General features: G+C 46.4%; 2 protein-coding genes across 2 annotated transcripts; both read left to right on the forward strand.

Moving 5' to 3' along the window:
- The first annotated feature begins 26,366 nt into the window (after positions 1 to 26,366).
- On the forward strand, positions 26,367 to 33,279 carry LOC142256515 (phospholipase A2 inhibitor 1-like). The gene is made up of 5 exons (XM_075328243.1): positions 26,367 to 26,450; positions 27,923 to 28,039; positions 28,197 to 28,343; positions 31,403 to 31,549; positions 32,802 to 33,279. Exons 1-5 carry the CDS (start codon positions 26,402 to 26,404, stop codon positions 32,951 to 32,953), a joined length of 612 nt encoding a protein of 203 aa, XP_075184358.1. The 5' UTR covers positions 26,367 to 26,401; the 3' UTR covers positions 32,954 to 33,279.
- A 7,920-nt stretch (positions 33,280 to 41,199) lies between these two features.
- On the forward strand, positions 41,200 to 55,447 carry LOC142255983 (phospholipase A2 inhibitor and Ly6/PLAUR domain-containing protein-like). Its single transcript, XM_075327454.1, has 5 exons — positions 41,200 to 41,330; positions 43,405 to 43,521; positions 46,445 to 46,591; positions 47,850 to 47,993; positions 50,879 to 55,447. The coding sequence occupies exons 1-5, from the start codon at positions 41,279 to 41,281 to the stop codon at positions 51,052 to 51,054; spliced, it is 636 nt and encodes a 211-aa protein (XP_075183569.1). The 5' UTR covers positions 41,200 to 41,278; the 3' UTR covers positions 51,055 to 55,447.
- Positions 55,448 to 72,089: the final 16,642 nt, after the last annotated feature.

The following is a 72,089-nucleotide window of genomic DNA, read 5'->3' on the forward strand; positions in this document are numbered from 1 at the left end:
CTAACTTATTTGCATCTTATCAAACCTGCTAAATCTGCAGGGGGTTGAAGACTACTTGCAGGCACTGTATATATATATATATACTATACACATATGATATATTCTATCTATGTATATATGTATATATATATATATATATATATATATAGATATAGATATAGATATAGATATATATATATATATATATATATATATATAATGTGTGTGTGTGTGTGATTTAAACAGTATCACTTTCACTTTCTGATTACACATTCCATGTATTCTTGGCCACGGAACTAAATAATGTCATGAATGATGCACTTACATGAGTAGTTTCCCGTGTTGCAATTATCCCCTCCACAGCACTTCACATGACCTATCACTTCTAGCATATTGTCGAAGTTTGAGACGTAAGACGTAGTGTTGCAGAACGAGCTGATACCGCAGTCTTTTTTAATCGAGTGATATTCATTATTATCTGAGGAAGGGTAAAGGGTTAGTCCTAAGGAATCGTCAAGGTGAAACACAATTAACTATAGTAGGTCCAAATCAAAATAATGGCAATGAGTGATGCCAAAGGAAATATAGTACGTTGCTATTGATATAGAAACTGGAAAGTGGTCTGGCAGATGGCAGTGTGCAAGCAGTGGTGAACATAGAAGAAAAGAGGCCCAATAGTAATCATGAAATAGCGCAATCCCATCATGTATGTTCAGTAATCCTTTGGCCAAGGAGATAAGACATGTTAGGTTTGGATGGATCTAGGACCCAATACTTAAGCCTAATTTTCAATATCATTTTTGAGTAATGGGGTGGCTATGGAAGATCTCGGCTTGGAACATGCCATGAAGGATGAGCAGTAAACAGTGTTAGTGAGCCTGGGTAGGGTCAGTTCTTCAGAGCTTCAGAGCTGGTGGGGCTGCCAGTGACTTCAGTATGGGAAAATACCCAATCTTGACCGGTTGTGTGGGACACTCACGTAAGAGAGATGCGTAAGCACTGTACAGCAAAATTTGGGTTGTCAGTAGGTTTGATGTGGTTTATGTTTCTCAAAAGTTGGATTGACAGTAGTTTAGATGTGGTTCTTGTATGGAAAAAGTTGGGTTGGCAGTAGGTTTGATGGGGTTCATGTATAGTAAAAGTTGAATTGGCAGTCGGTTTGATGAGGTTTATGTGTGGAAAAAGTTGGGTTATCAGTAGGTTTTATGTGGTTCATGTTTGTCAAAAGTTGTGTTGGCAGTTGGTTTAATGTGGTTCATGTATGGCAAAAGTTGGGTTGCCAGTAGGTTTGATGTGGTTCCTAAATGGAAAAAGTTGGGTTAGCAGTACCTTTGATATTGTTCATGTATGGCTAAAGTTGGATTGGCAGTAGGTTTGATGTGGTTCATGTACAGCAAAAGTTGGGTTGGCAGTAGGTTTGATGTGGTTCATGTGTGGAAAAAAATGGGATAGCAATAGGTTTGATGGGGTTCATTTATGGCAAAAGTTGGGTTGGCAGTAGGTTTGATGTGGTTCATGTATGGAATAAGTTGGGTTGGCAGTAGGTATGATGTGGTTCATGTATGGCAAAAGTTGGGTTGGCAGTAGGTTTGATGTGGTTCATGTATGGAATAAGTTGGGTTGGCAGTAGGTATGATGTGGTTCATGTATGGCAAAAGGTGGGTTGGCAGTAGGTTTGATGTGGTTCATATATGGAATAAGTTGGGTTGGCAGTAGGTATGATGTGGTTCATGTATGGCAAAAGTTGAGTTGCCAGTAGGTTTGAAGTGGTTCATGTATGGAAAAAGTTGGGTTGGCAGTAGGTTTGACATAGTTTAAACCCTCTATTATGACTTATGACCAAAGTGGCTTTGTACCATATAGAGTTCTGCTATGTTGCAAATTAATGGAGTCTCAACTGGACAGGAGAAGGACAATTACAACCCAAGGCAAACATATAACCTGTAGATGAGTACGGTATACCATGCAGATCTTCTATATTCATAATATCTATGTCCAGTGTGAGCTCCACGCTATTGATAGGAATTCTGTATGTCATGTAAGAAAAGTGGAATTTTCCTTTTCTACTATTAAGTTTAGGAAAAATACAAGAATGTTTGCAGTATATTGAAAACTTAGTAATACTCACAGCGGTCTTTATAGACTTCACAGACCGTCTCACAATTTTCACTGTTGGGGCAGTCAACTGAGACCTCATTATCACATGCGTCACCATTCACTTTAATACATTGAAGACATTGAAGAGCAAGACCTGGCAGAAAAAAAACATTCAAATTAATACAGCATTGATATAATATTTCCAATCCTTTGAGCAGTTAACCCAATAAAAATAAATTAAACATCTAAAAGCTCAAATGTCCTCTTCTGAGGAACCAGCAACATGGTTCTTCAAGGATAATAGTCTCCATACCTTTGTATTCAGTGCACTGCATGGATCAGGATAAAGTATGTTACCTCCTGGAATTTACCGTACTTGAGATCGCTTCCACCGTCTTCAAATAAAATCTTGCATCTTTTTTGTTTTGAGGACGTTGATTAGTTATGGGCGGTTTACAGCATAAATCCCAGACAATTCGGCAGGAAAATTCAACTTACCTTTCTAAATAGTGTTTAGATATCTTACCTGTCCAAAAAAGGGTCCAAAAGATAGTAAAATAGACAATTAAAGACCTAATCATGGCTAAGTCAAGGACGTTATCTGGGCAATACCAAATCTGAATCTCTGTATGCGGGATTCATGGGACTATTGTATTTATAGGCTTAAATGAGTGATTGCCTATTCAACAATCATGTTTCAACGTCTTGTAAATGTCAGGGCAAATGTCACGCCATTGTGTTGGTAGGCTGCTACGTTAACTCTTCTGATGGTTAATTCTTTCAAAAAAATTTTAGTTCCTCTAAAGCCATGGGTTCGGCTAACAGTCTGATGTGTATGGGAACAACGGATAATTATCGGGAAGGTTAGGGAAATGGACTGCCAATCTTCTTATTCTCCTGTCACCAGACATGGCTCTCTCATAGTGAACACAATGACTCAGGTCAACGAGTGCATACCGGAGTAATGATCAAGATAGTTGCCGGATAAAATATCAATATCAACCAATCATCGTTTGGCCAACAGCCATTCTTAGGGGTACTTTGCACGCTGCGATATCGCTAGCCGATTGTAGCGATTCCGAGCACGATAGTCCCCGCCCACGTCGCAGATGCGTATCTTGTGATAGCTGCCGTAGCGAACATTATCGCTACGGCAGCTTCACACGGACTTACCTGCCCTGCGATGTCGCTCTGGCCGGCGACCCACCTCTTTCCTAAGGGGGCGGGTTGTGCGGCGTCACAGCGATGTCACATGCCAGGTGGCCAATAGAAGCGGAGGGGCAGAGATGAGCGGGACGTAAACATCCCGCCCACCTCCTTCCTTCCTCATTGCAGATGGAACGCAGGTAAGGAAATGTTCCTCGCTCCTGCGGCTTCATACACAGCGATGTGTGCTGCCGCAGGAACGAGGAACAACATCGTACCTGTTGTTGCAGCGAAATTATGGAATTGATCTACACTACACAGATCACCGATTTACGCCGCTTTTGTGATCGCTTATCGGTGCATCTAGGCTTTACACGTTGCGGCGTCGTTACTGGCGCCGGATTTGCATCACTTTCGATTTGACCCTGACGAGATTGCAGTAGCGATGTCGCAACATGCAAAGTACCCCTTAGTGTTGCTCAATGAACTAGCTCAAAAAGACTCTTAGGCGGGCTTTGCAGACTACGACATCGCAGGCCGATGCTGCGATGCCGAGTGCGATAGTGCCCGCCCCCGTCGCAGCAGCGATATGTGGTGATAGCTGGCGTAGCGAAAGTTATCGCTACGCCAGCTTCACACACACACTCACCTGCCGTGCGACGTCCCTGTGGCCGGCGACCCGCCTCCTTGTTAAGGGGGCGGGTTGTGCGGCGTCACTGCGACGTCACACGGCAGGCGGCCAATCAGAGCGGAGGGGCGGAGATGAGCAGGATGTAAACATCCTGCCCACCTCCTTCCTTCCGCATATCCTACGGAAGCCGCAGTGAGGCCGGTAGGAGACGTTCCTCGCTCCTGCGACTTCACACACAGCGATGTGTGCGGCCGCAGGAGCGAGGAACAACATCGGACCATTGCGTCAGCGTAATTATGAATTACGCCGACGCTGTACCGATGATACGATTACGACGCTTTTGCGCTCGTTAATCGTATCATCCAGCCTTTACACACTGCGATGTCGCATGCGATGCCGGAAGTGCGTCATTTTCAATTTGACCCCACCGACATCGCACCTGCGATGTCGCAGTGTGCAAAGTGCCCCTTAGGCTGGTTTTAGGCGTTCGTGTTTAATCAAGTACAAGCCTCACACATGGGTATGGTCATACGTGTTTCACATGTGACATCTGTGTTTGCATCAGTGAGAAAACACATGTCTTTCAAATAAAAAGATATTCTATAATTACCTGTTTCCAGTGCTGCGTTCTTTTGCTCTGCTGCCTCCTACTTCTGACTCCCGCTCATTATACTCATAGAATAATCACTGCACCTCGGAGCTGTAAGCTGGAGCATCGATGGGGACATGACCAAGGACAGCATCGCTGGGGAGAACATCGGGGACCACATTGCCAGTGACATGTGAGTATCAAGCAAGCAGTGTGTGTGCAGTGACGTCCAGGAGGTCATCGGAGTCTGATGATCTCATAATGACACCTCCGCAACATCTGTGCTACAATGGGTGTCACGATGGTGACTTCACGGGTTCATCAGAGTTCATTGGTAACTCTGGACATCACTGCACACACACTGCTTGCTCACCTGTCATCGGTGATGCTGTCCCCAGTGCTGTCATTGGCACTGTCCCCCGCGATGCTTCAGCTTCCAGCTCCGAGGTACAGTGAATATTCTATGAATATAATGAGCAGGGGTCAGGAGCGGGAGGCAGCAGAGCCGAAGACAACACTGCTGGATACAGGTAAATATAGAAAATCTTTTTATTTCAAAGACCCGTGTTTTCTCCAGTACGTGTCACACTGATCTCACATGGATCACGTCAGCGTGCGGGCCGTATGGCATCAGTGCTGCCGGAGAAAAAACGGACATGTCTCCGTGTGTGCGTGCGAGGCCACATGGGGGTCATACGGTGTGTGTGAAAACACGGACGTTGTTAAAAACGGATGTCACATATACCTGAGATGTCTGAAACTGGCCTTAGATCTGATCATCTAGAATATGGAGAAAACATGACCTGGAAGGCGTATCGTGATTAGAATGCTTAAAATACAGATTTCATATTTACTACCGTATATATACAGTTAGGTCCAGAAATATTTGGACAGTGACACAAGTTTTGGTATTTTAGCTGTTTACAAAAACATGTTCAGAAATACAATTATATATATAATATGGGCTGAAAGTGCACACTCCCAGCTGCAATATGAGAGTTTTCACATCCAAATCGGAGAAAGGGTTTAGGAATCATAGCTCTGTAATGCATAGCCTCCTCTTTTTCAAGGGACCAAAAGTAATTGGACAAGGGACTCTAAGGGCTGCAATTAACTCTGAAGGCGTCTCCCTCGTTAACCTGTAATCAATGAAGTAGTTAAAAGGTCTGGGGTTGATTACAGGTGTGTGGTTTTGCATTTGGAAGCTGTTGCTGTGACCAGACAACATGCGGTCTAAGGAACTCTCAATTGAGGTGAAGCAGAACATCCTGAGGCTGAAAAAAAAGAAAAAATCCATCAGAGAGATAGCAGACATGCTTGGAGTAGCAAAATCAACAGTCGGGTACATTCTGAGAAAAAAGGAATTGACTGGTGAGCTTGGGAACTCAAAAAGGCCTGGGCGTCCACGGATGACAACAGTGGTGGATGATCGCCGCATACTTTCTTTGGTGAAGAAGAACCCGTTCACAACATCAACTGAAGTCCAGAACACTCTCAGTGAAGTAGGTGTATCTGTCTCTAAGTCAACAGTAAAGAGAAGACTCCATGAAAGTAAATACAAAGGGTTCACATCTAGATGCAAACCATTCATCAATTCCAAAAATAGACAGGCCAGAGTTACATTTGCTGAAAAACACCTCATGAAGCCAGCTCAGTTCTGGAAAAGTATTCTATGGACAAATGAGACAAAGATCAACCTGTACCAGAATGATGGGAAGAAAAAAGTTTGGAGAAGAAAGGGAACGGCACATGATCCAAGGCACACCACATCCTCTGTAAAACATGGTGGAGGCAACGTGATGGCATGGGCATGCATGGCTTTCAATGGCACTGGGTCACTTGTGTTTATTGATGATATAACAGCAGACAAGAGTAGCCGGATGAATTCTGAAGTGTACCGGGATATACTTTCAGCCCAGATTCAGCCAAATGCCGCAAAGTTGATCGGACGGCGCTTCATAGTACAGATGGACAATGACCCCAAGCATACAGCCAAAGCTACCCAGGAGTTCATGAGTGCAAAAAAGTGGAACATTCTGCAATGGCCAAGTCAATCACCAGATCTTAACCCAATTGAGCATGCATTTCACTTGCTCAAATCCAGACTTAAGACGGAAAGACCCACAAACAAGCAAGACCTGAAGGCTGCAGCTGTAAAGGCCTGGCAAAGCATTAAGAAGGAGGAAACCCAGCGTTTGGTGATGTCCATGGGTTCCAGACTTAAGGCAGTGATTGCCTCCAAAGGATTCGCAACAAAATATTGAAAATAAAAATATTTTGCTTGGGTTTGGTTTATTTGTCCAATTACTTTTGACCTCCTAAAATGTGGAGTGTTTGTAAAGAAATGTGACAATTCCTACAATTTCCATCAGATATTTTTGTTCAAACCTTCAAATTAAACGTTACAATCTGCACTTGAATTCTGTTGTAGAGGTTTCATTTCAAATCCAATGTGGTGGCATGCAGAGCCCAACTCGCCAAAATTGTGTCACTGTCCAAAGATTTCTGGACCTAACTGTACCTTTACATTTTGTATCAATGCCATTTATGCACATCTTAGGGGTTTCTGTTTCTAAAGAAGACAATTATTAAACTTTAATTTGGGATAGAAGATTAATTTGAACCAATGACTCCACCAGACTATGTAGCCCATATCATAATACAATGGATATAATTAATATAATTCAATAAAATAATAGGGTGTAATTATGAAAGATCATTACTTTATAATCTTTAAAGGGAACCTATCAAGTGAAAAATGCTATTTACCTGAAGGTATGGGATTAATCTGCAGGTTCATAGCATTCTGAATCTGCTCTGCATCAACACTAAGGGGTACTTTGCACACTACGACATCGCAAGCCGATGCCTGCGATGCCGAGCGCGATAGTCCCCGCCCCCGTTGCAGATGCGATATCTTGTGATAGCAGCCGTAGTGAACATTATCGTTATGGCAGCTTCACACGCACTTACCTGCCCTGCGACGTCGCTCTGGCTGGCGACCCGCCTCCTTCCTAAGGAAGCGGGTCTTGCGGTGTCACAGCGACGTCACACGGCAGGCGGCCAATAGAAGCGGAGGGGCGGAGATGAGCGGGACGTAAACATCCCGCCCACCTCCTTCCTTCCACATTGCCGGTGGACGCAGGTAAGGAGATGTTCCTCGCTCTTGCGGCATCATACACAGCGATGTGTGCTGCCGCAGGAACGAGGAACAACATCGTACCTGTCGCTGCAGCGAAATTATGAAAATGACCGACACTACACAGATCACCGATTTTCAACGCTTTTGCGATCGTTTATCGGTGCATCTAGGCTTTACACGTTGCGACATCGTTACCGGCGCCGGATGTGCGTTACTTTCGATTTGACCCCGACGATATCGCAGCAGCAATGTCGCAAAGTACCGCTAAGAGCCCTGCTGCCGGGTGGTAAAAAACTTTCCCCCCCCCCCGGTTTCTGGCACCAATATAGACTCAGTCACAATCAGCATATAGTGAGCCACGGCTGTAGTCACACCCCCTGCAGGAACTGACAGCAGGCTCTAATGCTGATTGGCTGTTAGTTAATGCAGGGGGCATGATTACAGCCGCCACTCTTGTCATACAGAGCGTTGACTAAACCCGAGTGAGTGCCTCCCCAATGACTGATATTGTGGATACACACGGCACTTCTGTGTGGTTGGTGCTCAAGTAGGATGCAGTCCCATATGTAGCAAAGACCAAATACTTGACACTGAAATAGTTAAATAAACTTGTATTTTATTTATTTAGTGTGGCTCCCCTGTGGCTCTAGTCGCCACATTGTACTGCACTTCATTTAAGGTGCGGTATTCACCTCAGGTAAGGAGGGGGTTAATCACCGGTGTTCCAAATTCACACTTTACATACAGCTTAGGAGCCTTGTCACTGGGAGCTGGACTAGGGTAGGCAGAGGGGTTGTACAACAGGAAGCTTGGGACTTTTTCGGTCATTATGACAACCACCTGGGGGGTGGGTTCCACTTGGGGTAGAAGTAGGAGCAACCTTACAAAATCTTCAGTCAGTCTAGCCAGGACATCACTTCTGGCAACACAACACCACCATCACCTTCTTCCTCAGCTCGGGTTCCTTATTACTGGAGTGGCAACTCTTAGAAAGGACACTTTCGAGATACTGGTAGCTTCTTCCAACTTATCCAAGGTCGACGGGACCCATCACAGAGGGTGACCGGCACTTCCTGGGTGAGCAGCATATGAGTGAGTAGACACCTGGAACTGCACTAGCTGACTTGGACTCTTATTACCGGCGCCCCGCGCTTTGGCGCCAACTGCCATCGCCCCTTCCACTCCCCTCATCATCTTCCCCGTGGCCCGCTCCACCTGTGGGGAGCGAAACCATCTATGCTGCTACTACCATTCGCCCCGAAGGACAGTGACAGCAGTGTTGGAAAATCCCTGGCCGCGTACCGCAGGTGGCATCACATCAATAATTCCCAACCTCTACCTCCTATCCCCTTTTATTGTGGACACCTTGGGGCATGAAGCCGGGCATGGCCTCCCGTGACATCCCCGGAACCGACATCACCGACCCAGTGACAAGTAAGGTTAACCCCCTGCACCCTGGGTCCCACATAAGCTTGACCAGATACAGCACAGACGTTTCAGACTAGCATAGACCTTCATCAGTGTGTAACGGGGTGCCAGGGGTGCCTCTGGGCTTGTAGTCGTGACCCCTTCTGTCAGGCTTACCCCTGGCTCCGCCGTCACTATCGGGACGGGAGATGTCTTGGTGGGGCAGAGTGTGGTGGTGCAGATGTCGTCCGACGTATAAACACTCTCCAGGCATGGTTCGATGCAAATAAAAGACATTCTTTATTTCACAACTCTTTCCAAAAACCGGCAGTTACAGATGACTTCACGTTCTTTTCTTAGCTGGGGAAAGCCTGCCCTGACGTCTCCTCCAGTGGGGATGTGCCCGGCTGCTCTACTTCACCTGGCTCCCACTTATGGCTACCCACAGCCCGGACCCACACCGGGACTGCTTCGCACTATGAGGTTCCGCCCGCTCCTTTTCTCTCCGGCTTCCCTGTTCTTCCAGCTCCCTTCTTTCTTTCTTTCTTTCTGCCCACTCAGCTCCACACTCTGCCCCTGGCTGTTTCTTCTCTCCCGTCCCGGACACAACTGCCTTCAGCACACACTTCCTTTCCCCCTCAGCTGCCGGCTCCTCCTCCCTCCTGTACAGTTTCTATGGGGACAGCATTAACCACTTCAGAGAAAACCTGTGCTTCCTTGTAAGGGGTCTGCCCACCCCTTACAAGTGTGCAGTGTAGACTGTCTGCTCAGCTTGTAGGTGAAAGAAGCTCTAGTTTAGATCACTGTGTCCACCGCTGTGTGGAGAAGCGCTGGTGGAGGCTATCAAAATGCAAGAGAGCATTTCGGTCTGTTTCTTTAACAAAAAGATCAGAGGATAATTTCCCGTCTATGCTCTTAATAATGGTCGTGTACACAAGAAGTTCTGTTTGTTAAGGTCAAAAGAGATGGTGAATCAGAGGCCTGGCCATGAGGTACCCAATACCTGAAAGAATTCATGCAAAGTTTCTGGTGTGCCCCCAAGCTCTGGACACCATGATCTAAAGAAGTGCTACTTTCACCCACAAGCTGAGCAGACCGTCTACACAGTACACTGATGAATATCGATGTTAGACCGAAATGTCTGTGCCGTATCTGGTCAAGCTTGGTCAACAAATTACCAGTTGAATGCCAAGTATTTTCTCCCCAATGACTGAGACCCGAATGCTGCCAAGAGGGAATAAAGTTGTTTTCCTCCTGGCAATATGGCTCTAAGTTTGGAACTCAATTGATCTGCAGATTAACACCAGATCTGCAGGTTAATACGGTAGCATTTTTTCACGTGACTGTTTCTTTTAAGGTCCCTCTTAAGTAGCAGAAGATGTTTTAAGTCTCTATAGGGAAACTTGTATTTGGCGGCTTCCTGTCTCTTTCAGAATTAGGTGAAAGAGGCGGTGCATAAAGGCCCCGTTATACGCAACAACGTATCTAACAATATATCTCCAGGGTCACGGATTCCGTGACGCACATCCGGCATAGTTAGCGACGTCGTTGCGTGTGACACCAACGAGCGGCCGTTAACGATGGAAAATACTCACCAAATCATCAATTGTTGACACGTCACTCGTTTTCAAAAGATCGTTGACTGTTGAGGACGCAGGTTCTTCGTCATTCCCAAGGCTGCACACATCGCTATGTGTGACACCTCGGGAACGACGAACTACAGATTACCTGCGGCCGCCGGCAATGAGGAAGGAAGGAGGTGGGTGGGATGTTACGGCCGCTCATCTCCGCCCCTCTTCTATTGGGTGGCCGCTTAGTGACGTCGCTGTGACGCCGCACAAACTGCCCCCCTTAGAAAGGAGGCGGTTCACCGACTACAGCGACGTCACTAGGCAGGTAAGTATGTGTGATGGCTCCTAACGACATTGTGCGCCAAAGGCAGCGATTTGCCCGTGATGCACAAACGACAGGGGCGGGTGCATTCACCAGCGATATCGCTGCATATAAAGCCCCCTTTATTGTGAAAAAAAGCAAAAAATGAGAGTGAACTGAGAGGGGCGTAATTATACAGAATACGGTGTCCTACCAGAAGGGCATCCCTAAAAGTTGTCTTGTATGGTCTCAATCAATGGAGTTCCTTTGACCGGCAATGAAAAAGTTATGTCTCCAGTCCATATTGCTTCAACAATTTCCATTCTTCTTAGCCTTAGAATCCGAAAAAAAATTCCTTCTTATGTTATACAAGCTTAGCCAACCAGAAAAGGACAGCGTGCTCCTGAAACAATTATATCCTTATCATATTTTTACTTCTTGCTTGTTTTACGAGAACAATAAGCACCTGAAACAACATTGGCAAACCTCACCAAGCCAAGGGAATGATTGCGATTGCTTGCGTGATGTTCATTTGTGTTATTTTTAATTAAAAAAAAAATTGGAGTGATCATATTGGAGTGACACCTCTCCTGTATTTGTGTTTTTGTGCACATAGTGCAGTAGGGTGCGAAGGCTTTATGGCAGATCGCGGTGCACCTGTTACGTTGAATAAGACATTTTTCAAAGTAATTGCAGCTAGAAGCAGTTTCATGGTTAGTAGCCACGTATATGTATAAACAGGTGCCCATTAACCATCAAAACGCTTTAAGGTCCAGTCATTTTGAAAAGTATGTCGATCATCATTCCAAAATATAAAGAAAGTCAAGTCGAACTAACCCTCCATAAGATTAGTCCTTTATTATATCCATTGGAGATGAAAACCAAAGAAAGGTGACGACTTTCCAGTAGACTCCTGATAGTGAATGTTTATATCAAATCGGTCAATGACAAGTTTCCAGATTTTGGTTTGTGCTCTTGGTCTGATCATACAACTGAGGGTGGAAGCCTGAAGAAAAGGACAACTGCACCCCCAGTCGAGCACAAAACGCTTTCTAAAATGTGGAAACAAACTGAGTTCCCTGATCTGAGACCACATCGGAAAGAACCCCGTGAAGCTTCATTATCTAAACACTCTTAGAATTCGGGAGTACCAGTAATGCAATGAAATGTATCATCCTACTGAACCTATCCACAACCACTAAAACCCCCATTTTACCTGTGGAGAAAGGTAGGTCAGTAATGAAATCCATGGATAAATGTATCCAAGGTCTACTAGGGATAGCCAATGGCAGGAGAGAACCAGACGGCCGAGTATGCAAAACCCTGGTGTCATGGCTCTGATTTGCGGTGCCATGGTGCAGAGCCGGTGCTCTGTTGTTGTTTGAGCTGCAGAGCCAGTTCTCGTACCCTGACCTCGGCTCTGCTTGGATTCTATAATAATTACGTTGCCTCCTGGCTCCTGAGCTCGGCTCTGCTTGCTCCCTGTGTGTCGCCCAGGGATATGGAGTACTCGGTCCCGGGCGGTGTATGTCTGGGGAATGTCACTCTGGTGGCCGTTGCCCGATTCTGTGCCCTGGGCCCTTTTTGTAAAGGGGATATATATACAGGGGATTATAATGTTCACATGTAACGCCACTTGCGGTGTTGTGGCTATGTATATGTAGCCACCGCTGCACAATGTTTACTACTGGGGCTGGTGTTAAAGGCAGCCTGGATGGTAGGCCCTCCGCAAGCAGGGCTGGGCCCCAGAGGGTAGGTGTGACAGATGTTGGAAGAAGGGAGTCCAAAGAAAAGTTCAGTGCAACTAGTTTTACTCACTGTCCGGTGATGGTAACAAGTTGCCTGAGGCCATCTAGTTTCACTTCCAGGTCCCCTTCGTTCCAGTGCCAGTTAATAATCTGGTGCCTTCTTCCTCTGCAGCTGTCTCTGGTTAGTGGGTCCCCATGGCGTAGAGCAACTGGGGATCCCTGTGTGGTGGTATTGTTCCACTTCTGTCTGCCTGATGGTAGCGTGAACCCTGTGGGGTTGGAGTCTCTGGACCAGTCCCCGATTCTCCCTTTGCTATTGAGTCTTCGGATTCTTAGGGTCAGCAAGGTCCTTGATAGTCCCCTTGCTATGCAGGTGTTAACAAGCCTTCCTGGAGCTTCTGCTTGTCCTTGGGTCTTGTACCCCATCGGTGCGTAATTCCGGGAGTACTCCTCTGTACTCCACCATACTCCACTGGCAACTACTTCTCCTGAGCACAGATTACTGCTCACACACAACAGAAATCACTTCCCTTCCACCTTCACCGTCTTTCCTACTCAACTCTCTGTCTACTTTTCCATCCACAGTCTGCCCCTCCCAACTGGTCAACTAGTGGACTGGACTGGCTCCACCTCTAGGTGGCCATCCATTGGTCCGACCCTAGCTTGGGTACCATAGTATGTGAGATTGTTAGGGAAACACTGGGATTGCATGGTGTTTGTGTGGTACAGGCACTGGGTTTCCCTAAGAAGGTAGGCCCTTGTAGCTCGCTGATGGCTTCAGGGGCACTACATCTGCATTTCATTTGTGACCTCCAGGCTCCAGACCCCAGGCTTGATTGACTACTCCTCTATTCTCTACTTTCTACTTGTATAATGACACTTAGTGATTGAACATCACACTTGGAATGTGCACAAACACTTCAAGCAGACAAATAGTCAACCACATCCTGATGCAACCTCGGCCACCAAAAATGACGAGGTCTAAGGTTGCATTACTACCCGGACAACCCGCAAGCACAATATTGTGATATTCCCCAATTATTTTATGGTGCAAATTAGATGGCACAAAAAGCCTCCCTGAAGGGCAAGAGGCCAGGGCATTTCCCTGAGCCTCCAACCCCTCTCCAGTGATGGGCACAATGCTGAGATGACCACCCCCTCCTGCACAAAGAGCAACTACCACATCGAAAGTTGCCCTGTGGCACCAATTTATAAAGCCAATTTTTAAATTTGGATTTCACCCTATTTTGCACCACTACATTTTTAAGGTTACTGCATCTTTAATAAGTGAGAAGAAGAAGCAATTTCCTGAAGATCTCTATCGCTCTCAATTAAATGCCAATTTTTGTTTTCTAAATTGCAAATAATGGAATCCATTGGACTAAATTTTAAACTTTGAGCTAGAGTTTATTCATCAGATGACTTAAATCGAGCTTCATTTGAGCTTCAGTCAACAGAGTTTTGGGGTAGACTCTTTTTGTGAGTTTATTAGCCTGTTCCTTAAAACCTGAATATAAACTGTTAATTTTTCTCAATCTTAACTATTGGCCTCTGTCGTATGGAATGGGTGGGCACTCTTGAAATGGAGCACACTCTTGGTGGTAGTAGACTTTCTGAATTTCACTGTGGTGAGACTGAATATTGTTTTTGATGATTAGTTTGACGTTCAAAAGTTCCAATTTTGAAACTCCAAAAATAGATATAAACTACATACACTGTGTGCAGAATTATTAGGCAAATGAGTATTTTGATCACATGATACTTTTTATACACGTTGTCCTACTCCAAGCTGTATAGGCTGAGAGCCAACTACCAATTAAGTAAATCGGGTGATGTGCAGCTCTGTAATGAGGAGGGGTGCGGTGTAATGACATCAACACCCTATATAAGGTGTGCTTAATTATTAGGCAACTTCCTTTCCTTTGGCAAAATGGGTCAGAAGAGAGATTTGACGGGCTCTGAAAAGTCCAAAATTGTGAGATGTCTTCCAGAGAGAAGGAGCAGTCTTGAAATTGCCCAACTTTTGAAGCGTGATCACCGAACAATCAAGCGTTTCATGGCAAATAACCAACAGGGTCGCAAGAAGCATGTTGGGCAAAAAAGGCGCAAAATAACTGTCCATGATTTGAGGAAAATCAAGCGTGAAGCTGCCAAGATGCCATTTGCCACCAGTTTGACCATATTTCAGAGCTGCAACGTTACTGGAGTATCAAAAAGCACAAGGTGTGCCATACTCAGGGACATGGCCAAGATAAGGAAGGCTGAAAAACCACCACCTCTGGCCAAGAAACATAAGATAAAACGTCAAGACTGGGCCAAGAAATATCTTAAGACTGATTTTTCAAAGGTTTTATGGACTGTTGAAATGAGAGTGACTCTTGATGGGCCATATGGATGGGCCAGAGGCTGGATCAGTAAAGGGCAGAGAGCTCCACTCCGACTCAGACTCCAGCAAGATGGAGGTGGGGTACTGGTATGGGCTGGTATCATCAAAGATGAACTTGTGGGACCTTTTCGGGTTGAGGATGGAGTGAAGCTCAACTCCCAGACTTACTGCCAGTTTCTGGAAGACAACTTCTACAAGCAGTGGTACAGGAAGAAGTTGGTATCGTTCAAGAAAAACATGATTTTCATGCAGGACAATGCTCCATCACATGCATCCAACTACTCCACAGCGTGGCTGGCCAGAAAAGGTCTAAAAGATGAAAAAATAATGACATGGCCCCCTTGTTCACCTGATCTGAACCCCATAGAGAACCTGTGGTCCTTCAAAAAATGTAAGATCTACAGGGAGGGAAAACAGTACACCTCTGGGAGCAGTGTCTGAAGGCTGTGGTGGCTGCTGCACGCAATGTTGATCATAAACAGATCATGCAATAACATAATCTATGGATGGTCGGCTGCTGAGTGTCATCAGAAAGAAAGGGGGCTATATTGGTCACTAATTCTTTGGGGGTTTGTTTTTGCATGTCAGAAATGTTTATTTCTAAATTTTGTGCAGTTATATTGGTTTACCTGGTGAAAATAAACAAGTGAGATGGGAATATATTTGGTTTTTATTAAGTTGCCTAATAATTCTGCACAGTAATATTTACCTGCACAAACAGATATCCTTCTAAGATAGCCAAATCTAAAAAACCCCACTCCAACTTCCAAAAATATTAAGCTTTGATATTTATGAGTCCTCCTTATATTACCCCTATTGTCACCACATTGTGCAATTGGGATAACACATAGATTAAATGTGACAATTCTGCTACTTTTGTGCTGGGGGGGCCCAATAACCATGGGCCTCCCCAGCCTGAGAATACCATCCCCCAGCTGTCAGCTGTATCTTGGCTGAGTATCTTCGCTGGGGCCACATGCCATTTGTTAAAATTATGTATTTAAATATTTTTTTTATAAAGCCACATAGGGTCACTCTTATTTTGATAGACAGCCAATATAAGCACACAGCAAGGGGATTCAGCCTGTAACCATATGCTTTATTTGCGCTGGGATCACAATATATGGGGACCCTATACCAATTTTTTATGTATTTATTTAGTTTTACATTCCACTATAAGGACGCAGACAGTGAGTGTGATTCCAACCAATCACAGACACCATCGCACAGGGTGAGTGCGCAGTTTAACTGTAACCAATCATAGACAATAGAACTGATGGAGGGAAGCAGTGAATATGTATGAGAGTTAATGAGCGGACCCAGAAGTAGTGTTACAGCGGCGGGGAAGGTCGGTAAGTATAACTGTACTGCTTTATTCCTTCTTTTCTTTTTTCTTTTTTTTTTTAATAATCCAGTTGGCTGAACCAGAACAGTAACACGGACTTCCCTGAGAAGTTCAGGTTTGAAGTCCATGCACGGTCACTAGATGTCCGGTTTAGACACCAATCTTTACAGTTTGGGTTTGCCCATCATTAGCTGGCACCAAATAATAATTCCTCTGATTGGAGGAGTTTAAGCACTTAGGTGCCACCATCAATTGTGTCAGCATCATCCTAACACCCATTGCTACCCCCCTTAACCTTGCAACATAATTGCAGGGTACCCAAGGATTGTCTTGACAGGTAGGGCCTATTGAAGGCCTCTTTGTCTGCCATATTACTGCTCAGGAAGCCCAACCTGGGCAGTGTATTGTACAGGTAACCAAATGTTTGCAGGTTCACGTAAAAAAAAAAAAATGTATTTTAGAAAATAAAAATATTTGCATATTGCATACTTGCGGTGACGTGATGACTGCCCGATTCACCACCATTACTTATATTTCCTAGTAGCTTAAAGAGGTGGTTCACTGCTTTGTAATAGTGGCCACCTCTCTGTAAAACTAATAGGGAACGCTTTTTCAAAATACCTTGTTCAGCCAATGGTGCCTCTGAGCAGCGCTATCGCGGTCCACTCATCCCCATGAATTGACCCGCCGGGCTTTGTGACCTCTGAGATCCAGTGATATCACATCCATTTCCAGTTGACCTGACATCACCGAGGCCGGCCCAACTTTTCTTGAGTGACTGGGCTGTGGTCGGAGTTTCACCACTCATGAAAGGCCAGTGTCATGGCCCAGCATCTCACACATGCTCTCCTTGACTGCAGAGCGCCACAAGCAGGAGCGAGGCTGGACTGTGAAGAGTGGTGAAATGCCACCGACAGCCCAGTCACTGAGGAAAACTGGGGCCGACTTCGGTGATGCCACGTCAACTGGACACTTCATTGGACACTTTATGGAGATGAACGGTCCTCAATAGCGCCGCTCAGAGGCATAATTGGGTGAACAAGGTATTTAAAAAAAGCCTTCCATATCACTTTTACAGGGATGTGGCCACTATTGCAGAGTAGGGAACCACCTCTTTAATTCTCCTGTTTTCTCCCTCAGTCCTCCCTCTTAGGGACAACATCTTAACCCAGCTACACACTAGTTCCCACTACCGTATCTTGATTTTATTATTGGCTTCTCATGGGAGGATCCTCATCTGATTGGTGTAATGCCTGCCTGGATCCACAGACTCAGACGGGCTGTAATTGACAGGCTAGAGGGAAGCCACTCACCAAGCAGGACCCCCAGAACACTGAAACCCTTTAACAGCTTATACAGGGATTTGGAATTACACAGGGCTAAAGGTGATTACTACCTGTGGAAGGCTGCAGTCCGATGAGAGTAGTAGTCAGGCAAGGTCAAACCAGGAATTGCAAAACAGGGACAGAATCGCCAGACAAGGACGTAATCAGACAACAAAGCAGAGGTCAAATCTAGATCGGGCAGCAAGGTACATAAACAGCAGGCAGGAGGGTAGTCAGAAAACAAGCAGAAGTCAGAACATCAGAATCACTAAACAGAACAGGACGGGACAAGAACCAGGAATTCAGAACTATCTCTGGCAGTGGTCAGCAGACAGGAAGGAAATAAGAAGGGTGCGGTGTGTTTCCATTGGTTGTAGCTGAATGATGGTAACTTCAGCTGCAAGACACATGCCACCTACAGTCAGCCAGTGGTACTGCAGATCCCAAGGAAACCCAGCCCAGTGGATGAGCAGAGCATGCACCCACCCGCGTCGCTGGCATCGACTCCTCTCCCATCACCAGCACTATCCACGGCAGGAAAACGGCGTCACCTGGCGATTAGAGTAGAAGTCGCTGGAGCGGACTCCGGTAGTGACGTAACAATTGGTTGACAATGCACCCAACTAGTGATCTGTATTCTACTTAATTTCTTTCACAATCTCTGCTGCACAACTGCAACATCTCTAGAATGTAAAATAAGCTACATTAAAAAAATATAAAACTTTAAGAGACCTGCTCAATCTTTAGTTAATATGACTCAAACAAGTCTGACTATATTTTAGTGTACAAACCCTCGGGTGAAACCTGTACCGCTGATTCCTTAGTGCGCAAAGCACCTGGAACTTGTAGGAAGGTGAAGTTTGCAGAAGGTAGGGAGCAAAATATTGGTTATGCCAAGTAATTAGCTGGGAGGCTTCTATGCTGAAAATATTATATGAAAACTTGTGTATTTACTTGGGTTTTTAATAACATTATAAATGGGCAAAAAAAAGGTGAAAGGTCAAAATATCTCACAAGCACCACCAAGAAGAGATAGGTCAAACCCTTGAACTTGCTTTGGAACATGACCAAAGATAAATGTCCAGTTACAATCTCCAAAACGGACAGATTGTTTTGGAGTTTTTGCCCCTCATCAGTGTAGAGCAATACCTGCCTTACTGAGTGGAACGCCCTTGAGCCAACTTGGGGAAAGTATTGGTTCTGCTTACTAAGACCAATACATACAATACTCCATGAAAAACTAAGCTCTATCACAGAACAAAGACGCTATTTCACAACGACTATCTAGGCAAGGTAACTGTCCCATAATTCAGTGAATAACCCTTTAAAGTGGCTTGTAACATGACCAGGGATAAAAAAAAATTCTCAGTGGAAGTATTTTTTAGTGTTAGGAAAGAGGGGAGGAAAAAGGAAAGGAATGAGACCTCCTAGGGTAAATAAAGATTAATGACTATCAGTTTATCTTCCGGCTGGCTTCACCAGGGGACTATTTTCAAGCTGCACTACAGAACTAACTGAAGCCACGGGTAATATAGTTTCAGAATGCAGTTTAGCAAGCAACCACTAGGGGTCAGCAGAGTAGTCAGTAATCTGAGTCAGCAACAAGAGGTTTAAAGGCCACTTTACACGCAACTATATCGCTAAGGAGATGTCGTTGGGGTCACGGAATTCGTGACGCACATACATTCTCGTTAGCGACGTCGTTGTGTGTGACATGTACGAGTGACCGCTAATGATCAAAAATACTCACCTTATCGTTTATTGTTGACACGCTGTCCATTTCCCAAATATCGTTTCTGTTGCAGGATGCAGGTTGTTCGTCGTTCCTGCAGCAGCACACATCGCTATGTGTGACACCGCAGGAACGTGGAACCTCACCTTACCTGCGGCTGCCCGCAATGAGGAAGGAAGAAGGTGGGCGGGATGTTTGTCTCACTCATCTCCGCCCCTCCACTTCTATGGGGCGGCCGCTTAGTGACGCCGAACAAACCGCCCCCTTAGAAAGGAGGCGGTTCACCGGTCACAGCGACATCGCTAGGCAGGTAAGTAGTGTGACGGGTCTGAGCACAAACTACAGGGGCGGGTGCTTTTGTGATGCCAGGCTGTTGTTTTTGCGCCCAAAATGGCGGCAAGATGGCGACTTCTGAAAATTTTTGCAGCGGATCACCGCTAACTGTCCAATACAAGGCACCCTTCCACAAGGTAAGTTGATGGGTAAGTATCCTGTTCGTGACGCCAAGTTTCGGGATGTGCCGCCCCCGTGCCAGCAGCCGACGCTGCTCGGATCCGGGCCTTCAGGGGTGGTGGCTCGAGGGTCTCTGGACCCGGGGGTCTCGTGGACACGCCGAATAAATGGGGGAACGTATATGTACAGGCTGGGCCGTATTAAGTTCGTGACGCCACCCACGGTGCGTGGTGAGGTGGGACACCACCGCTGTTGTTGCGGGGCACCTGGTGAGATGTTGTGCAGCAAATTGTTAACCCCTCCGTGGGCAGGGATGGTGGCCCCGGGACCCGGTCGGTGTGTGCAGGGGATGGCGACCACAGGGGGTGCTGGTGTACTCACTGTTAGTAAAACACACGAGTCTCTGGTAAACCAAGGTGATGGTGGCCGGTGCCGCGGCCGGTTGCGTTCTGGTCCCCCACCCGGCTGGTGGTCTCTATCCTTTTCCTGCACTGCTGTATGAAAGGTGGACTTTCCTAGTGTGAAACTCAGGAGTCCGCTCCCGGCTGGATGTGGCCTAAGGAGCAATGTCCGCAGACGCTGGCCCGTGGGATCTATGGGCCCTGGCGGTGACCTCTTATCCCTAATCTGTGGGCTGTTGTCTTCTATGAGGGACTTTGGGTGGGACAGGACCTCTAGTCCTGGCCTCAATCGGTTAATGAACCAGCTCTAGTTGGTTCTGATCCTGGCTTCAGGGTCCGAGTACCCCCATTTGCGCTACGATTTCCGGGTCGGTTCCCCGTGTCGGTACCAGCAGGCTACAACCCTGTCCCGGTCAACCTCGGTTCCACCGAGCCGTCTTCCTGTCTCCTGCTGACAGAGACCACCGTCTGCCTCCTAGCCAGTGGCACCAGGGCTCCTACCCTGGTACCGGTCAACTTGAACTTCACTGCTGGAGCTACCCCTACCTCCATCCCACTCTCCTCTCCAAACTGAACTCTAAAGTTTAACTGCTCTTTTTCCCGCCCCCGGTCTGTCTAGACCCCTGGGTGAGCGTGTCCCAACCGCCTGGTCACACCCACTGGTGTGTCTATCTTTCCCTAAGGGGCCGTGACTAGGGTTTTCAGGTTGGCTGTGTGTTTCCTAATGAGGGAAGGTGTAATGCGGGGGCCTAACTGTGACTACCTGGTTTTGCCAGGGTGTCCCACTTTCACCAGCGATATTGCTACATGTTAAACCCCCTTAAGAGAGAAGCACAGGGAGACACAAATCGTGGTCAGGAGCTAGCAAAGAGTCAGGAGCTGAAGAGTAGCGTACAATCCAAAGGGGAGAGATGAATGCCATAGTCAGGAGTGAGGATACAGATCAGCGGCTGGGAAGCCCAAATACAGATAAGGGAGGAGGACAAACAGGTTAGAACAGGGGAAAACAGCAGACAGGTATGGGTAGTCAGGCACCAGGATGGGCAGACGACTTAGGGAGGGTACAAGTCAGGACACAGTAGCAGGGAGGCAGGACAAGATCGGTAACACTCAGCACAGCCAGTATACATGCTGCAAGGCAGACATATCACTGGCACTGAACCATAGGAGCAGTGGCAAGATATAGCATCCTGGCATCTAGAACAAGGCAGGGGAAGGTAACACCTGACATGACCAGGCCGCAGCTGGGGTAAACTACAACAGGAAAAAGCCAGCATGGATCATTACAACTATTATTCAATCATTTTAATATAGGATAAAGATCCTATTTATAGACCCTGCATTTTTATAATTTGATCTTAAGTTTATTTTTCAAACATTTATGTATTTTAAACTTATTTTATGATCTATTTAAAGCGATACATATAAGGCACAGGATGCACTGCCTGTTTAGCACCTGATGAAGGGGCCGTACCGTTCCGGAAAGACGTTGTGCAATTAAAGGGTTAAACTTCAAACCTCGGTGTGGCTTGGATTTGTGCAGCGCCCGGATCACCACCCTTTTTTGCCTATTATCACTAATAATTTAACAGTTCCTGACCCAGGGAGCAGGCGGCTCGTACAGCAGCGAAATCCAGAATTCACAGAGCAGGCTGAGACATTTAAAGGGAACCTGTCACGAGATTTGGTGACTATTAGTTGCAGCCACCACTAGTGAGCTCCTATATACAACATTCTAACATTCTGTATATAAGAGCCTAGGCCACTGTGTAGAACATAAAAATCACTTTATAATACTCACTTGTAATGGTGTGATATTGTGGGTTGTGTATGATTTTGTGTAATTTTGTATTTTAGGTGTGGTGCTCTGTCCATATTGTGTATTCCTTGTGTGTACATTGTAATGTTTGCAGGTTAATTTCCCCCTTCCGGGCTTCTGTCCCTAAGTCTGGGGGAGAGGGGCCTGGGATCCATCTAAACTCTCTGCTTACCTGGAAGATTAGTCAGTCAGGCTTGGAAGGACAAGAGAGAAGCAGGAAGATTCATCCTCTGGGGGAGAAGCTGCGGCTACAGGCAGCACCTCAGGGAGCAATTGAGAAACCCCAATTTCCCTGGAAAAGGATTGCTGGAGGATTGCGACTGGTCCCTGGGACATTTACGCCATTACTGGCCTTTTTTACCCTCTGTGTGGTGGATTATGTTTATGGAATTTATGATTTTGCTTAGAATAAATGTTTTTTGGCTTGCTCACTCATCTCTTGCTCTGTTGATTGTGTGATATCGGGAAAAGAACCCCATGACATCACCTAAGGGGCGGTGCGGTGCAGACTGGTCAGATAGGTGTCTCCGTTCTCCGGTACCAGCGCCTCCTCTTTCGGCCATCTTTGTCCTCCTTCTTCTGAAGCCTGGGTACATGACACGTTTTACGTCATCCGCGCTTCTGGCATTGAGGTCCCGCGCAGGCGCACTACAATACATTGATCTGATAAACTGATAAAACTAGGGTCGTTTTTTTGCGTACGAGAAAAATCAAAGACACATGTTTGCGCCTCAAAAAACTACATCACCTCATGTTGCAGCTAATAATGAGCAGCTCCATGGTGCAGGGATCAGTACATAATTCCTAGAAGCTGAAAACATCCCAGTTCTTGCATGGCAGTTTACTTACTTTGCATGTCACCTATTGAGCATGCTATTGATGCTTTGAATTGGCATTTACGACAGCATGTTTAAGTTCCAGCCAATATTCAGCAACACAGCCATTGAAATGGAGTGGGCTAACACTCCACAGGCAACAACCTGATCAACTCTATGCAAAGGAGAGGTATTGCACTGCGTGAGGCAAATGGTGGTCACATCAGATAGTGACTGTTTTTTGGAACCCCCGCCCCGATCACTCAATACTGCAAAACTGTACATTTTAGAGTGGCCTTTTATTGTGGCCAGCCTAAGGCACAGCTGAGAAATATCATACTGGCCAGCCTAAGGCACACCTGTGCAATAATCATGCTGGCCAGCCTAAGGCGCACCTGTTCAATAATCATGCTGGCCAGCCTAAGGCACAGTTGAGCAATAATCATGCTGCCCAGCCTAAGGCACAGTTGAGCAATAATCATGCTGCCCAGCCTAAGGCACACCTGTGCAATAGACATACTGGCCAGCCTAAGGCACATCTGTTCAATAATCATGATGGCCAGCCTAAGGCACACCTATGCAATAATCGCACTAGCCAGCCTAAGGCACACTTGTGCAATAATCATACTGGCCAGCCTAAGGCACACCTGTGCAAAAATCATGCTGCCAGGGTAAGGCACACCTGTGCAATAATCATGCTAGCTAGCCTAAGGCCCACCTGTGCAATAGTTATGCTAGCCAGCCTAAGCAACGCCTGTGTAATAATCATACTGGCCAGCCTAAGGCACACGTGTGCAATAATCATGCTAGATAGCCTAAGGCACGCCTGTGCAATAATCATACTGGCTAGCCTAAGGTGCACCTGTGCAATAATCATGCTAGCTAGCCTAAGGCACACCTATGCAATAATCGCACTAGCCAGCCTAAGGCACACTTGTGCAATAATCATACTGGCCAGCCTAAGGCACACCTGTGCAAAAATCATGCTGGCCAGGGTAAGGCACACCTGTGCAATAATCATGCTAGCTAGCCTAAGGCACACCTGTGCAATAGTTATGCTAGCCAGCCTAAGCAACACCTGTGTAATAATCATACTGGCCAGCCTAAGGCACACGTGTGCAATAATCATGCTAGATAGCTCAAGGCACGCCTGTGCAATAATCATACTGGCTAGCCTAAGGTGCACCTGTGCAATAATCATGCTAGCTAGCCTAAGGCCCAACTGTGCAATAATCATGCTGTCTAATCAGCATTTTGATATGCCACAGCTGTAGGGTGGATGAATTTATTTCAGAAAAGGAGAAGTGCTAACATAAATTTAACTTGCGAGTGACTTGTGCGTAACTCGCACAAGTTTTGCATTGCATTAGCCGGCACGGCCTGCAGCTCTCCAGACAGGAGCCGGTCTGCTGCATAGAAATATATGCAGCTGACCTGTTCCTGTCCTAATGGCGACAAGGGTGTTGCGATGCGAGACTTGGGCGAGTTACATGCGAGTCACCCGCAACTGTAACTCCGGCATTAGACAAATTTGTGAACAATATTTGAGAGAAAAAGGCCTTTGGCGTAAACAGAAAAAGTCTTCGATCTTTGGGTTCAGCTCTTGAAATATATAATATATAAAATAAATATATATATATATATATATATACAGTACAGACCAAAAGTTTGGACACACCTCATCTCTAGAACAACTGTTAGGCCTCTCTCACACATACGTGACAATCATGCACGTGCCGCGAGACACGTATTTTCCCTGTGTGTTGCGTTTGATAAGTACGTGTCACTGGTACGTGCGGGCCACGTGTGTTCTACATGTGCTATCCGCGATAACACACGGAGAACTGGTAATTTGAATACTCACGTGGTCCTTGCTGCTGTCCAGTGTACTGATGCTACTTCCAGCCGAGCGGAGGGGCAGAGATTAGCGCCCGTGACATCACGCCCACCTCTCCTTAACACGCTCATAATGAGAGGCGGTCGGCAGCAACTGTTTGCAGCGGAAGATTCTGCAGGGCTTATGGAGGTGAGTATGTATTTTTTTAATTTTAAAATAATGACACGTGTTTCTCCGGCGCATGTCACATGGGACCGCATCCACACTATATCCATGTGGTACGGGTGCAGGCCATGTGACACCCATGATGCCGGAGAAAAATGGACATGTCGGCATGAGAAACACACGGACACACGTAAGTACGGAACGGACACACGTTCCGTTCCAAAATACTTACGTGTGTCCAAACCATTAGGAATACATAGGTCCACGTGTGTACGTGTCTCTGGTACGTGAGAAAACTGTCAAACACGTACCGAAGGCACGAACGTGTGACAGAGGCCTTAAGAGGAGACTTTGTGCAGCAGGCCTTCATGGTAAAATAGCTGCTGGGAAACCACTGCTAAGGACAGGCAACAAGCAGAAGAGACTTGTTTGGGCTAAAGAACACAAGGAATGGACATTAGACCAGTGGAAATCTGTGCTTTGGTCTGATGAGTCCAAATTTGAGATCTTTAGATCCAACCACCATGTCTTTGTAGAAAAGGTGAATGGATGGACTCTACATGCCTGGTTCCCACTGTGAAGCATGGAGGAGGAGGTGTGATGGTGTGGGGGGTTTGCTGGTGACATTGTTGGGGATTTATTCAAAATTGAAGGCATACAGAACCTGCATGGCTACCACAGCATCTTGCAGCGGCATGCCATTCCATCCGGTTTGCGTTTAGTTGGACCATCATTTATTTTTCAACAGGACAATGACCCCAAACACACCTCCAGGCTGTGTAAGGACTATTTGACTAAGAAGGAGAGTGATGGGGTGTTACGCCAGATCACCTGACCCCCATAGTCACCAGACCTGAACCCAATCGAGATGGTTTGGGGTGAGCTGGACCGCAGAGTGAAGGCAAAAGGGCCAACAAGTGCTAAGCATCTCTGGGAACTCCTTCAAGACTGTTGGAAAACCATTTCCGGTGACTACCTCTTAAAGCAATCAAGAGAATGCCAAGAGTGGGCAAAGTAGTAATGAAAGCAAAAGGTGGCTACTTTGAAGAGCCTAGAATATAAGACATATTTTCAGTTGTTTCACACTTTTTTAAGTATTTCAATCCACATGTTTTAATTCATAGTTTTGATGATTTCAATGTGAATCTACAGTTTTCAGAGTCCTAAAAATAAAGAAAACTCTTTGAATTAGAAGGTGTGTCCAAACTTTTGGTCTGTTCTGTATATATATAAAATCTGAAAAATACAGAATTTACTAGCATGGTTTGCAAGAATGAATAAACCTTTAAAGTAAACAGTATATGTTTTGTGTACATTGGTAAGAATCATGTGGCCTCCGATAATGATCAGATCAGATAACAGGAAAATTAATTTGGCATGCAAAGTCTAAACAATTATATTTTATTGACCCCAAGCACATTAACGCTATATAAATCACAGTTCTCAAGTATAAGACACTTTCGTGGAGAAGTTTAAGTACAAAATAATTTACAATAGTGTAAAAAAGCACAAATGAACTCTGTTACAAGTGTCTTCCTTCTTTACTTCTTAATATCCATTGGTAAGTAAATTCATAACATGTCAAATTTGTGAGCCTTGTTTGAAAGTTTGGCCAATAAGAGTGTAAGAAATATACTATAATGTATAAATTTAGGTTGGGAGTATGTTTGATGTTTACAGACCAAGAGGTTGGCACAAATTCATCAAAACCATGGAGACATGTCAAATGACTATAGTAGCATAATCTGTATAAAAATTTTAGGAAACATTTTCAGGAAATTTGCATGTAGCTTTCAGTTGTTTTCAACTGATAGCAGTATTTTGTTTTAGGCAAATACTTAAAATCCTTCATGTAATTCCAATAGACATATTCTTTTCTATTATTCACTGTTCAACAAGCATACATTTTTACTCCTGAGATTGGTATGAAAATATAACTTTAGTTATTATGATATCATAACCAACTAGGTTTCTTGAGCTCATGGTCCCGCTGTGGGTACAAACCATAGTCCTGATTTAAAATTCTAGGATCTTCATCCATTGTATAGTCAAACCATCAAATATTTATTTCCTTTTGTTTTAGGAAAATGCATAAGACCCTTCATGTAATTCCAATAGACATTTTCTTTTCTATTATTCACTGTTGAACAAGCATACATTTTTATTCCTGAGGTTGGTATGAAAATATAATTTTAGTTATTATGATGTCATAACCAACTAGGTTTCTTGAGCTTATGGTCCCGCTGTGGGTACAAACCATAGTCCTGATTTAAAATTCTAGGATCTTCATACATTGTATAGTCAAATCATCAAATATTTATTTCTTTTTGTTTTAGGAAAATGCATAAGACCCTTCATGTAATTCCAATACACATTTTCTTTTCTATTATTCACTGTTCAATAAGCATACATTTTTATTCCTGAGGTTAGTATGAAAATATAACTTTAGTTATTATGATGTCATAACCAACTAGGTTTCTGGAACTCATGGTCCTGCTATGGGTACCAACCATAGTCCTGATTTATAATTCTAGAATCCTCATCCATTGTATAGTCAAATGATCAAATATTTATTTCCTTTTATTTTAGGAAAATGCATAAAACCCTTAATATATTTCCAATAGACATTTTCTTTTCTATTATTCACTGTTCAATAAGCATACATTTTTATTCCTGAGGTTGGTATGAAAATATAACTTTAGTTTTTATGATGTCATAACCAACTAGGTTTCTGGAGCTTATGGTCCCGCTGTGGGTACAAACCATAGTCCTGATTTAGAATTCAAGGCTCTTTATCCATTGTATAGTCAAAATATCAAATATTTCTTTCCTTTCAGAAGATGTCAATCATGGCTTCTTATAGTAAGATGTTGACATTTGCAGATAAAGAACTGAAGGTATTAACTGGAAGTATTATTCTATGGGGGTGTGTTGGTACCCATGGCAGTAACACGAAATATCGTCTTTCCTATCTGTAGTAGATATCAATATATCCAACTTAAATTTGAAATACTAAATGTATTTAAATCCTAGCTGCAGCTCTGAAATGCTACCATGGTCGAAAAAGAAACTCAGATACATGTGAGCAAGAAGCAATAGAATGTCCAAAGGGCGATAGATGTATAACAATTTCTGAGGAATATTGTAATCGTAAGTATGTTTTTTTTCATGTTCTTGCTGTTTTTTATATGTTGAGAATATCTAAATGCTATTTTAAGAGGTCCAAGTTTTGAATCGTTTTTCAACAATCATAATTAATACATAGTGATATTAACTTTTTCACATCAAATGAATTTTTGTTTTCCAGATAAAACCATTCGCTCGATATACAAGGGATGTTCTGGTAACATACCTTGTGATGAAAAACCTTATGGAAAGGCAAACAATTACGTTTATCTTATGGTCAGCACAAAGTGTTGTGATACAGACTACTGTAATAATCAATCCTTTGAAAGTAAGTAGTAGAAACAAGAAGCAAAGAAGTTGATTCGTATTGGATTGATGATGCCCTACAACTTTGTAATTCCCTTTTTTTTCTCTATCTCGTTCCGTTTTCAAGATAAAAATACTAACTCCGTTGTTTTCCCCCAGGTGGCACTATAGGTGGTTTCATTGCGTAGCGTATCGATACTTTACTATACCTAGACACCATTTCTGTACTTATAGCTGCTGCCGTTCTCAAGTTAATGGTGGTGGACAGGATATGGGTGGACACACTGTATAAACGCCCAAGCCACTCTGTATAGCATAAAAACAGCTTTTAGTATACTTATCTTTGGGTCGGTCCAGTCCAATAAGAGTTGCTGATCTCAGTCCGTCACTTCCTATCTTCTTGTAGTCACCGTCCTCCATTACTGCTCCATATAGATGATGAGTCCTATGTCATCCACACACAGTCCTCCATCGGGGTCCGGCGCACGTGCAATTCTTTCTGCTCGTTGTGGGAAGAGCAAAGTACTGTAATGCGCAGGCGCGGGAAAGGCCAAAGAACTCCGGTACATGCACGTTACTGTACTTTACTCTGCCCCAATACAGGACACTGTGTGGATAATGTAGGATGTGTCATTCACAGAGAGCATGGAAGGAGGAGTGATTGCAAGAAGATTGCAGGCGCTGTACCGAGACCACTAATCATGGACTTGTGAAGAGATCCACTAGTTATTTTCAACCTATTCATAACTGTCACCCCCCCTGTTAAAGTGAATCTGTCAACAGGTTTTTGCTGCCTCATCTAAGAGCAGCATAATGTAGAAGAAGAGACCCTGATTCCAGCAATGTATCACTTAGTTTACTGGTTGCAGCCCTTGTGACGCAATGAGAGTTCTTAGATGTAGCATTCCAGAAAGCAAACCCCATCCACAACACAGCTGACCCCAACCTTACTACAGCTTACCACACCCACATCACAGCTCTCTGTATGCAATGTATATAGACAGTGAACTGCTTATCAGAGGAGAAGGCAGAGTTGGAATAGCTGGCATGTCAGACCTAGTCCAGGAAGTAATAAAACCTTCAATGTATATAAATAACAACACAAAGCTTGATAAGTAAAACTACTATCTCCTACTGTCTTCAGATTATGCAGCAAAAGCCAGTTGAGAGAGTCCCTTTAAGATGCATCTCTTAAGAACTTATTTGCCTGTATGTTTGCATGAGTCCAAAATTATATGATTATATGTATAATTCTTAGGGGTACTTTGCACGCTGCGACATCGCTAGCCGATGGTAGCGATGCCGAGCGCGATAGTACCCGCCCCCGTCGCAGCTGCGATATCTTGTGATAGCTGCCGTAGCGAACATTATCGCTACGGCAGCTTCATACGCACTTACCTGCCCTGCGACATCGCTCTGGACGGCGACCCGCCTCCTTCCTAAGGAGGCGGGTCGTGCGGCGTCACAGCAACAGCACACGGCAGGCGGCCAATAGAAGCGGAGGGGCGGAGATGAGCGGGACGCAAAGATTCCGCCCACCTCCTTCCTTCCGTATAGCCGGTGGAGGCAGGTAAGGAGAAGTTCCTCGCTCCTGTGGCTTCATACACAGCGATGTGTGCTGCCGCAGGAAAGAGGAACAACATCGTACCTGTCGCTGCAGCGAAATTATAAAAATTACCGACGCTACACAGATGACCGATTTATGACGCTTTTGCGATCGTTTATTGGTGCATCTAGGCTTAACATGTTGCGACGTCGTTACTGGTGCTGGATGTGCGTCACTTTCGATTTGACCCCGACGGCATCACAGTAGCAATGTCGCAACGTGCAAAGTACCCCTTACCCATGTTTCATATCTAGATATGATGCTTCAATATTTTTTGAGAAATCTAATATATAAAGCTGAGAGAGAGGGAGACAGGGAAAGAGACAGACAGACACAGATAGACAGGGAAAGAGACAGACACAGGCAGACAAGGAAACAGACAGGCAGACAGGAAAACAGACAAACAGAAACAGAGACAGACACAGAAAGAGAGAGACAGACAGGGAAAAACACAGACAGGGAAAGAGACAAAAATAAGGAAAGAGACAAAAACAGGGAAAGAGACAGAGACAGACGGGGAAAGAGACAGACGTGGAAAGACAGAGATGGAGAAAGAGACAGATATGGAGCGAGACAGACCTGGAAAAGACAGACGGGTAAAGAGACAGACGGGGAAACAGACAGACGGGGAAAGAGACAGGCAGGGAAAGAGACAGACACAGACAGACAAGGAAACAGACAGGAAAACAGACAAACAGAAACAGAGAGACAGACACAGAAAGAGAAAGACAGACAGGGAAAAAGACAGACAGGGAAAGAGACAAAAATAAGGAAAGAGACAAAAATAGGGAAAGAGACAGAGACAGACGGGGAAAGAGACAGACGGGGAAAGACAGAGACGGAGAAAGAGATAGATATGGAGCGAGACAGACCTGGAAAGAGACAGACGGGTAAACAGACAGACTGGGAAACAGACAGACAGGGAAAGAGACAGGCAGGGAAAGAGACAGATGGGGAAAGAGACAGACAAGAAAAGATACAAACGGAGAAAGAGACAGACGGAGAAAGAGACAGATATGGAGAAAGACAGACCTGGAAAGAGACAGACGGTGAAAGAGATAGACAGACAGAGATAGAGAGAGACATACACAGACATAGGGAGAGACAGACAGAGACACTGATACAGAGACAGACAGACAGAGAGATAGACACAGACAGAGAGATAGACACAGACAGACATGGATAGAGACAGAGACATACATGCATAGAGACAGGCAAGGAAAGAGACAGACAGAGACACAGAGACAAAGAGACAGACAGAGACAGACAAACAGACAGACAGAAAGAGACAGAGACAGACAGACAGATAGAGATTGGGAGAGAGACAGAGAGACAGTTATTATCCCGGGCAACTCCAGGTACTACAGCTAGAAAATAAATAATTATAACATTCATGACATTTCAGCCAAATCCTGTTTTTACTGTATGTCTCAATTTAAACCTGGGCTGTATATTTTTTTTTAATTATAATTTAGTGCCAAAAGATGATGAGCCTAATGGAGTTGTATGTCCGAGCTGCTATGAGCCAAACACTGTAAAAGAATGTATCCCCCAGAATGAAATGATGTGTCGAGGACAGGACGATAATTGTGTAACATTTTCTGGGCAATTTTTGGAACCAGGTAATCCTTACAAAACGTATCCCACAACCATTCTTATAAAATTTAGAGAGAATACAATAACACAACTGGATTTGGAGAGTTTAGAGATCAATCTAAGACTAGAGAACATCAATGTCCTAACTAATGTACAGTTCAAACCAGAAATTTCCCTCCGCTCTCTATAAAGACACATCTTCAGGCTTTTCCCTCCTCTCTCTATATAGACACATCTGCAGGTTTTCTCTCCACTCTCTATAAAGACACATCTGCAGATTTTTCCTTCCACTCTGTATAAAGATACATCTGCAGGTTTTTCCCTCTGCTCTCTATACAGACACATCTTCAGGTTCTTCCCTCTGCTCTCTATACAGACACATCTGCAGGTTTTTCCCCCGCTCTCCATTAAGACACATCTGCAGGTTTTTCTCTCCGCTCTCCATAAAGACACATCTGCAGGTTTTGCCATCTGCTCTCTATAAAGACACATCTGCAGGTTTTCCCTCCGCTTTCCATTAAGACACATCTGCAGGTTTTTCCCTCCGCTCTCCATAAAGACACATCTGCAGGTTTTTCCCCTCTGCCCTCTATAAAGACACATCTGCAGGTTTTTCGCTCCGCTCTTTATAAAAACACATCTGCAGGGGGGTGAGCGGGGTGGGGTAGAGTGAGGGGAGGAGTATCATTGGAGACGGTAGCGGTGGCGGGTGGAGGGGCGGTGGCCCGGTGCCGATACTCACAAAGGGGGAAAGGGGAGCACACAGCATATGCTGTGTGCTCCATGAAGATGGCGCTGATCTCCTCCCTCTGCTGTGATCTGGACAGCCCAGGGGGCACATCCATTTCACAGCAGACGCCTTCTCTATGTTACAGTATAGGGTCGCAGTCCGACAACTGTCTTCTATTCCCTGGGCGCTGCCATAAAGGAGGTGAGTAACTGTCATTAAAAACACCAAATCCAAGATGGCAGCCCCCAGTGCTTCAGTAAAACTAGAATTAAATAAAAACTAAATAAACAGTGAGTGTAATTTTGTACTAAAATTACTTGATTTCATAATCACTATTATTAATACAAAAACAAATAAATTAAAAAAAATGAGACCTTCCCTTTAAGTTTCACATTTCAATTTAAGCAAAGAAATCACAGTTCTTCATGGCTCTTCATGGACTCCATTACACAGAGGGAAGAAATACACGTACACTCACTCAAAATGGAGTTAAGAGATAGTTATTATAGATCCTGCTATCACAATTGGGAATATGTTTTTTTTAACAGATGGATTTGTAGCCTGTTACTCACTTAAAGGTTGCATGTCTGCCTTGGGATGCAAAATGGACCTAAGTCAACTGATTGGAGCCCAATTACTCAATCAAACAATATTTAAGTGCACAAAAAGCCCATTACCTGGAGGGGAGAAGTATGAGTAACTATGAAGCTTGTATAAAATGGAATTAAGGAACCTAATCAACACTTTTCATGTAAATATTCTTCTACTGGTAATAAATTTAGTATTGAATTTGAAAGTGAATGACATTATATCCAAACATTCTGTGTTGATAACGGATGAAGGAATCGTTTCAATGCAAATTGAATGTGTCAAATTTTTAGGAATTTTATAATATATTACTGATGTCATTTGGACCTAAAAGTGGTGATAGGCTGTTATCTTCAACACTAGAAGTCCCAGAAGTCCCGAAAGAGGGTCAAATGACCCTTAGTCCAAACTGTAATTAAGGCCATTACTGTCGCACCACAGGAGGTTGGAAAACAACAACCTCCTGTGGTGCGACAGTAATGGCCTTAATTACAGAACAAAAGATGGTGATTATAGGATGTTAGCTAAAATCCTTCAGGTCAATGGACCTGTCTCTGGGTTCCAAAGGTAGAAATGTTAAATGACCCCTCTCTAGGACTTCTAGTGTTAATAAATAATTAATTATCTCGAAGGACAAAATTACCAATCTTTCACCTCAATCTATTAAACTTGACTTTTACTGACTTGTCTATTAAAATCTATAATGACCACTCAATATAAAGAAGATTTAAAATTACTCTTATGATATTATATGATCAACTACTAAAATTATGTTCTATTTACAATAAAAAAAATAAAAATAAACAGGTTTGGTGATATATTTGTGAAGCTCCTGGACTTTTATTTTTTATGTATTTTATGTGGGGGTTTTTTTATATCTTTTTGTTTCATATTTATGCCATTTTTACAATATTTTTATTTTATATATATATATATATATATATATATATATACTGTATGTGTGTGTGTGTATATATATATATATATATATATGTATGTGTGTGTGTATATATATATATATATATATATATATATATATATACATATGTATGTGTGTATGTGTGTATATATATATATATATATATATATATATATATATATATATACATATATATATATATAAAAGTGTGTGTGTATATATATATATATATATATATATAAAAATAAATGCGTTTACGTGCGTTTGTAAAGATCTCAGAAAGTTCCCTAGACTGATTGTTGTAAAATTTTGACGCAATGTCCCTCCGAGCTCCATAAATGTTTCGGTCCACTCATCGCAATCTACGCATGCGCGCAACCGCAAAAAATGTCAACTGTTGACGCTGATGCTGTGTCATCGCGATCCACGCATATGCGCAACCGTGGAAAATCCATGCATGCACGCAGCCGCGAAAATTTCAACTGTTCACGGTAGACTAACAACCGCACTCTATGACAACCGCGCTATATACTGAGTTATCGCGATCCATGCATACCCGCAACCGCGAAAAATCCACGTATGTGCGCAACTGTGAAAAATTTAAACTGTTCACAGTAGGCTGACAACCGCGCTCTATGACAATCTCACTATATGCTGCGTCATCACGATCCATGCATGCGCACAACCGCGGATAATTTCAACTGTTCATGCTAGACTAACAGCCGCGCTCGCTCTATGATTGGAATCAAGGCGAAACAACGCCAACAGTATAGAGATGCAAAATGACGGTCATTTTTTCACTCACTCAATTGACAGATGATTGTCCAAAACATGACCGTCCCATCATAGATTTTGTTTCTGTGACTGGAATGGAAAAAAAATTATATGCTGGGAGCGAAGCGAAAACTTGCTACAGCTGATCAACAACACCAAAAGTTGAAATTGACACTACTTTTCTCACTCGCTCAATAGTCCAAAAAATGACCGTCCCCTCGCAGATTTTTTTTCTGTGGAAAAAATGGTCAGCAATCACGTTATTGCCATCTAGGAAGATGATTTCTACATTATTCTAATGTTGAATCCGTATTTATATCCTATCCAAGGTACTTTTATACAGCAGTTGATGCAGTTGACTATCCAACCGAGTTTTTGAATTCACTTGATCTCCTGGGAGTACCATCGCACATCGGTGTGCCCATTACTATGATACGAAATATTAATCAGCCAAAACACTGCAACGGCACACGGCTTGCAGTCAAAAAATTGATAAGTAACGTAATAGAAGCAAGGATTTTGACGGAACCTTACAAAGGTGAAGATGTCCTCATTCCTCGAATTCCCATTATTCCATCCGATAGACTGTTTCAATTCAAGACAGAGAGTAGCCCGGACTGCTGCCCCAAAGGGGCTCAAAGGAGGGCAGCATGACTAGGAGGGATGCCAGGCCATAGGGTCAGTAAGGGGTTAATGTAAAGTTTAGTTTGAGCGGGAAATCTGGGGGTGGTAACTAAGGGGCAGTTAGGACTAGGGGTCAGTTCTATTGGTCAGGGGGTGGGGCTGTTGAGGGGTCGTATATAGGTCAGGTCAAGGGTGTGGGTGGTTATTCCTACCTGGACGGTGACTGGAATCGTTCCTGCCCGCCCGCCCTGATGGTAGATTCAACATCGACGGAGAAGAGGAGAAAGATCGTGATTTGTCGCAGCGGCGGAAAGGAGGGGGGTGTCTGAAGGTGGGGGTTTTGCACAGAGGAGAGGACGGAACCCAGTGCCGGAGCGGGTTACCTCTAGCGGTGCAAATGTTTGGTGAAACGGGTCCTTGCTGGGTTGAGTCTCAGCGGGACATGGTGTGGGCAACATCTGGCCAGGGCTCTCGAGTCGGTGTGTTGCGGCTGAGGGTCAGGAGGTGGGCCAATGTTGCAAGGAACAGTTTGGTCAACCTTCAGGTACCCCCCCTTCCTTTTCGGGTGTTCTTCAATGAAGATTTGTATTGTTATATTGCCTGTGTTTTGTTATTAATAAATGGGGCTGCTGTGGCCTTTATATCCAATGTCACGCAGTGTTGGTGTTTATTTTAGATAAGAGCCCTAGGGGGGTAGGGGTTTTGGGTGAATGATAGGCCTTTAGTCAGACATTCCGGAGTCATGCAATTCCCTGTTCGATCGGCGTTTGCAATTACTATCAACAAAGCTCAGGGTCAATCTTTAGAATAGCGCGGTCTATATTCACATACGGATTGCTTTAGCCATGGACAATTGTATGTTGCATGCTCTAGGGTTGGCAAACCAGACAATCTTTTTATCTGATGGTAAAACCAAAAACATTGTAAACCCACAAGTGTTGAAAAATTAAACTCTTGCTGGAAACGTATCTTCTGTTTCATTTCTTATCCGTTAAACGAGAATGTGCCACAGCAAAGCGTGGCAGGGTACAGCTAGTATAATATATATCATACTTTTCGTTAAGATGCACCCCAAATTTGAAGGAGGACAATAGTAAAAAACATTTTTTTACTGTTGAAATGAGGGTTCGTCTTATAATCCTAGTGCCTCTTATATTAGCTCGTCAGGGGAGAGCAGTGGTGGTGGAGTAACTCAGGAACATCACAGGAGGCAGAGAAGGCGATGCTGCGGGCTCGGAGGAGGGAGTGTTGCAGCTCAGGAGGGTTGGTGATGCTGCGGGTTTGGAGGAGAGGGTGTCATGGCTCAAGACTGTGTGCGGAGGGTCAGTGATACTACAGGATCATGGTGTGTCACGACGGTGGGTATCATTGATCTGCCGGTGGGCTCAAAGGAGAGGGTGTCACGGCTCAAGAGGGTCAGTGTGCTGCAGCAGAGGGTCAGTGTTACTGAGAGTTCGCGGGGTGTAACAGCGGCGGGCTCCATTGAATCACCGGCGGTTGACGTGAGAGACTTCAAGAAAATTGTTGTGGAGGAGGTGCATGCACAGATTGGCCTCCGCAGCCATTTTCTTGAAGTCCATCACGTCAACCGCCGGAGATTCAAAGCAGCCTGCAGTTTAATGATGTGCACTGCCGCGACACCCCATGAGCCTGCAGTATCGCCGGCCCTCCACTGCTACACACTGACCCTTTCAAGCCATGACACCCCCCCCGTCCAGCAGATCATTGGTACCCCATGATCTCGCACTATCGCTGACCCTCTGCTGCCATACACTGACCCTCCTGAGTTGCTCAACTGCAATGACACCCCATATGAGCTCTTTGTATATCCGACCCTGCACCACCACTGCTGCAGCGGTAAGCCATATGCGGTTTTTAAGATGCACTCCAATTTTTCCCACAGTTTGGGGAGAAAAAAGTGTGTCTCACAAACCAGAATATACGGTGTGTATATATATATATATATATATATATATATATTTGTGTGTGTGTGTATATATATATATATATATATATATATATATGAGGTTCGCTCATCTCTAGTGGGAGCTTCAAGCAACAGCAGCACCACCACTGGCACTAGCCATCTGGTTAGTTGAAAATTTCCAGAATTTTCAGTACCTCTGTTAATAACACACCTTATAATTACTGATGATTCCCCATTTTTCATGCACTTTACAAGCAAACATGTGTATGTATGTACTGTATGTATGTGTGTGTGTATTTGTGTGTGTGTGTATGTACTGTATGTATGTGTATGTACAGTTAGGGCCAGAAATATTTGGACAGTGACACAAGTTTTGTTATTTTAGCTGTTTACAAAAACATGTTCAGAAATACAATTATATATATAATATGGGCTGAAAGTGCACACTCCCAGCTGCAATATGAGAGTTTTCACATCCAAATCGGAGAAAGGGTTTAGGAATCATAGCTCTGTAATGCATAGCCTCCTCTTTTTCAAGGGACCAAAAGTAATTGGACAAGGGACTCTAAGGGCTGCAATTAACTCTGAAGGCGTCTCCCTCGTTAACCTGTAATCAATGAAGTAGTTAAAAGGTCTGGGGTTGATTACAGGTGTGTGGTTTTGAATTTGGAAGCTGTTGCTGTGACCAGACAACATGCGGTCTAAGGAACTCTCAATTGAGGTGAAGCAGAACATCCTGAGGCTGAAAAAAAAGAAAAAATCCATCAGAGAGATAGCAGACATGCTTGGAGTAGCAAAATCAACAGTCGGGTACATTTTGAGAAAAAAGGAATTGACTGGGGAGCTTGGGAACTCAAAAAGGCCTGGGCGTCCACGGATGACAACAGTGGTGGATTATCGCCGCATACTTTCTTTGGTGAAGAAGAACCCGTTCACAACATCAACTGAAGTCCAGAACACTCTCAGTGAAGTAGGTGTATCTGTCTCTAAGTCAACAGTAAAGAGAAGACTCCATGAAAGTAAATACAAAGGGTTCACATCTAGATGCAAACCATTCATCAATTCCAAAAATAGACAGGCCAGAGTTAAATTTGCTGAAAAACACCTCATGAAGCCAGCTCAGTTCTGGAAAAGTATTCTATGGACAGATGAGACAAAGATCAACCTGTACCAGAATGATGGGAAGAAAAAAGTTTGGAGATAAAGGGAACGGCACATGATCCAAGGCACACCACATCCTCTGTAAAACATGGTGGAGGCAACGTGATGGCATGGGCATGCATGGCTTTCAATGGCACTGGGTCACTTGTGTTTATTGATGACATAATAGCAGACAAGAGTAGCCGGATAAATTCTGAAGTGTACCGGGATATACTTTCAGCCCAGATTCAGCCAAATGCCGCAAAGTTGATCGGACGGCGCTTCATAGTACAGATGGACAATGACCCCAAGCATACAGCCAAAGCTACCCAGGAGTTCATGAGTGCAAAAAAGTGGAACATTCTGCAATGGCCAAGTCAATCACCAGATCTTAACCCAATTGAGCATGCATTTCACGTACTCAAATCCAGATTTAAGACGGAAAGACCCACAAACAAGCAAGACCTGAAGGCTGCGGCTGTAAAGGCCTGGAAAAGCATTAAGAAGGAGGAAACCCAGCGTTTGGTGATGTCCATGGGTTCCAGACTTAAGGCAGTGATTGCCTCCAAAGGATTCGCAACAAAATATTGAAAATAAAAATATTTGGTTTGGGTTTGGTTTATTTGTCCAATTACTTTTGACCTCCTAAAATGTGGAGTGTTTGTAAAGAAATGTGACAATTCCTACAATTTCTATCAGATATTTTTGTTCAAACCTTCAAATTAAACGTTACAATCTGCACTTGAATTCTGTTGTAGAGGTTTCATTTCAAATCCAATGTGGTGGCATGCAGAGCCCAACTCGCGAAAATTGTGTCACTGTCCAAAGATTTCTGGACCTAACTATATATATATATATATATATATATATATATATATATATATATATATGAGGTTCTCTCTAGTGGGAGCCTCAAGCAACAGCAGCACCACCACTGGCACTAGCCATCTGGTTAGTTGAAAATTTCCAGAATTTACAGTACCTCTGTTAATAACACACCTTATAATTACTGATGATTCCCAATTTTTCATGCACTTTACAAGCAAACATGTGTATGTGTATGTACTGTATGTACTGTATGTATGTATGTGTGTGTGTATTTGTGTGTGTGTGTCTGTGTGTGTGTATGTACTGTATGTATGTATGTGTGTATGCACTGTATGTATGTGTGTGTATGTATGTATGTGTGTGTGTATGTATGTATGTATGTGTGTATGTACTGTATGTTTGTATGTATATATGTATTTGTGTGTATGTATGTATGCATGTGTGTGTATGTATGTATGTGTGTGTGTGTGTGTGTGTGTGTGTGTGTATGTATGTGTGTATGTATGAACTATATGTATGTGTGTATGTATGTATGTATTTGTGTGTGTGTGTGTGTATGTATGTATTTGTGTGTGTGTGTGTATGTATGTATTTGTGTGTGTGTGTGTATGTATGTGTGTATGTATGTACTGTATGTATGTGTGTATGTATGTGTGTATGTGTGTGTGTGTGTGTGTGTGTGTGTCCGCTAAAGGAATCCGCACCGTCACATTTACAATCACAAAATTTTGCACAGACACCCCATGTGACTCAAGTTACGCCATAGACGCTTTACAGTTATTCACCCAAAAACTTGCCTACATTAAAGTCAATGGAGCTGGGAACTACAGGTCAGTAATAGGAGCTGTGATTGGTTGCTATAGGCAACGAAGGACATTGTTAACATAAGAAGCTTATCTGTGAAGTAATATGATATCGGGGGAGAGACAGGCACACACAGACACACAGAGACACACAAAGACAGTGCCACAGAGACACACAGAGGCAGACACACACATAGAGAGACACAGAGAGGGAGAGAGAGACACACACAGAGACAAAGACACATACAGAAATACCGACACAGAGAGACACACAGAGAGACACACAGAGAAGAGACACATAAAGACACATACAGAGAAACACACAGAGACAGACACACATACACACACACACACACACAGACATAGAGGCACACGCACAGACACACAGAGACACAAAGACACAGAGAGACTGATACAGAGACAGAGACAAACAGACATACACCCAGAGACACACAGACACACAGCAACAGAGACAAAGACACACAGAGAAACAGAGACAAACACAGAGACACACATACAGACACAGAGACAAACACAGACAGACACACAGAGACACACAGAGAAACACAGACACACAGAGATACAGAGACACACACACAGAGACAGAGACACACAGACACACAGAGACATAGACACACAGAGACACAGACACACACACAGAGACTCACACAGACACATAGAACCACATACACACAGAGACAGAGAAACACAGAGACAAAGACACACAGACAGAGAGAGAGGCAGACAGAGACAGAGTGGGAGACAGACAGAGAAGGAGACAGACAGACAGACATAGCGGACGACGGAAAGACAGAGAGGGACACAGACAGATAGAGAGGGAGAGTAAAAGTGGGAAAGATGGAGAGTGAGATGGACAGTTACTATCCCGGGCAAATCTGGGTACTACAGCTTTTGCCTTTATAAAGTATAAAAAAAGTTCATGTCATGACTCTTTGCTCTGCTTATTCTTTTTTATGCATCTCAACAAAACAAAATTCACAATAACATATACTTTATAAATTATTTACAGAATTTGTAAGAAATTGTAATTACCAAAACTATGTATCATTGAAAAGTCAGCATGTCGTTCTGCTTTATGTGCATATTACCATGGACCCAAGGCTGATCGCATAGAATTATTGGAAAACATTTTTGGCAAAGAACATCTAGACAAATCCATTGTGTAACTGGCACAATACATAAATTAAATACAAGTATCTGAAAATTGCCAGGAGCTGAAATATTAAGGGTGAACAGATAACACCCTAAAACTCAATGTTCTATTATCATCCATCATCGATGTTGCTTCATTGCGTCACCAGACATTGAGAATATATAAATCTCTGTTCTTTGGTTGACGACTCCTGTATCGAGAAGTCCCAGAAGCTCAATATTATTCAAAATATTCAGACACAGAAAAAGATGAAGCCTGTTATAATCAGCATTTTTCTTCTTTGCCTCTCACTTCATATTGGTATGTATGCTCAAATACTGCAATTTGTAACCCTTTTGTTATAGATTAGGTAATAAGGGTAAACAACTGCACTCTGGAAATGATTATATTACTATTAGAGTCTAATGTGTTGGTATTCTACATAGGAATAACAGACAACAGATTTCATGCTATGTATGGGTGGTAATAGACAATATATTCATCCACAAAGCTACAAAATACAAAGTGATTAAGAGATGGAAAATATTCAAATTTTACACCTAAAACTTCAGGTCCGTGTTATAAGCTCAGGCACTAAAAAAAGGGAGTTTATGGACATCTGATGAATGAGGTTTGGTTATGCAGGAAAGGTGCCCGGACCTAGCGCTTCTTCCAGGAGCGAATTGATGTTTAGTCCTATTTAGACTTATAATATTTTAAACATTATTTTAAAGTCCAATTTTTTCCAACTTTTTCTTAATTTTGGAAATGTTTAAGTAAAGGTGAATTAACACTGAACAACTATCATAAATGAGCTTCCTAGTATTGCTCATTCACAATAATCATGTAGACTAAACAGACTGTGCCTCATCGAACAAGCAAGTACAATGCTGAGTCATTGGGTTCTATGATCTTTGGATATGCCAAAAAGGTCATTGATCCACGCAGCATGTCATCCTATTTAAAGGGGATCTATGCTAACAAGAACAATGGAAGCCTATGTGCACTTAACAAACAATCAATTACTGGTCATTCAGTGTTCATCTGAAGAAGGGTCTGTCTGTTGAAACAGGCTATTATATATGAGCAGACCTGCAAACATGTTGCAATTCAACAATCGTTTAATTTCAGACATCAGACATTGTAAACATACCCTCTGATCGTAAGATGTTGATGTTTGCTAGTAGAGATAAGAAAGTATAATTCTCTGGAGCTGTGTGAGTACCCATAGCGGTACCCAATACATGGATCACTGTTATTCAATAGTTTACTAAATTATTTTGCCACTCACAAAGTTATTTTTTTATTTTTTAATTTTATTTATCTTTTAAGGTTTCTCATCCACTGGTAAATAATATAGATTTTTTTCAATCCCAGCAGCTGCTCTTAAATGCTATCATTGTAAACATACCCTCTGATCTTAAGATGTTGATGTTTGCTAATAAAGAAAAGAAAATAGAATTATCTGGAGGTGTGTTGGTACCCATTGTGGTACCTAATACATGGATCACTGTTATTCAATAGGTTACTAAATTATTTTGCCACTCACAAAGTTAATTTTTTTATTTTTTAATTTTATTTATCTTTTAAGGTTTCTCATCCACTGGTAAATAATATAGATTTTTTTCAATCCCAGCAGCTGCTCTTAAATGCTATCATTGTAAACATACCCTCTGATCTTAAGATGTTGATGTTTGCTAATAAAGAAAAGAAAATAGAATTATCTGAAGGTGTGTTGGTACCCATTGCGGTACCTAATACATGGATCACTGTTATTCAATAGGTTACTAAATTATTTTGCCACTCACAAAGTTAATTTTTTTATTTTTCAATTTTATTTATCTTTTAAGGTTTCTCATCCACTGGTAAATAATATAGATTTTTTTCAATCCCAGCAGCTGCTCTTAAATGCTATCATTGTAAACATACCCTCTGATCTTAAGATGTTGATGTTTGTTAATAAAGAAAAGAAAATATAATTATCTGGAGGTGTGTTGGTACCCATTGCGGTCCCTAATACAAGGATCATTGTTATTTAACAGTTATTAAATTATTTTTCCACTTCCAAAGATAATTTTTTATTTTTCAATTTTATTTATCTTTTAAGGTTTCTCATCCACTGGTAAATAATATAGAATTTTTTCAATACCAGCAGCTGCTCTTAAATGCTATCATTGTAAACATACCCTCTGATCTTAAGATGTTGATGTTTGCTAGTAAAGATAAGAAAGTATAATTCTCTGGAGGTGTGTTGGTACCCATAGCGGTACCTAATACATGGATCACTGTTATTAAATAGTACAGTAAACAATTTGCCACGCCTTAATTTTTTTAAAAAAAATTTAAGTTTATTTGTCTTTTAAGGTTTCTCATTCTCTGCTTTTTTTATTCCTAGCTGCTGCTCTCAAATGCTATCACTGTCATCAAAGGGACTCAGATACATGTGAGCAAAAAGAAATAGAATGTCCAGAGGGAGATACATGTTTAACAATTTGTGAGGAATATAAAAACAGTACGTATCAATTCCTGTCCTATTTGTAGTTTTTCAGTTTTATAGAAATCCAAATGGGTAATATAGCCAAGGGAAATAAAGTTGATCGACAAGTTCAAAAAATACATAAAATGTTCACATTTTGTTTGGCAACTATCACAAATTAAAATACATATGCTGGCAATAGAAAAAAATACTCAGACACATTTCTGGCGCTGTGTACAGCCTTAATCATTGAGAAGGCAAAATCATTGTGGAAACATGCCTTATTAAACAAACCTCCCTCAATAATATGGAGGCAATGATGATAAAATACTGACAGATAGTTTCAGATCTGTAATGAGGAGAGGTCAATCTCGGGGAAATATGGTGTCCTCTAATCTTTAGGAAAAAAAATATTAATTGTCCCATATGTCAATTCACAAAATGTTCAAAACAAAAATGTAATATGTGTCAGAATGCTCAAAAAAACACATCCAAAAATATCAAAAGAAAAACTATACATGTTTGGCATCAACAAACTCATACCAACCTGGGGAATCACACTGCCAGGTCACTTTTACTATATAATGGACAAGTTAAGTAATAAAAAAAATTAACCATCCTCCAAATTGCACTTTTTTTTTGCAATTCCCTGAATTGTTTTCCAGTACTATATGTGGCAGAATGAATGGTGTCATTCAAAAGCACAACTCGTCATGTAAAAAACAAGCCCTCAGGTGGTCATATTGATGGAAAAATAAAAAAGTTATGGAAGAAGGAGAAGAAAAAACTAAAACAAAAAAACTCAGAAAATTGCCGGGTGATAAAGGGGTTAACTGTTTAACCCCTTCACCCCCGGGCGATTTTCCGTTTTGTTTTTTTTTGCTCTTCTTTTTCCGAGAGCCATAACTTTTTATTTTTCTGTCACTCTTGCCATATGAGGGCTTGATTTTTGCAAGACAAGTTGTACTTTTAAGTGAAATCATGAGTTTTACCATATAGTGTTCTTCAAAATGGAAAAAAAACAATCCTAGTGCGCAAAATTTGTAAAAAAAAATTGCGATTGCACAAATGTTTTTGGGATATTTTATTCACCGTGCACACTATATGGTAAAATTCATGTGTCAGTGTGATGCCTCAGGTCAGTATGAGTTTTTAGACACCAAACATGTATAGGTTTACTTTTATATAAGGGGTTCACAAAAATTCAGGTGTTTGTCCACTAAAAGTGGCACACTTTTTGTGCCATTTTCCGCAACCCGTAGCGTTCTTATAGGGCTCAGTGATGGCTTTTTTTGTGTCTTTAGCTGACTTTATAACTGTACCATTTTTGTGCAGTTGCTAAGTTGTGATTGCCTGTTTTTGCATTTTGCTCAAAATTTTCAATGACCAAAAAAACTTAATTTTGGCATTTGGAATTTTTTTGCCACCACGATCAGGTTAATTGATTTTACATTTTGATAGATTGGGCATTGCTGAACATGGCGATACCAAATATGTGTATTTTTAAAAAAAAAAAATGTTTTAACCCTTTAACTTTCAATGGGGCGAATAGCGGAAGATTTGAACTTTTAGGTTTTGTTTATTTTTTACAAAATTTTAAAACTTTTTTTTTACTTTATTTATTTATTTTAATAGTCCCCCTTGGGCTATAAGGATCAGGAATCTGATTGTGTATTCATTTCTGCTGATTATAGCTGCACAGCTCAGATCAGAAGAAATGCTCATCTTCTGTTACAGCCAGCACTCACAGAAAGTGAGTCATAATAGTGACAGGAGTCATCACATTACCCTGTGCTACCATGGCAACCATCAGCTTCCTGTTATCGCACCCGATGGCGACAGGAAAAGGCTCATTCTCTGCCGCGGCCATTTACATCAAGCTGTCAAGGGGGCTTTATATGCAACAACATCGCTAACGAGATGTCGTTGGGGTCACGGAATTCATGATGCACATCCGGCCTCGTTAGCGACGTTGTTGCGTGTGACACGTACGAACGACCGCTAACAATCACAAATACTCACCTAATCGTTGATCGTTGACACGTCATTCAAATCCCAAATATTGTTGATGGTATGGATGCAGATTGTTCGTCGTTCCTGAGGCAGCACACATCGCTACGTGTGACACCACAGGAATGACGAACAACACCGTACCTGCGTTCTCCGGCAACGAGGTGGGCGTCACATTCCTGCTGCTGCTCTCCGCTTCAATTGGATGGCTGCCATGTGACGTCACTGTGACGCCGCACAAACTGCCCCCTTAGAAGAGAGGCAGTTCACCGGCCACAGCGACGTCGTAAGGCAGGTAAATATTTGTGACCGGGACTAGCGATATTGTGCGCTGCGGGCAGTGATTTGTCCATGATGCACAAACGACGGGGGCGGGTGCTTTCATGAGCGATGTCGCTGAGTGTAAAGCAGCCTTCTCATTTTGACAGCATGATCTAAGGGTTTAACAGGCATTGGTGGATCACAGATCCACCTGCGCCTGACAACCATACATGTCTCCTGTGCAAATTAGCAGACATGTGCAGGACTCACTGCCGGCTCACCGCAGCTTAAACATGAGCTTGGACGCACCCAGTACGTCTGATGTCGGTAAGAGGTTAATACTTTTGGAATCAAGTTTGAAAATTGTATTTATTTTTTGAACTTGTCAATCAACTTTATTTTTCTTGGATATATTTTCTGACTTTCAGTAGTATTTCAAACAGCATCCATTGCATTCAAAAGACAGACTTCATTATCTATTGCACTATGATCGATTTATTTACTTTTTTTCTAAATGGGTACTAATTCATTTTCTCAGTTCTGTCTACAAAGGGGCCAATCATAGTAAATGATGTCGTTCAACAAATATTTTTTTAATCTTTATTATTTCTTGTTGTAGTTCTCATGATTTACTATGGGTTGTTTTTCAAGATAAATGAACCTTTACATATAAAATTAATGTTTGCAGATAAAACTTATCACTCACTCTACAAGGGCTGCAATTCTAACATGCCTTGTGGTGTGACTCCATATGGACGGGCGACTGACCAACTCCATCTTTTGGTTAACACAAAGTGCTGTAATACAAGCCTCTGTAACGACAAAATGTATGAAAGTAAGTATTTTGGATGGAACTTTGATCCGACTATATATTAAACTTGCAATTCATTTTTAATAGTTGGTTAATGGGTTCTTGTTTTTGTAAAATGTATATCTGTTGTCTAAAATGAAAGCAGGGCAAGAGAACTTTGGTGTTTACTTATCTCAAAATTGAAGGATTGGGCATGTTAAACATCAACAATGCATGCACCATCCTTTACCAGCACTCATATGCCAAATTTAATGTGAATATCTCATATGTATTAAATGGAACTTGCCATAATCCTTGGGTTCTGCTAGCTTAAGGTTTACTTTGCACACTACGACATCGCAGGTGCGATGACGGTGGAGTCATGTCGAAAGTGCCGCACTTCCTGCGTCGCTCTCGACATCTTAGTGTGTAAATCCTAGATGATGCGATTAATGAGCGCAAAATCATCGTAATCGTATCATCGGTGCAGCGTCGGCAAATTCCATAAGTACGCTGACGCGACGGTCCAATGTTGTTCCTCGCTCCTGCGGCAGCACACATCGCTGTGTGTGAAGCCGCAGGAGCGAGGAACATCTCCTACTGGTGTCACTGCGGCTTCCGTAGGATATGCGGAAGGAAGGAGGTGGGCGGGATGTTTACATCCCGCTCATCTCCGCCCCTCCGCTCCTATTGGCCGCCTGCCGTGTGACGTCGCAGTGACGCCGTACGACCCGCCCCCTTAACAAGGAGGCGGGTCGCCGGCCAGAGCGATGGTCGCAGGACAGGTGAGTCCATGTGAAGCTGCCGTAGCGATAATGTTCGCTACGGCAGCTATCACAAGGATATCGCTGCTGCGACGGGGGCGGGGACTATCGCGCTCGGCATCGCAGCATCGGCCTGCGATGTCGCAGCGTGCAAAGTACCCCTAAGTCTAAAGTGAATGGTCAATTTTAGTACTTAGAGGGGTACTCCATATAGATGATCTTCAATATCAGATCAGTGTTGGACTGACATCTACCATCTCCATTGAGTAGCTGTTTGCAGTTATAAAACAGAATGGAGCTGGAATAAATCAGCTGGGTATGTGACAACGCAGTCAGACTTCTTTTTCCAAGTGGCTGACACATTCCAACTTGCAGTCTGATATGTACAAGGCAACTGAAAAATCAAATCAAATTTTAAAAAAATAGAATTTTTATTGGATAAATTGTGAAGTCCTCAGACAGCCAGGCCACTTCTTTCATATGTAGAATGTTGCTGACAATTTTCTTGTTTTTTTTCATATTTTTTTATATTTATTTAGTGCCAGAAGAGGAGGAGCCTAATGGAGTTGTGTGTCCAAGCTGTTATGATAACACTTTAAAAGAATGTAGAGTGGATTCGATGATCATGTGCAAAGGAAAGGATGACAAATGTATTACCATTGCATGCACAGTCGAGAATCCAGGTACGTTTTATGGAAATTAATCTAAAATTGACAAAAGTTACTGTATTTTTTGGATTATAAGAAAACACTTTTGCTCTAAAAAATTTGGTAGGAAAATGAGGGGTGTGTCTCATAATGCAAAAGTAGCTTAAAGGGAGGTGGAGAATGGGCCCTGTGCTGACTGAGGTAGGGGCTGTGCTGGCTGCGGTGGAGGCTGTGCTGGCTGCGGTAGGGGCTGTGCTGGCTGCTGTGGGAGCTGTGCTGGCTGTGGTGGGGGCTGTGCTGGCTGCGGTGGGGGCTGTGCTGGCTGCTGTGGGAGCTGTGCTGGCTGCTGTGGGAGCTGTGCTGGCTGTGGTGGGGGCTGTGCTGGCAGTGGTGGGGACTGTGCTGGCTGCGGTGGAGGCTGTGCTGGCTGCGGTGAGGGCTGTGCTGGCTGTGGTGAGAGTTGTGCTGGCTGCGGTGGGGGCTGTGCTGGCTGCAGGACGCTGTGCTGGCTGTGGTGGGGACTGTGCTGGCTGCGGTGGAGGCTGTGCTGGCTGTGGTGGGGACTGTGCTGGCTGCGGTGGGGGCTGTGCTGGCTGTGGTGAGAGTTGTGCTGGCTGCGGTGGGGGCTGTGCTGGCTGCAGGGCGCTGTGCTGGCTGTGGTGGGGACTGTGCTGGCTGCGGTGGGGGCTGTGGTGGGGGCTGTACTGGCTGCGATGGGGGCTGTGCTGGCTGTAGGGCGCTGTGCTGGCTGTGGTGGGGGCTGTGCTAGCTGAGATGGGGGCTGTGCTAGCTGCGATGGGGGCTGTGCTGGCTGTGCTGGCTGTGGTGGGAGCTGTGCTCGCTGTGGTGTTGGCTGTGGTGGGAGCTGTGCTGGCTGTGGTGGGAGCTGTGCTGGCTGCGGTGGGGGCTGTGCTGGCTGCGGTGGGGGCTGTGCTGGCTGTGGTGAGAGTTGTGCTGGCTGCGGTGAGGGCTGTGCTGGCTGTGGTGGGGGCTGTGCTGGCTGCAGGGCGCTGTGCTGGCTGTGGTGGGGACTGTGCTGGCTGCGGTGGGGGCTTTGGTGGGGGCTGTACTGGCTGCGATGGGGGCTGTGCTGGCTGTAGGGCGCTGTGCTGGCTGTGGTGGGGGCTGTGCTAGCTGCGATGGGGGCTGTGCTAGCTGCGATGGGGGCTGTGCTGGCTATGGTGGGGGCTGTGCTGGCTGTGGTGGGAGCTGTGCTCGCTGTGGTGGGGGCTGTGTTGGCTGTGGTGGGAGCTGTGCTGGCTGTGGTGGGAGCTGTGCTGGCTGCGGTGGGGGCTGTGTGGAGCAGGGCGGTGCGATGGGAGAGATGCTCTGTTGGCAGTGCAGACTGTTGGTGCCCGGAGTCGGCGCCTGCACAGATGGAGCTCTCAGCTCAAGATCTCATCTGCGCATGTACCGCCTCTGGCTCATTGATCTTCCAGCAGCGTACTTAAGGAAAATGGTGCCCAGAGGTGGCGCATGGGCAGATGAGATCCTCAGCTTGTCATTGATCCGAGATCTTAATCTGCGCCGGGCGCCATTTCTTTAAAGCCCACACCGCTGACAGAATATCTGTGACACACACTGCACCGCCCTTCTCCATCCAACCAGCATGGACCCCGCAGCCAGCACAGCCTTCGCAACCAGCACAGCCTTCGCAACCAGCACAGCCCCCACCATAGCGCTTGCAGCATTGCCTTACTCCAACACAACCCTTGTCTCCTGTGACCCCTCTTCACCACCGCTTTCACCCCCCCATCGGTAAGACACAACCGGAGTATAAGACAAGACAATCCCCCTTTTTTTTACCTTTTTTATCTCTAAATTTGGGGTGACTCTTATAATCTGGTGCGTCTTATAGAACAAAAAATACGGTGCTTTGTGACGTTTAGTGAGTCACCTAAAACACCAGAGCATCCAACAAAATTATTCCACCTAGATTCACTGGGGCTGATTTTAAAAGATGTCATCATTGTCCGTGGAAACCAATCGCCAAGCTCAGGCATCTTTCATTTTTTCAAGAGCACCAAGGACATTTAAAACTGTTGTGTGATTGTTTGGTATGGGCAGCAAAGATCATTTTTCTTTAACCAGTTTTACAAATCTTACCAAACACTATAACTAGGGATGATCGAATACTTCGATTATCCGGCTTCGCGAATGTTTTCCGAATACCTTGCCGCTCTTCGACTATTCGATGCGCAAGGTAAGTCTATGGGAAGCCCAAATAGTTCCGAATAGTTGTTATTCGGGTTTCTCATAGACTTACATTGCACATCGAATATTCACGAATAGTCGAATAGCGGCGAGGTATTCGGAAATTATTCGCAAAGCCAGATAATCGAAGTATTCGATCATCCCTAATTATAACCAGAGACCACATCAATCAATGATGCTTAATCCATTGTCCACTCTCGAAAACAATTAACCTCTTCACGACATTTGACATGCATTTACGTCAAGGTCGCGAAGGGGTTTCCGCAAAATGATGTAAATGTACGCAATGGTGATCAGGCAGGCGCAGTTGCTGTACCCGCGATATCGCATCTCGGAGTTTGCAGTAAGTTATAGCCGTACCAAGGATCACCCCTAGCTTTTCAACCCCTAAGTGTCATGATCAATAGTGATCACAGCATTTAGGAGTCTGGGAGACAGAGTACGGCCTCTCTCCCACCAGATTGGGACTCCCTGACGTCAAATTTTTTCCAATGGGAGGCCAAGGTGGTGATGACAACCTCTGGGTCAGCCAGCTACAGCAAGCCTTTTAGACCATGTCAAGAGCATGGTCTAAAAGGCTTATGTCAGTTTAGCACTGTAAAATGTATTACAATGTTGGTGCGTTGCAATACATTTTACCAGCAATAAGAGCATCGAAAGTGAATGTCCCATATAGGGATTATAGATTTGATTTTTTTTTTTAACAGATGGATCCCGTGGCAATTACTCAGCCAAAGGATGCATGTCTGCCTTGGGATGCGAAATGGACCTAAGTCAGCTGATTGGAGTCAAAATTCTCCACCAAGAATTTTCCTATTGTACGGATCCACCTGAAGTTCTAAGTGAAGAGGAGAATGAGGAAAGTGAAGGATCAGATGATTAGAGTGTTTTCTGCATTAAAAAAATCAGTCAAATCAACGCTTTGCTTAAAAATAGTCTTCCTTCTGCTTATACAATCTGAATAGAAAATTTAAAAAAAATGTAAGAAAATAATCATTTATTGTGTATCCTAATATTAAATTAGATTTCATTTTCTGCTGATATATTTCATGAAATATTTTTACAGTGATTAATTGATTTTTAATTTAAATGTTGATTCAAACCTCCAAATACTTTGCATTGTCCTACCATTGAAAGATACAATTTCGAAGCTACCACTAGTAGGAAATGTATGCATTTGGGTGAAGTTTTCGGCCTAAAGTGTCCTGTTTTACTTGTGTGTTCAATCTATTACATGATGTGGTGAGCTCCCCCTAGTGGTAACATCTGTCAGACAGAATTGTATCTGTTTACCTACATCTAAACTAAAAAATACTTGCCAAAATTGGGATGGCGGTTTCAAAATTGGAAGCTCTCTGGATTTTAGGGTACAGAGCCTGGATGTCTGGGATTGGGCATTAATTGTGTCATAGAAAGTCCGTGTATCCTGGAAGAAAGTATATAAAAACTCTCCTCCAGAAGGTAGAAAACTGTGTAATGACACCTATCCAATAATTCAATGATTAACCCATCAAACTCTCTTTAAATTTGACTAAGGATTTTAGCCAAACATCATTTATTAGTAGGGATGATCGAATATCACAAATATTCGGCTTCACGAATATTCGACGAATAGGTCGCCGCTGTGTGAATATTCGATGCACAATGTAAGTTTATGGGAAGCCTGAATAGTTGCTGCGAATATTCGTGAATACCGGTGACCTCTATGTCGCATATGGGTGTAGCCGAATATTTGAGGTATTCGATCATCCCTATTTATTAGTCATTTAGAAACAGCTATCAGAAAGTTTTCTTCCTTTTGAATAAGATATAATTTGCATGTGATTTGCATATTTCATGTAAGACTCCTTGCACCAGTGAGATCTTAATCATGAGAATTAAGGCCCCATCACACGCTACAATATATCTAACGATATGTCGGCGGCAGTGCTTTTTTTGTAAAAAAAATATTTGCCGATACTCATCCCAGAGGCGAGGAGCGGAGGGGGGGTGCTGTCAGGTGCCATCGGCCGGTATTTAGGAGGGGGGGGGGTGCTGGTGCCGGTGTCAGTGGAGAGAGTGGACGATCATGTGAGCACAAGTATGAGATTTGTACACTTCTGGCCACATTCTGATTTGATGTGTCCAGCCTCAGTCAATTCATTTTCATTGAGCGTGTCTGTTCAGCATCTGACCTCATCTAAGTAAATTTCATACTTGCAGCTTCATAACCTCCCACTCTCACCGCCGGCACCAGAGAATCCTGACAGCATGCAGTGTGCACTGTGAGAATTCAGAAGTCTGCACATTAATGACCTTTCTTTAGGATAGATCACCAATGTCTGACTGGTTGGGGTCCAGCACCTGGCAACCCCGCCAATTCCCTACTCTGGGTGCCGGTGGTTGCGGGAAGTGCTCAGTTCTGGATCTGCTCCACCTTCTGATAGTGGCAGTAGTCTCTTATTAAAATCAATTAGGTGGATGTGCAGTACCCGGCCGCGGACACCATCAGACGGAGCAGATCCAGAAATAAGCATTTCCGGCTACCTGCACCATAATCAGCTGATCAGTGGAGGTCCCATTGCACTCACATCAAAAGCAATGCGCAAGTGGGACCAAGGCCTAATGATAAGACATAGTCAGTATCCCAAATAAATATTTACATTCAGGTACCTTATAGATGATGTTGTCATTTCTTTCTATTCTTCATCTTGTCCTGACGCAATGATGACTTTTCACATTCACATCTCGTCTCTGCAGATTTCCATCTTCTCCGGTCTTCTGTAACACATCCCGACACGATGCCCCTAAAAGTAGCAGAATGATTATAATACTTCTACTTAAAAATATCTGCCCCACACTGTTCCCCAGAATAAATAATGCCCCCTCACAGTATTCTCTGCACAAAATACGAGCCACACTGTCCCTCTTATGGTACATGCCCTCCATATTCCCTCTCTTTCCAAACTGAGCCTACTGTTTATAGTGTCCTTTACACTGTGTCCCCTTATACTGCCCAGTTGTTATACTGTGCCTTCATCACAGTCCCCCTTCTTGCTATAACCTCACACTGTCCTCCCATTCTGCCCCCTCTCCATACCACCCCCCTACACTACCCAGTCTTTATTCTGTGCCCCTCACATTCTTCTCATCCCTTGCTGTCTCCTCCTCTACCTCCTGTGTGTCCATATACTTTTCCACCTCACTCCCCATCCTGCCCACTTGCTCCTCATATCATGTCACTCTTTATTCTGTGTCCTCAAAATTTCTTTCCAGTTCGCTCCACATCCTCTCTGTCCCCATGCATCACCCCTCATCCTCTCTGTCCCCATGCATCACACCTCATCCTCTCTGTTCCCATGCATCACCCCTCATCCTCTCTGTCCCCATGCATCACCCCTCATCCTCTCTGTCCTCATGCATCACCTCCTCATCCTCTCTGTCCGTCCCCGTGCATCACCCCCTCATCCTCTCTGTCCCCATGCATCACCCCCTCATCTTCTCTGTCCCCATGCATCACCCCTCATCCTCTCTGTCCCCATAAATCACCCCTCATCCTCTCTGTCCCCATGCATGAAACCTCATCCTCTCTGTCCCCATTCATGAAACCTCATCCTCTTTCTCCCCATGCATGAAACCTCATCCTCTCTCTCCCCATACTGTGTCCAAAGATACTTCCCCCTCCCCATCATCTCTTCCCACCATGCTCTGTCCAGATAGTTCCCCCCCTACTGTGTATATAGATATTGCCCTCTCCCCACCCTCTGTCCCCCCAAAGTGTTTACACAGATGGTTCCGATTCCCCACCCTTTGTCCCCCCTATAGTGTGTCCACAGATAGTTCCCTCCCCCACCCTCTCTCCCCCATACTGTTTCATAAATACTACCCACTTACCCCATAATGTTCCTCCTCCGTGTCTTCAGCTCCACATTGGAGCACTTATCAGCGTTTCTCTGCCGCCTCCCCGCTGCGGCCCTGACTTCCGGGTCAGCAGTCTGATGAGCTGACCTGATCACATGACAGCTGTCGCTCTGACCAGGAAGTCAGCGCCAGGGATCACTTCAATTGTCCTTGCGTCTGACAGATGCAAGGACAATTGAGCAGTGGGAGCCGCACGCTGCACTTTCTATGAGTGCGACAGCTGCGCTCAGAGAATGGTGGCTCCCTCCCCGGCAGATTTTCACACCGCCACATCAGGCAGCCTGATAGTACCCCTCCGGCTCCACCTAGAGACGCCTCTGGCCGCTCCACATGGCTAATTTGTATAGTTTACAAATTAGCCATGTGGACAGAGCCAGAGGCGCTCTTCAGATTTTCTGGTACGCCGTGTCGGCGCGTACCACCGCATAAAAAGCACTGGTCAGTGGGGTCACGGATTTTGTGACGCACATCCGGCATCATTAGCGATGTCGTAGCATGTGACATCTCCGAAAGACTGTTAACGAGCAAAAATACTCACCTTATCGTTGCTCGTTGACACATTGTTCATTTTCATAATGTCGTTCCTCCTTCTGTGCACCGATTGTTCACCATTCCTGAGGCAGCACACATCGCTACGTGTGAAACCCTGGGAACGACGAACACAGCTTACCTGTGTCCCGCTGGCAATGCGGAAGGAAGGAGGTGGGCGGGATGTTACGTCCCGCTCATCTCCGCCCCTCCGCTTCTATTGGCCGGCCGCTGTGTGACGTCGCTATGATGCTGAACGTCCCTTCCCCTTCAGGAAGAGGAAGTTCTCCGCCCACAGCGGCGTCGTCTGGGAGGCAAGTACATGTGACGAGTGTTACCGACTTTGTGCGCCACGGGCAACTAATTGCCCAAGACGCACAAACGACGGGGGCGGGTGCGATCGCTCTTGCGATCGCATGATATATCGGCGTGTGTGATGCCGCCTTTAGGAGGCGGCTCATGCACAGATAGGACTTCACGGCTGTTTGCTTAAAGAGCATCGTGTCAATCTGCGCATGCGCCACCTCTGCAGCCATTTTCTTGAAGTCCATTGCGTCAACTGCGGGTATTTCAATGTAGCTCACGGTCAGATCAATGGAGGAATTTACGGTATCATCTTTAATAATTAATTAATTATTCCTAAGAACAAAATTACCAATCCTTCACCCAACCATTAAATTTGACTTTTACTGACTGTCGATTAAAATCTATAATGATCACTCAATCTATAGAAGATTTAAAATTATTTTAAAATATATATTTTTATGATATCGTCTGATCAAGTACTAAAATCATTATATATGTACAATTAAAAAAATAAAATAAAGCTGCTTGCTGATCTATTTGAACTGGTCTTGGACTTTTCTTTTGTATTTCACTTTATAATTAACTTTTTTTTCAGATTTATGGCATTTCTATATCTATCTATCTATATATATATACACATGTGTATATATATATATATATATGTATATATATATGCATAATATATACATCTAATATTTAAAGCTGTATGTATGTATGTATGTGTGTATGTGTGTGTGTGTGTGTATGTGTGTGTGTGTGTGTGTGTGTGTGTGTGTCCGGGATTGGCATCTGCATCGTCGCAGCTACAGCCACAAAATTTTGCACACTCACACATCTGGACCCCGAGAGCGTCATAGGCTATGTTGTGAGGCGAAATTTTAACCCTGCGCGTTCCAATTTACTAATCAATTTTTCACCTATCTACCTAATGGAGAAAAAGTGAAACGAAAAGTGTATCCGCACCGTCGCATTTACAATCACAAAATTTTGCACAGACACCTCATGTGACCCAGGGAACGTTGTGGACTATGTTTTAACAGGGAAATTTAACCCCGCGCTTTACAGTTACTCTCCAAAAAACATGCCTTCATTGAAGTAAATGGAGCCTGGAACTACAGGTTATTAGTAGGAGCTGTGATTGGTTGCTATAGGAACAAAAGACATTCATAGTATAAGACGCTTATATGTGAGGTAATAAGATGTTGGTGGGGAGACGGATACAGAGAGACAGACAGAGAGTGACAGACAGAGACAGAGACAGACAGAGACAGACAGGGAAAGAGACAGATAGAGACAGAGGGAAAGAGACAGACAGAGACAAACGGTGAAAGAGATAGATAGAGACAGACGGGGAAAGAGACAGACAGAGACAGACGGGGAAAGAGACAGACAGAGACAGACCTGGAAAGAGAGAGATGGGAAAGAGACAGACAGACATGCAGAAATGGACAGAGACAGGCAGACAGGGAAGGAGGAGACAGCCAGAGAGACAGACAAAGATAGATGGGGAAAGACACAGACCTTGATAGAGACAGATGGGGAAAGAGACAGACAGAGACAGACTGTGAAAAAGACAGACAGAGACAGACGGGGAAAGAGACAGACAGAGACAGACCTGGAAAGAGACAGATGGGAAAGAGACAGACAGACATGCAGAAATGGACAGAGACAGGGAGACAGGGAAGGAGGAGACAGCCAGAGAGACAGACAAAGATAGATGGGGAAAGACACAGACCTTGATAGAGACAGACGGGGAAAGAGACAGAGAAATAGAAACATACAAAGACAGGCAGACAGGGAAAGAGACAGACAGGAAAAGACACAGACAAAGAGACGGGGAGACAGACGGGGAAAGAGACAGACCTGGGAAATAGACAGACCTGGAAATAGACAGATGGGGAGAGAAACAGAGAGATAGAGACAGACAAAGAAAGAGACAGGCAGAACTGGAAAGAGGCAGACCTGGAAAGAGACAGACCTGGAAAGAGACAGACAGAGACAGATGGGGAAAGAGACAGACTGGGAAAGAGACAGATCTGGAAAGAGACAGACAGAGCACATTACTTGGCCAATTTAGTTAAATCTCTGTGGAGTATCTGTGGTGTTGAAATATATGTTGTGAAATGCTTCTATTAGCTTAGTTTTTGCCTTTTAATAATTACATTTCTATTTGTTTTGTGGTTTTTGTGTGCAGAATATGTCGCGGGCGGGGAGGAGGGTGTCAGCACACTACGCTCACCCCTTCTGCTCGGGTCCGGCGGCTGCTGCTTAGTGGTGGCTCGAGCGGTGGGCCGGATCCCGGGGGTTTCTCGAGCGGCACTCCTCGCCCGTGAGTGAAAGGGGGTTTGGGTGTTGGGATATTGTCCGTGACGCCACCCACGGTTGTGGTGATTTCACCACCGCTGCTTTGTATGGGGATCCCGGGAGTGATGACGTATAGCAGCGAGTTGTTGTGTTGCCCCTCCGTGGGTAGGGGTTGGTGATCCCGGGGCCCGGTGATGGGGTTAGATGCAGGGCCTGGTGGGCGCAGGGACGCGGGGGCAGCGCTGTGCCTTGCGGCACGGAGGTACTCACTCAGCCAGTAACCACGACACAGTTCTCGGTAAACAAACGGCTGGTTGGACGGGTCCCTCGGACGGTTCACGGTGCTGCGGTTCCCTGCAGTTGGCGGTGATGGTCACTCTTCCCTGCACCTATGTTACGTCTATTGGTAGCGATGGATTCCCACCGGTTACCCGCTCCCCGACTACAATCTGGGCCGGAGGAGCTCCACACTTTGCCCGCAGGCGCTGGCACTAGGGAAACTGGTGCCCTGGCGGTGGCGGTGTCTCCCCTGTAATGGTTGAGCTGTTGCCTTCAATCGGGACTTGGTTGTTGGGGGATCTACGTCCCCTTCACTGACGGATTCGGCAAATTATGGCGACTCCTAGCCTTGCCGGGGTCCGAGAGGCCCCTGCCCTGGTGCTGACTGTCCTTTGCACGCTGCTCTAGACCCCCGGGTCACCACCCATCCGCGGTCCTTCCAGGAACCTCCAAACAGTCCCACTCCAGACAATCTCCGCCGTCTGCTGACCTTGCTGTCTCTGTCCAGGCACACAGCCTCAGACCACTTCAGGCTGTACTAAACTGCCACTTTGCACTTTCTCTACTTTCACTTCTCTGTCACTTCAGCTTTCTTCTTCAGCTCCACTACACTTCACTTCCTTCCACTTCCTCCTCCCTGGCTGAACTCCTCTCTAGCCCTCAGCTAGACTTCCATTCTCTTCAAACTCCACACTCTATCTGCCTGCTTCTTCCTGCCTCCAGGGCTGTGAACTCCTTGGTGGGTGGACACCAACCGCCTGGCGCCACCCCCTGGTGTGGACACCAGCCCCTGGAGGAAGGCAACAAGGATTTCTGGTTAGCTGGTGTACCTGCAGGGAATGTGGGGTGTGTGTGTTGTTGTGACCTGTGACCCCTGGCTTGCCCAGGGCGTCACATTCCCCCTTAGCAAAACGCAGACCGTCCTCGGGCTGCCCGTCCAACACCGATTTTATTTTCCTTTTTGTTTTCTGTAAAATAGAAAAAACGGTAACATAACAACTTAGGACATCATCCCACATCGGGAGGTTCATTCTTAAACGTTACTAACGGTTTCAAACGGTTAACGGTTACGGTTTCCGCTCTCTCCCACCCAAGCAACATGGCCCTGATGCTGCCCCTAAAACCCAGGCAGCACCCCTTGACCCACAGTCCAGCACAAGTTACCCGAGCGGGATCTGTCCTTCCCCTCCAGAGGGTAGCCACCGGTCCCTTTGGTGGCTGGGCCCCAGCCGGCTCTGCTGCGGGCCCTCCCTCCAACCTGCCTCTCCGGAGGCGGCAATTGCGGAAACGGTACCGGTAACATAACTTATCATGTTTCAACATTTTTCAAATCAAACTCAGTGGTGGTCCCAACGGAGACTGTTGCAGCGGGTATCCGCTGCCCTTGAGGTGGCTACCACCGCGGGGGGTCGGCCCACTCCGGGACCGAGCAGTACAGGGGGTTCTCCTTCCACTGGCAGTTCAACCCCGAACCACTGACAGCCGTTAGGAACGGCGGCGGAGGCGGCGTACCTGGAATCTCTTCCTCCATCAGCGCCATTCTTTCCGGACCCCTGGCTGCGGTGCTGATGTCCGTCTCCCACTCGATCAGGGCCGGTTCTGGGGTTTGGGTGTACTGATCGCGACGCGGCACGGCTGCAGCGGCCCCTTGCTCACAGGCTCCCACTACGGCAACCATTCTGCGCATCTCCGCCTTCCAGTTCATCAACTGCTGCATGCTCTGCGCCCTCACCTTCAAGCAGAACCGCCCTAACTCCCGCTCCAGCCACTCAGCGGTCCCGGCGGGGAGCTCACCCGGGCCGCAGTCTTCAAAGGCTACTCCTCCTCGTTTCCCCCAGAGCTTGGATGCTCCGGTCGCGGGCATTCCCGCGCTCCAACTCGAGGACGCCGCCATTTCTCCATCCGCGTCCCCCTTAGCTCTTTCCGGCCCCTCCTTTTTCGGGGCGGGGTTTTGGCCTTCGCCCCTCTACTACTCGAGAAGACGCTCGAGCGGGAACTTTTCGCGCCAAAGATGGCGGCTTCTGAAATTTTTCTGCCGGATACCTCCGGCGGTAACAAGGCGCACCTCTACCAAACGGCAGAGCGGTAAGATCCTGTTCGTGACGCCAAGTTGTCGCGGGCGGGGAGGAGGGTGTCAGCACACTACGCTCACCCCTTCTGCTCGGGTCCGGCGGCTGCTGCTCAGTGGTGGCTCGAGCGGTGGGCCGGATCCCGGGGGTTTCTCGAGCGGCACTCCTCGCCCGTGAGTGAAAGGGGGTTTGGGTGTTGGGATATTGTCCGTGACGCCACCCACGGTTGTGGTGATTTCACCACCGCTGCTTTGTATGGGGATCCCGGGAGTGATGACGTATAGCAGCGAGTTGTTGTGTTGCCCCTCCGTGGGTAGGGGTTGGTGATCCCGGGGCCCGGTGATGGGGTTAGATGCAGGGCCTGGTGGGCGCAGGGACGCGGGGGCAGCGCTGTGCCTTGCGGCACGGAGGTACTCACTCAGCCAGTAACCACGACACAGTTCTCGGTAAACAAACGGCTGGTTGGACGGGTCCCTCGGACGGTTCACGGTGCTGCGGTTCCCTGCAGTTGGCGGTGATGGTCACTCTTCCCTGCACCTATGTTACGTCTATTGGTAGCGATGGATTCCCACCGGTTACCCGCTCCCCGACTACAATCTGGGCCGGAGGAGCTCCACACTTTGCCTGCAGGCGCTGGCCCTGGGGAAACTGGTGCCCTGGCGGTGGCGGTGTCTCCCCTGTAATGGTTGAGCTGTTGCCTTCAATCGGGACTTGGGTGTTGGGGGATCTACGTCCCCTTCACTGACGGATTCGGCAAATTATGGCGACTCCTAGCCTTGCCGGGGTCCGAGAGGCCCCTGCCCTGCTGCTGACTGTCCTTTGCACGCTGCTCTAGACCCCCGGGTCACCACCCGTCCGCGGTCCTTCCAGGAACCTCCAAACAGTCCCACTCCAGACAATCTCCGCCGTCTGCTGACCTTGCTGTCTCTGTCCAGGCACACAGCCTCAGACCACTTCAGGCTGTACTAAACATCCACTTTGCACTTTCTCTACTTTCACTTCTCTGTCACTTCAGCTTTCTTCTTCAGCTCCACTACACTTCACTTCCTTCCACTTCCTCCTCCCTGGCTGAACTCCTCTCTAGCCCTCAGCTAGACTTCCATTCTCTTCAAACTCCACACTCTATCTGCCTGCTTCTTCCTGCCTCCAGGGCTGTGAACTCCTTGGTGGGTGGACACCAACCGCCTGGCGCCACCCCCTGGTGTGGACACCAGCCCCTGGAGGAAGGCAACAAGGATTTCTGGTTAGCTGGTGTACCTGCAGGGAATGTGGGGTGTGTGTGTTGTTGTGACCTGTGACCCTTGGCTTGCCCAGGGCGTCACAAATACATTTTTGTTAATACACTCTATTTTGTTAACAGCAGTTATTAACCCGGGCGAAGCCAGGTAGTACAGCTAGTATATATATATATATATATACCATATTTTTTGTTTTATAAGTCGCACCCGATTATAAGATGCACCTCAAATTTAGAAGAGGAAAATAGGAAAAAGCATTTTTAATGTTAAATGGCGGGTGCCATTAATCTGACTGTGGGCTCCATTGATCAACCAGTGGGCTGCGAGGGTTTTACGGCAGCAGTGGGCACCATTGACCTGTCGGCAGGCTGCGAGAGTGTCACTGCAGTAGAGAGACTCAGGAGGGTCACAAGATGGGGTATCTCGGCAACAGGTGCCATTGATCTGATTGCGGCTCCATTGAATCGCCTGCGGTTGACGAAATGGACTTCAAGAAAATGGCCACAGAGGCAGCGCATGTACAGATAGGACCAAGAGTCTGGCCATTTTCTTGAAGTTCATTGTGTCAATCTTTACACGCGCCGGGTCCGTGGCCATTTTCTAGAGGTCCATTGCATCAACCACGGGCTATTCAATGCAGCCCACAGTCAGATCAATGTACCCACCACTGAGACACCCTGTCCTGTGACCCTCCTGACTGCTCCTCTGAGCCCTTAGCATCGCCGAGCCTGACTCCTATGACCCCGCTCCACCACCTCCTCCCTGGAGACGTGAAGGAGGACGTAGGAGGGCAACAACCCAGCAGCAAGACCGCTACCTCCTCCTTTATGCAGTGCTAGAGCCCTGCAAATTGACCTCCAGCAGGCCACAAATGTGCATGTGTCTGCAGTGCACAAACTCTCAGAAACAGACTCCGTAAAGGTGGTATGAGAGCCCGACAAGTGGATGTTATGCTAACAGCTCAACACTATGCATGGCGATTGGCATTGCCCAGAGAACACCCAGCTTGGCAGATTCAACATTGGTGCCCTGTGCTCTTCACAGATGAGAACAGATTCACACTGAGCACATGTGACAGACATGACAGAGTCTGGAGACACCTTGGAGAATGTTCTGCTGCATGAAACATCCCGGATGACTGGTTTGGCAGTGGGATAGTAATGGTATGGGAAAGCATTTCTTTGGAGGGCCGCACAGCTCTCCATGTGGTAGTGTGATGCCCTGGACTATCCAGGTCGTCCCAGGTAGACACAACAACACTACACACCTCCCTTCTCAGTTAGGTAACAGACTCAAACTAAAAGCCTTGTAACCACCCTCCAGGTTTGATGTCCACACCAGGGGGGTGGAGCCAGGCGGTTGGCTCCACCCACCGAGGAGTTCACAGGCCTGGAGGCGGGAACCTTGTAGTCAAGTTCAAGTCAGTGAAGGAGGGAGGTTGTGTCCAGAAGCAGACCTGTGTTCAGGCCTGCCAAAGACTACTCCGGTGGCTGGGTCGGAGCCCAGTCGCCATTGGCAAGGAGGCAGACGGTAGTGGCCACTTGCAGGAGACCGGGAAGACGACTGGTGGAACCGTAAGGGACCAGGACAGGGTAGTGGCCCGCCAGAACCGAACCGGGGATCCAACTGGATACCGGAGCACCAGGCAGGGTACTCAGACCCCGAACTAGGCTAGAAGCCACCACCATAGTCAAATTAACTGATTGCGGTCTGGACCTCGGGTTCATTCCCACCTAAGTCCCGATTGAAGGCAACAGCCTAACCATTCCGGATTAGTGCCACCGCCAAGGGCCAGAGATCCAAAGGGCCAGCGTCTGCGGGCAAACGGGCTCCTCCGACAGATACACGCCGGGGAGCGGACTACCGGTGCCTAGGCACAGGAGTCAAGATTCACATACAGAGGTGCAGGAGAAAAGCGGACATTACCAACCTAACCTGGGAAAAGCTGCAGCCGGCTGCGGGCCCCGTTAATCAATTTGTTTGGTTTAACAGTGACTCCAGTGTCTTGTGTCAGAGTGAGTACACCAGTGCCATCAGGCACCGCGCCGCACTGCACCGCAACACTGCACCCGGGCCCCGGCCCACCGGACCCTGGGACCAACATCCCCTACCCACGTAGGGGTCAACACCTAGCTGCACTACTACACCACTCCCGGGGGCCCCTACACCTTCACCGCAGCGGTGGTGTCTACAATCACCACAACCCGTGGATGACGTCACGAACTATCACCTCAAATCCAAACACCCCAAATCTCCGCGTGTAGCGCCAACTCCCTTGCAGAGCGACGTGACTCCCGGGTCCGTGAGAGGCTTGGGCCACCACCTGCAGTGTGAGTACGGATTCGAGCGGCTCGGCGGTCGCAGCCGAGCCCGTGGGGCGGTACAGTAGCTGATTGCCTTTAGGTACCGGGAAGAGATCTTCAGACCTGTTATGAGGCCATATGCTGGTGCGGTTGGCCCTGGGTTCCTATTGATGCATAACAATGCTAGGCCTCATGTTGCTGAAGTGTGTCAGCAGTTTTTGCAAGATGAAGGCTTTGATGCAATGGACTGTCCCGCCCGTTCCCCAGACCTGAATCCACATCTAGGCCATCATGTTTCATTCCATACAGCAATGCCACATTGCACCCAGACTGTCCAGGAGTTGGCGGATGCTTTAGTCCAGGTCTGTGAGGTGATCCCTCAGGAAACCATTAGCAACCTCATAAGGAGCATACCCAGGCGATGTATGGAGGTCATACAGGCACATGGAGGCCAAACACAATGCTGAGCCTCATCAGGTGTATGCCCAGGCATTGTATGGAGGTCATACAGGCACATGGAGGCCACTCACAATGCTGAGCCTCATTTTGACTTGGTTCCACTTTCATTTTGTGTGTCTTCAAATCCAGGCTTCCATTTGTCAAAACATTTGATTTACATAGATGATTTTTGTGTGATTTTGTTGTCAGCACATTCAACTTTTTACAGAATAAAGTATTCAATAAGAATATTTCATTCATTCAGATCTAGGATGTGTTATTTGAGTGTTCCCTTTAATTTTTCGAGCATTGTATATAAAATGCCTGTATTAATTTTTTTGACATATAAAAATAAGGTAAAAATATAAAAACTATATTAAACTGGAGTGGGAAATGAAGACTCAGCACTGAAACATATTGCAGAACGACATATTCAGGATTACCACATAACTTTTTTAAGTTGAACCAATTGAATTGAATTCAATCTATGCGTGCATCAGGCGGAACAAGTGTAGCGCCCCTGAAGCCATCAGGGAGCTATAAGGTACTGCATCCCCACCAGGATGCAGGGCCTACCCCCTAGGGACCCAAAAGACCAGTGCCGGTAACAGCAAAAACATTCCAAATAATCCCTGTTTTATCCCAAATTCCCCATAGACTGGTGCCAGACTAGGGTTGGACCTAATAGATGGCCACTTAGAGAGGGAGCTAATCCAGTCCACTAGACGACCAGGTGGGAGGGGCATAGAGTAGACTGTCAGACAGTGGAGTTGAGGGTGAGTCGTCGTCGGTGACGGACGGACGGAGAGCGAGTGAAGCACTGACAGGAGTGTGATGGTGACCTGAGGGCCCAGGCGTTTGGTTGCCAGTGGAGTACAGTGGAGTACTCCCGCAACCACAGCACCATAGGGGTACAGAATCCTAGGTCAGGCAAACTCTACAGGCAGACCTGATAAAATCTGCACAGTGAGGGGACCATCATGGACCTCACTGACCTTGAAGTTCGGGACTCAGTAGCAACGGAAGAACCGGGGAACAGGACTAGAGACTCCGAACCCACAGGGTTCACGCTACCGTCATACGGACTACCATTAAGAGACTACCAGGAGGGGACCTCCAGACGCTCCAAACCATAGAAACCCACCAACCAAAGATGGGTGCAGGGGAAAGAAGCCACCAGATCACTAAACCAGCACTGGAACTAAGGGGAACAGCGGTCAAGACCAGCCTTTCTCGGGTGACCAGTTTCCATCTGACTGTGAGTAAAGGAACCAGTTACACTGCAAACCCTCGTGGGGCCTACCTTCTTTCTGCACCCATCTACATCACCTATCCTCTGGGGCCTGGGCCTACTTGCGGAGGGCCTAACATCCAGGCTGCCACTAACACCAGCCCCAGTAGTGAGTACTGTGCAGCGTCGACTCCATTCACATAGCCGCAACACCGCAAGTGGCGTTGTCGCGGGCGGAGGAGGGGACGCCGCGCTCTCCCACTGCTCGGGTCTGGCTGCCGCTGCTGCCGCGGCCGCTGTTGCTCGGTGGCTCGAGCGATGGGCCGGATCCCGGGGACTCGAGCGGCGCTCCTCGCCCGTGAGTGAAAAGGGGTTTGGTTTTGGGGATTTATTGTCCATGACGCCACCCACGGTTGTGGTGATTGTGTGGACACCACCGCTGCTCTGTATGGGGATCCCGGGAGTGGTGGTATGGAGCAGCTAGATGTTGGCCCTCCCCTCCGTGGGTAGGGGGTTGATGGTCCCGGGGCCCGATGATGGGGAGTTAGGATGGTTGACAGGAGGGTTATGGGGCCTGTTGAGGTGCAGGGACGCAGGGGCAGCGCTGTGCCGCACGGCACGGAGGTACTCACTCAGCCCAAGGATGATGACACAGTTCACGGTAAACAAGCGGCTGGTTGGACGGGTCCCTCGGACGGCTGCGGTGTTGATGTTCCCTGCAAGTTAGCGGTAACTGTCTCTTCCCTGCACCTAAATACGGTTGTTGGTAGCGATGGATTCCCACCGGTAACCGGCTCCCCAGCTTGGATATGAGCCGGAGGAGCCCCTCTTTTGCCCGCAGGCGCTGGCCCTGAGAAACTGGTGCCTTGGCGGTGGCGGTGTCTCTCCAATATGGTTGGACGGTTGCCTTCAATAGGGACTTTGGCTGTTGGGAGACCCGGAGGTCCCCTTCACTGACGGATTTGGCAAATTGTACGGCGACTCCAAGCCTTGCCGGGATCCGAAAGGCCCCTGCCAATGGTGCTGGCTTCTCTTTGTGTACCGGTCCGGTACCGCCGGGCCACCACCCGTCCACAGTCCTTACGATAGACTCCAATAGGCCACTCCTGCAGACGTTCACCGCCGTCTGCCAACCTTGTTGTCCCGCCCGGGGCACACACCCGGACGCTCTCAGTCAGTTTTGTTTGCTCGCCTACCACTTCACTCCTCACACTTTCACCTCTCAAACTAATCTGCTTGGTTTTCCCGCCTCCAGGACTGTGAACTCCTCGGTGGGTGGAGCCAACCGCCTGGCCCACCCCCTGGTGTGGACATCAGCCCCTGGAGGAGGGCAACAAGGATTTTGTGTTCTGACCTTGGTGTGCCTGCAGGGAATGTGGGGTGTGTGGTGGTGTCATGACCTGTGACCCCTGGCTTGCCCAGGGCGTCACATTCCCCCTTAGCAAAACGCAGACTGTCTTCGGGCTGCCCGTCCAACACCGGTTTTATTTTCCTTTTTTTTTTTTTCTGAAAAGGTAAAAAAAACAAGACATACAAGTATAGTAACATCATCCCACAACGGGAGGCACTTTTCTTAAGCGTTACGGTAACGGTTGCGGCTGCCGCTCTCTCCCACCCAAGTAACCTGGCCCTGATGCTGCCCCTAAGAAACAGGCAGCACCCCTTGACCCCAGTCCTGAACCAAGTTACCCAAGCGGGATCTGTCCTTCCCCTCCAGAGGGTAGCCACCGGTTCCTGTGGTGGCTGGGCCCCAGCCTGCTCCACTGCGGGCCCTCCCTCCAATCTGCCTCTCCGGAGGCGGTACGGTGGCAGCTGCAACAAACATTTTATTTACAAGCCACTAACGTTTGTGGTTGCCCTGCAAGTTCACGGGCTTGTTCGTAAGGAGTCCCTTACTCAACTTCAGACGGTCCCCTCGGGGACAACGGTGCCGGCAACGGCCGGTTCAATCAGCAGGCTAGACAATCAGGTTAATCATTTTCATTTTCTCAAACTCTCAACTCAAAACTTTCAATACACATTCACTTTTAAAGAACAGTTTCCCTGTACCTAAGTGGGGGGTCTACCTAGGTTGGGACGAGTGGACCTCCGGGGCCCGGCGTCAGTGGTGACAGGCAGCGGGGAAGAGGGAACAATCAGTTCCTCTTCCCTACTAATGTGTGGGGCAGGCGGAGGCATAGTGGAGTTGGGCACAGGTTCATCCCTGAGTACTGGCACTGGCTCTGGCTCACGGTTGACCACTTCCATCACTTCTTCATCCACGGGTTGTGGGAACAGTATCACTGGAAGAATCACCGTGCCGTTCTGTGTGGGCCAGTCCGCTGGGAAGTCACCCATCACGGTGTGGATTACCTCTTTTGCCTTCTCTGCTGGTGGAGGAACCGGTTCTTTAGCCATTGCCCTCAATGCTGGTGGGCACCTTTTCAGATGGTTCCGGGAAACCGTGGCTAAAGTGCCCCCTTGGTCACGACTGATTTGGTAAGCCTTTCTATCTTCCCATCCTGTGGGCTGTACAATGTATGGGGTTTGTTCCCATTGATCATCCAGCTTGTGGGTTCTCCTCTTCCGTTTCAGCACTACATCTCCAGGCTGGAAAGGGCCAGCAGACGCCTTCTGATTGAAGCGCCGCTCCTGTTGTTCTTGACTCCGACTTAAGTTCTTCTCCACATATTCTTGAATCTGTCGGTACTGAACCCTCCGCTGGGTGTCCCATTCAGCCGTCGAGGGGAGTGTCTCTGGGGCTTCCAGTCCCATTTCCAGATCCACCGGCAGTCGGCCGGGGCGAGCCCTCATCAGATATGCTGGGGTGCACTTCGTTGAGCTGGATGGGATATTGTTGTACATTTCGACCAAGTCAGGCAGCTTCTCTGGCCACAGGTTCCGCTCTTCTAGCGGCAACGTCTTGAGGAGGCCAAGGACCAAATGGTTCATCTTCTCACACATACCGTTGGTTTGGGCATGGTAAGGTGTGGTCCGGATCTTCTTGCAGCCGTACAGCTGACAGAACTCATGGAACACCTCTGCTTCAAAGGCTGGGCCTTGGTCAGTGAGCTCCTTCTCAGGGTATCCATGTGGTCGACAGAAGTAAGCTTGGAACGCTCTAGCAGCGGTACGGCCGGTTAGGTCCTTGACCGGGACAACCACTATGAATCTTGAATAATGATCCACTATGGTGAGAGCGTAAGTGTACCCACTTCGGCTGGGGGTGAGCTTCACATGGTCCAGGGCGACCAGCTCCAGCGGTTGATGTGTAACGATCGGGTGCAGGGGTGCCTTCTGGCTGGCCTCGTCCTTCCTTCTCAGCGTACACGGGCCACACTCTCGGCACCAGGCCTCCACAGACTCCCGCATCCCACTCCAATAGAACCGCTCCCTCAACAGCATTTCCAATTTCTTCCATCCAAAGTGTCCGGCACCATCATGGTACGCTTGTAGAATGATGGACACATTAGCTTGGGGAATCACCAACTGGCGGATTTTCTCATGAGTCTTTGCGTTAATCAGCTCGCGGTACAACTTCCCTTGGTGTAGATACAGCCGGGTCCGTTCTTTCCACAGTCGTTGGGCTTCAGCTGGGGCGGCAGGGTCTATTCCAGCAGCGCCTTGCTCCACCAGAGTCTTGACTAGGCGGACAGCGGGCGCCTGGTTTTGAGCTTCCTGCCACTCCTGGCTGGGCAGTGGATCCAGGTTCACCCGTTGTTGGTGGACATGTACCTTCTCAGTTGGTGGCTGGTGAAATGCAGGCAACTCGATCTCTTCGAGGTTATCATCCTCGCACCCTTCTTCTGACAAGTGGGGCATCCGAGAGAGTGCATCAGCATTAACGTTGGCACGACCAGCCCTGTATTTAATTGTGAAGTCGTAGTTGGCTAGCCTGGCCACCCACCGCTGTTCCAACGCACCCAATTTGGCCGTGTCTAGATGGGTCAGCGGATTGTTATCCGTGAAAGCGGTGAATTTTGCTGTTGCCAAGTAATGGCGGAACCGTTCGGTGATAACCCACACCAGCGCCAGGAGCTCCAGCTTGAAAGAGCTGTAATTTTCAGGGTTCCTCTCAGTCGGTCGAAGTTTTCGGCTAGCATAGGCAATCACTTTTTCCTTCCCATCCTGGACCTGGGACAAGACTGCCCCCAAGCCCACATTGCTGGCATCGGTGTAGAGGATGAATGGGTGGTTGTAATCAGGATAAGCCAGGATCTTTTCCCCGGTCAAAGCCGCTTTCAGCTGATGGAAAGATTGCTCATGCCTCTCCTCCCACACCAGTGGGGCTCCGAGGGGTCTACCACCTTTGGTCTGTCCCACGAGGAGGTCTTGCATGGGGGCAGCCATTTTCGTGTATCCCTTGATGAAGCGACGGTAGTACCCCACCAGACCCAGGAACTGCCTTACTTCCCTCACGGTGGTTGGCCTCGGCCAGTCTTGGATGGCAGTGACTTTCTCGGGGTCGGGGGCGACACCTTCTGCTCCCACCACATGCCCCAGATACTGCACCCTGGGTTTCAGCAGATGACACTTGGAGGGCTTCAACTTCATCCTGTACTTGGCAAGGGACGCGAACACCTCGGCTAGGTGTTCCAAATGGGCTTTATATGTCTGTGAGTACACAATTACATCATCCAGATACAACAGGACGGTTTCAAAATTCAAGTGCCCCAAACAACACTCCATCAGCCGTTGGAAGGTACCCATGGCATTGCACAGCCCAAACGGCATACTGTTGAATTCACAGAGTCCCATCGGGGTGGTAAAGGCAGTTTTCTCTCGGTCTTCGGGCGCCACGGCCACCTGCCAGTACCCACTGGTGAGGTCAAGGGTGGAGAAGTAGTTGGCGGTTCTAAGCGTGGACAAGGACTCCTCAATACGGGGCAGAGGGTAGGCATCTTTATGGGTTATCTGATTAATCTTCCGGTAATCCACGCACATCTGCATGGTGCCGTCTTTCTTCTTAACCAGTACCAACGGGGCGGCCCAGGGACTACAGCTGTCCCTGATAACCCCTGCCACTCTCATATTCCTCAACATGTCCTTGGCGCACTGGTAGGGTGCAGGGGGAATGGGCCCGTACCTCTCCTTGATAGGGGGGTGTTCACCGGTAGGGATATGATGTTGGACCCCTTTAATCTGACCAAAGTCTAGGGGATGTTTGCTAAAAACTTGCTCATACTCCCGTACCACCCTGTATACCCCTTCTTTGTGATGAGTAGGGGTCTCGTCAGTGCCCACGTGTAGCTGTTGGTGCCACCCCTCTAACTCCCCTTGGGGCGGGTGAGTGTTGGCAGTGGGTAGTGAGACTGAAGGAGCTGCATCATGGATGGTGTGGGGATCTAGGGTGAGCAACTTGGCAAGTGTAGCATACCGGGGAAGCCTGACTTCTTCCTCCCCACAGTTCAGCACCCTCACGGGCACTCTCCCCTTTTTTTACATCTACCACCTCTCAGGCGGCCATTACTGTGGGCCAGTATTCAGAGGGCATGGGCTCGATCATGGCAGGGTAGTCACGCCCCTGAGGCCCTACTGCTGCCCTACACCAAATCATCATCTCACTCCTAGGGGGCACAGTCAACGGGGCGGCATCCATCACTCTCACTCCACCAATCTCTCCTCCTGTTGAGTTTACATGCTGGCGGTACATCAAGGCTCGGATCTCACGCTGCACAGCTCTCTGTCAGCTCCCCGCCGCCGTGGTAGGGCCAATACATCACTCATACAGTGTTCCATCACATTGGTTCCCAGCACTATCTTCGGGTTATGATCACTGGGTTCATTCATGATCACAATCATACCCTGGTGTTGCAGTTCAGCTTGCCCCACTGTCATGGCCACTTGTTTATACCCCACTTGGGTCAATGGGAGTCCATTAGCAGCAATTAGTGTTATACTAGTATCTGGGGGAGCCAGCTCATCTGTCCCCCAATACCGTTGGTACAATGTGTATGGTATGGTGATTACCTGTGATCCAGTGTCCAAGAGAGCCATCACCGGTACGCCGTCCACAGCTACGGGGATGATGGGCCGGGCCCCGATATACCAGTCCCACCAGTCTGGGGGGCCACGGGGTTCTACTCCTGAGGATTGGCCCGTGGCCCCAGGGGTTGCTCGTTTAACGGGCACTGTCGGAAGTAATGGCCAGGCTTGCTGCACCTGTAGCAGGTTGGAGATCTGTTCCGCGAGTTGTTAGCACCTCTCCGCTTCATCCAGGGAACATCCTCAGGGCTGTCGGTGAGCTGTATCTTGGCTGGAGGCTGGGATCTGGTCAGAGGTTGGAGTGCGGCAAGAATCTTGGCGAGGTCTCCATCCATGCGGCGGACCTGGGCAGCCAATTCTTCCATTGTGCTGCTTGGAGCTGAAGGTACTGGAGAGGCTGGTAGGGCAGGGGCCACCACGACGGGGGCCGTCTCAACTGGCCACGGGGCTGGTTCCAATACTTCCGAAGTTGGGGGTTGCAGAGCTTTAATGGCCCGTTCTTTTAACACTGCAAAGTCCACGTCAGGGTGTTCTAGGGCCCACAGCCGGAGTTGTTTGCGGTCCTCAGAGGATCTCATCCCCTGCACAAATTGCTCTACTAACATTTTGTTGCTGTCCGCCTCATTGATGGTGTCCATCCGCTTCAGTGTGCGGAGGGCGGTTTGCAGACGTAAAGCGTAGTCCTGAATGCTGTCCACGGACCGTTGCCGGCATTGGTAAAACTGCATCCTCAGCTCAGCTTCGGTACGGGTCTCAAAGGCAGTCTGTAGTTTCTCAAAGATGGTGGCTACAGAGAACCGGTCCCCCTCGGCCCAGGTCTCTGCCTCCTGCTCAGCCGCGCCGGTTAGCTGGCCCAGCATTACCGCTGCACGTTGCTTATCAGTCAGGGGGTACAATTCCAGGAGCGGGTTAAGCTTTTTCCGGAAAACCTGTAACGCATCAGGCTTCCCGTCGTACTGCGGTAGCCAGGTAGCTCCGGGCACATAGGGCAAGGAGAACGGCATTACCTGAGCGAGAGTGCCGTGGCACCCCCCGCCAGCGCGGCCGGGACCTGGGCAGGCCCATTCCCATCCACGGGTGCCGCTGCGGCTGCGACTGCCGCTCCCCCAGCAGCTCCGTCGGGCGCAGACATCTTGTTTCCGTCCCCCTTAGCCTTTTTCCGGCTCCTCCTCTATCGGGGGGAGTTTTGGCCTTCGTGCCTCCACTACTCGAGAAGACGCTCGAGCGTGAACTTTTCGCGCCAAAGATGGCGGCTTCTGAAATTTTCTGGCCGGACACCTCCGGCGGTAACAAGGCGAACCTCTACTAGACGGCAGAGCGGTAAGATCCTGTTCGTGACGCCAAGTTGTCGCGGGCGG

The sequence above is a fragment of the Anomaloglossus baeobatrachus genome, chromosome 11 (genome assembly GCF_048569485.1).
Source record: "Anomaloglossus baeobatrachus isolate aAnoBae1 chromosome 11, aAnoBae1.hap1, whole genome shotgun sequence".
NCBI lineage: Eukaryota > Metazoa > Chordata > Amphibia > Anura > Aromobatidae > Anomaloglossus > Anomaloglossus baeobatrachus.

Bases quoted from the DNA above. Each gene is read 5' to 3' on its own strand.
- LOC142256515 (XM_075328243.1), top strand. From the start codon at position 26,402: ATGAACTCTGTTACAAGTGTCTTCCTTCTTTACTTCTTAATATCCATT. The intron at 28,040-28,196 runs GTAAGTATGTTT...TTTGTTTTCCAG, and splicing joins TTCTGAGGAATATTGTAATC to ATAAAACCATTCGCTCGATA. The intron at 28,344-31,402 runs GTAAGTAGTAGA...ATTATAATTTAG, and splicing joins TAATAATCAATCCTTTGAAA to TGCCAAAAGATGATGAGCCT.
- LOC142255983 (XM_075327454.1), top strand. From the start codon at position 41,279: ATGAAGCCTGTTATAATCAGCATTTTTCTTCTTTGCCTCTCACTTCAT. The intron at 43,522-46,444 runs GTACGTATCAAT...TAATGTTTGCAG, and splicing joins TTGTGAGGAATATAAAAACA to ATAAAACTTATCACTCACTC. The intron at 47,994-50,878 runs GTACGTTTTATG...TTTTTTTAACAG, and splicing joins ATGCACAGTCGAGAATCCAG to ATGGATCCCGTGGCAATTAC.